The 66495-nt window shown below is 40.4% G+C and overlaps 1 protein-coding gene across 2 annotated transcripts; it reads right to left on the bottom strand.

Annotated features, from left to right (window-relative positions):
• Positions 1–11825: 11825 nt before the first annotated feature.
• Positions 11826–57021, bottom strand: FBXO32 (F-box protein 32). Of its 2 annotated transcripts, XM_072603151.1 has the most exons (9): positions 55821–57021; positions 44889–45001; positions 43413–43462; positions 42785–42877; positions 25839–25932; positions 25046–25230; positions 19950–20132; positions 18751–18894; positions 11826–17746 (listed from the first exon to the last, which is right to left on the bottom strand). In XM_072603151.1, exons 1-9 carry the CDS (start codon positions 55934–55936, stop codon positions 17657–17659), a joined length of 1068 nt encoding a protein of 355 aa, XP_072459252.1. In that variant the 5' UTR covers positions 55937–57021; the 3' UTR covers positions 11826–17656. The 2 variants fall into 2 exon arrangements, with proteins under 2 accessions (XP_072459252.1, XP_072459253.1); XM_072603152.1 differs by lacking the exons at positions 25046–25230; positions 25839–25932.
• Between the last annotated feature and the right edge of the window lie 9474 nt (positions 57022–66495).

The following is a 66495-nucleotide window of genomic DNA, read 5'->3' as shown; positions in this document are numbered from 1 at the left end:
AAAACAAAAAAAAGTGAAAATAATATGCTTCGATCTGCATTCACACTCCGAATTCTCTGGATGTGGATAGCATTTTCTGTCATGAGTTTTTTGGATTTATCTTGGGTCATTGTATTGCTGAAAAGAGTTAAGTCCATCATGGTTGATCATCCCACAGTGTTGCTATTACTGTGTACAGTATTCTCCTGCTTTTGCTCACTTCACTCTTACTTCTTTTTTTGAAAGGGTTACCAAACTGGTAAATAAAGGGAATGTTGTAACTCTGGTTAACCTAGTTTTTGGCAAAGTATTTGATATAGTATCTCATGCTATGGAAAAGGTGGGGAGATGCAGGACTGGATGACAGTACAATTAGGTGAATCTAACTGGTAAACAGCTGTACTTAAAGAGTAGTCACTGTCAAACTTTCAAGGACGTCTCCAGGTCTGTGCTTAGCCTTGTATTATTAGACATTTTTATCAATGATTGAATAAAGTTGTAGGTGCCAAACTGATCAAATTTTTGAATGACAGAAGGTGCATTTACAATCACTATCACAAATCTAATGAGTTGGCAAAAATTTCGATAAATGTATTGGCCAGATGTTAAGGTTGAGAATATGGGGTATTTTTTCATGTATTGAAAGTTTTCTTTTTCTTTGTTCATAAAGGAATTATATCCTAGGTAGCATCAAGGCTGAGCCCTAGTTTGTAATATAATATTGTCACAGTAAAAATTCTTGCTATTTGGAAGAATTCTGCTACTGACTTGCAGTAACTATTTCACTTTTAGACATTATTTTGAGTTTATATATGTAGTATTGTATTGTAATGACTTTATACTGCATTTTTATACTGCATGTAGCATTTTTATATTAGACATTTTGAACTCAGTTAAAACTTATGCTAAATAATTAAAAGATTCCGTATCCACTAATTTTGTAGAAGTCACCCCTCCCTTCTATTTGACCTTTTTAAACATAAAGCAACCTTCATAAAAAATCTAATTTGCATTTAGTGTTTTAAAATTGTACTTACTCTTTGTAATTTTTCATCCAATAAAAAGCTTGTGAACTGAGTAGAAAAAAATTCTGCCCCTGAAACTTACTACCTCTGTGACATTGGGTAAGTTACCTTAACCTCTCTTGACTTCAGTTTCTTCATGTGTGTTCTTTTGAGATCTAGGACCCTAACTCTGAAGTTATGCTTCAGGAGAAAAGAGGGTATTTTCCTTCACCTTTTTTGGACTTTTTGAAGCAAAAAATGCATACATGTCTAAAATCTCAACACAGTTAGGACTATGCCTTTATGCATGAGAAGAATGAAAGCATTCTATGTATAATCCATTACCATTCTGCAAATGTCAGGGCCATGAGAAAGAACAGCTCAAATATTCTTTTCCAGTTACTCATTGGCATTGCTCTCATCTTAAGTACCAGGAGGCTATCATAGACCAAAGTAAAAAACAAAACAAAACGAAGCCTTTTTGCATGAAAAATATGATTAAGTTGTAGCCTAGTTCAATAAATCAATCATCCAACTAATATTTATTAACCACCTATTATCACTCCATCAATCAACAAGCATTTATTAAGCAGTAATCAAGTGCCATATGACTGTGAGCTCCTTGTGAGCAGGAATGAGGTTTGTTTTTACCTTTTTTGTATTTCCAGCACTTAGCGCTGTGCCTGGCACGTAATAAGTGCTTAATCGGTGTTTGTTGACTGACTGCCAGGTACTGTACTAGGTACTGGGGTTCCTTATAATTTCTATGTTTCTGTCAGGGATACCAGCATCCTTCCAGGTGCCCAAATTTGGAACCTTGGAATCATCCTTGAATTTTCACTCTTTCCTCCCCCCCTTCCTCCATCTGTTTAGGCCTTCATCACCTGGACTATTTCAATAGCTTCCTCTCTAGTCCTTTCCCCTTCTCCAATCTTCTTGAAGCACAACTGTCAAATTGTCCCTATCCATTAGGAAACACTGCATCTAGTGATATTATACAAAGTAGATACAAGGTAATTTTTGTGTGTGTGTGAGAGATGAAGGCCTTAGCAGCTTTGGAGAATCAGGAAAGTTCTCATGTAAGAGCTGACACTTGAACTGAGCTTTGGATGAAGCTTGTGATTCTAAGATGCTAGATACCCAAGGGAGTATATTTCAGCAGCTTGTGCAACAGCATGGACGGAGATGGAAGATGGAATGCGTGTGAAGGTCGGCAAGTAGCCTGGTTTGGCTTGACCTTAGACTAAAGTAATAGGTAATAAGACTGGAAAGGTAAGCTGCAGCCAAATTCTTTTGTTTTAAAAGCCAAATAAATTTGTTTTTGATCCTAGAGACAATAGGGAGTCACAGACATTTTTGAGCATGGAAATGACATAGCCTTGTGCTTTAGAAATGTTACTTTGGCAATTGGGTAGAGTATAAATTGGAAAAGGAAGAGAATTGTCTATCTACTTTTCTTTGTTGTCACTCACTGTCCCTGTGTTTTTCCAAAACCCACTCCTTGGGGATTTCATACCTATATCTGTATGTGTATCTATATCTATATCTGTATCTATATATCTATATATGTGTGTGTATGCATATATATGTATATATTTATATATGCATATCTGCATGTGTGCATATATATATATATATATATATATATATATATATATATATATATATATGATATATATATTTTTTCCCCTTCCTTTATTAGAATACCCTACCTTGGGAACAGGAAGTGTTTCACTTTTGTATTTACATCCCATTCCTTTTTCATTGATGCATTCATTGAGGCAGGGGGGCTAATTAGGAATGTATTTTTAAAAAGCCCAAACCTATTTCCCTCTTGGTCCTCTTCATGACTTTGGGATTTCAAAACTATGCCTCTGTTGCTATCAGATTATCCTGGAATTTCAGTGTCTGGGGTCTTCTCCTGAAACATCCAACCACTCCTGTGGCCTAACTATGTCTTTCCCTCTATCCTATTTTCTTCTATTTATCCTTCAGTTTCTCTTCTAGCCTGTCCCTCCTCAAAAGTGTGTTTTGCTTCTGACTATTGCCTCTCTTAATCCACCCTCCCTTTTGTCACCCTTCCCTACATCTCATCTCCTTCCCCTCTTATTTCCCTGTTGGGTGAGATAGATTTCTGTACCCAACAGAGTATGTATATATATTTTTCCCTCTTTGGACCAATTCTGATGAGAGTGAGTTTCAAGCATTGTCTACCACCTCTCTCCCCTCATTTCCCCTAAATTATAAAAGCTCTTCTGGTGTGCCTCTTTTATGTAAGAAAAAAATTTCTCATTCTACTTCTCCCTTCCTCCTTCTCCCTGTGCATTTCTTGTCCATTCATTTTTTGAGATTATCCCAACATGATCAACTCACACTCATGTCCTCTGTTTATGTAGACTCCTTCTAATTACTCTAATAATAATAAAATTATTAAGTTATATGTATCATCTTCCCATATAGAAATGTAAACCGTTTAATTTTATTGAATTTCTTATGATTACTCATTCATGTGTACCTTTTTATGCTTTTCTTGAGTCTCATGTTTGAATGTCAAATTTCCTATCCAGCTCTGGTGTTTTCATCAGGAATGCTTGAAAGTCCTCTACTTCATTAAATACCCATTTTTTTTTTACCCATGAAGAATTACTCATTAGGTTATTCTTGGTTGTAATCCTAGCTCCTTTATCTTCTGTAATATCATATTCCTAGCCTTCTGATCCTTTAATGTGGAAGCTACTAAAACTTGTGTAATCCTGACTGTAGCTCTGGGTATCCTCTTTCAGTGGAGGTATGATATCTCTTTCTTTGATTTATAAAATGTTCTCTCCTGGAGAACAAAAGATGGACAGAAGACTTAAGTGAACACTATCTGGGGAGAAAAGTTTTGTACTTGTATTATGTATAGGGAAAGTAGTTTAAAACATGAACAGAAAGATTTTAGATAATAATTTTTGAGGTCACTGATTTTGTATGTATACATATTCTTCCCTCTTTGGACCAATTCTTTCCATAACTTACATTTCCATGGTTCTTTAAAGTTGACCAAGTATTTCAACCACCCCATGTGGCAGACAGAGCAATTCTCCCTATAGTATAGATGAAAAAACTAAAGTTCAGGTAGTTTAAGGTACACAGCTAGAAGGTGGCAAAGCCAAGTCTGCATTCTGGCTTCTGACCTCATCCTTCATCCAAAACTGCTCTCCCTCAAGTTACCAATGATCTCTTAATTGCCAAATCTAATGACTTCTTAGTCCTCATTCTTCTTGACCTCTTTGCAGCCTTTGACACTGCTGATTGCCCTTTTCTTCTTAAAACTTTTTTAATCTTTGTATTTTCATGACACTGAAAATTCTCCTCCTACTGGTCTTCCCTGGTTATTCAGTAGAGGTGATACTTGCCAAATAGACATTTGATAAGAAATACCCTGCTATTTCTTGGGCAAATTATAATCCCTCATTCTCTTAGTTGCCTATAAAAAGAGGATTAACACCATTGGAGTTCTCTGATGTCCCTTAATTAGAAATTTATTAAGTGTAGTGGATAGAGAACTGAAAGACTTGGATGCAAATTCCTCCTTTGACACATACTAGTTGTGTGACCATGGGCAAGTTACTTAGCTTCTAAGTGCCCAAGGCACTGAGAAAGTTAAAGAAGGGGTGCCAATTTGCATTGGTAGAGGGAGTTTCCTCACCTGGAAGCTTCCTATACCAGTAAAATCATAGATCTAGTGTTTATCCCTATTATCTCCAAGGCACTGTACTAGGAGTTGGCACTATGCTGCATGAACCCAGTTCTCCTGATGACCAGTGTAGAACTCTTCCCATTATACTAAGTAATGTGCTTCTCTTCCTTAAAGCCCATGAAGGAAAAAAAAGAATAAAGGGGAAGAGGAAGCAGTGTAATATGGTGGTAGAATCATTGGTTTGGGAGTTGAGAATTGAATTTTGTTACTGGCTGGCTGCAGGCCTTGCATGGGTGACATCCTCTCTCTGGGACTTGGTTTCCTATCTTTAAAATGGGGAGTCATACATGGCACTCTCTAAGGTCTCTTCTGGCTCTGACCTCATATAAATATAGAAAAAAAGTAGTTCTTTGGAACACAAAAGCAAAAGGAGTAAGAATAGAGGCAGTAGAAAGGAAGGCACAAATTCTCAAGATGGTTAAGAATATGTATTTTGATGCTTCTGCCAAATATAGTTTTCAAGGATGTGATCCTTGGCCAAAGATCTCATGTAGTCATTGGATACCAATCTACTTCTGGATTTTCTTTTATTTTTTTTCTTTGCCCTTGGTTGATGTTTAGTCTTGAAGTTTTTTTTTCCTGAAGAATTCTACTGCACTCTACATTTCCCAGGGACCATGTAGAAGGCACTGAAGAAAGCTGAGGGCACTGATTAATTTGCAAAAGGCTACTTGACCCTATAACTGGTACGTTAGTGATCCTGTGTTTATAGCCTACCCCAGACTAAACTTTTTTTTTTTTTTTTATTATTAAATTTATTTATTTAACTTTTAACATTCATTTTCACAAAATTTTGGGTTACAAATTTTCTCCCCTTTTATCCCCTCCCCCCCAAACACCAAGCATTCTAATTGCCCCTATGACCAATCTGCTCTCTCTTCTATCATCCCTCTCTGCCCTTGTCTCCATCTTCTCTTTTGTCCTGTAGGGGCAGATAGCTTTCTATACCCCTTTACCTGTTTTTCTTATTTCCTAGTGGCAAGAACATTACTCGACAGTTGATCCTAACACTTTGAGTTCCAACTTCTCTTCCTCCCTCCCTCCCCACCCCTTCCCTTTGGAAGGCAAGCAATTCAATATAGGCCATATCTGTGTAGTTTTGCAAATGACTTCCATAATAGTTGTGTTGTATAGGACTAACTATATTTCCCTCCATCCTATCCTGTCCCCCATTACTTCTATTCTCTTTTGATCCTATCCCTCCCCATGAGTGTCGACCTCGAATTGCACTCTCCTCCTCATGCCCTGCCTTCTATCATCCCCCCCACCCTGCTTGTCCCCTTATCCCCCACTTTCCTGTATTGTGAGATAGGTTTTCCTACCAAAATGAGTGTGCACTTTATTCTTTTCTTTAGTGGAATGTGATGAGAGTAGACTTCATGTTTTTCTCTCACCTCCCCTCTTTATCCCTCCACTAATGAGTCTTTTGATTGCCTCTTTTATGAGAGATAATTTGCCCCATTCAATTTCTCCCTTTCTCTTCCCAATATATTTCTCTCTCACTGCTTGATTTCATTTTGTTTTAAAGATATGATCCCAACCTATTCAATTCACTCTGTGCACTCTGTCTCTATGTATGTGAGCGTGTGTACATGTGTAATCCCACCCAGTACCCAGATACTGAAATGTTTCAAGAGTTACAAATATTGTCTTTCCATGTAGGAATGTAAACAGTTCAGCTTTAGTAAGTCCCTTATGACTTCACTTTGCTGTTCACCTTTTCATGGTTCTCTTCATTCTTGTGTTTGAAAGTCAAATTTTCTTTTCAGCTCTGGTCTTTTCATCAAGAATACTTGAAAATCCTCTATTTCACTGAAAGACCATTTTTTCCCCTGAAGTATTATAGTCAGTTTTGCTGGGTAGGTGATTCTTGGTTTTAGTCCTAGTTCCTTTGACTTCTGGAATATACTGTTCCATGCCCTTCGATCCCTTAATGTAGAGGCTGCTAGATCTTGTGTTATCCTGATTGTATTTCCACAATACTTGAATTGTTTCTTTCTAGCTGCCTGCAGTATTTTCTCCTTGACCTGGGAACTCTGGAATTTGGCCATAATGTTCCTAGGAGTTTCTCTTTTTGGATCTCTTTCAGGCGGTGTTCTGTGGATTCCTTGAATATTTATTTTGCCCTCTGGTTCTAGAATCTCAGAGCAGTTTTCCTTGATAATTTCATGAAGGATGATGTCTAGGCTCTTCTTTTGATCATGGCTTTCAGGTAGTCCCATAATTTTTAAATTGTCTCTCCTGGATCTATTTTCCAGGTCTGTTGTTTTTCCAATGAGATATTTCACATTATCTTCCATTTTTCCACTCTTCTCTCTTTGTTCTGTGATTTCTTGGTTTTGCATAAAGTCATTAGCCTCCATCTGTGCCATTCTAATTTTGGAAGAACTATTTTCTTCAGTGAGCTTTTGAATCTCCTTTTCCATTTGGCTAATTCTGCTTTTGAAAGCATTCTTCTCCTCATTGGCTTTTTGAACCTCTTTTGCCAATTGAGTTAGGCTAGTTTTTAAGGTGTTAATTTCTTCAACATTTTTTTGGGTCTCCCTTAGCAGGGAGCTGATCTGCTGTTCATGCTTTGACTTCATGTCTCTCATTTCTCTTCCCAGCTTTTCCTCCACCTCTCTAACTTGATTTTCAAAATTCTTTTTGAGCTCTTCCATGGCCTGAGCCCATTGGGTGGGCTGGGACACAGAAGCCTTGATTTCTGTGTCTTTGCCTGATGGTAAGCATTGTTCTTCCTCATCAGAAAGGAAGGGAGGAAATGCCTGTTCGCCAAGAAAGTAACCTTCTATAGTCTTATTTCTTTTCCCTTTTCTGGGCATTTTCCCAGCCAGTGACTTGACCTCTGAATATTTTCCTCACACCCACCTCACCTCCTGATCCTCCCAGCCCGTGTTTGTGGTCTGAGATTCAAATGCTGCTTCCAGCCTCAGGGCTTTTGGCGGGGGCAGGGCTGCTATTCAGTATGAGATTATGATCTGGTGCTGAGATCGGGGCAGGGCCACCTCTCAGGCTCAGTTCCCTCAGGGGGTTTATGCGCAGACCTTCCGCAATGGATTCAGGCTCTCGCCCGCTTGGGGAGCCCCTGTCTGCAGCCGCCTCTCAGCTTCTACCTCCCGGGGGGGGGGGGGCCTGAATTATGGGGGCACCCCACTCCCCTCTCGACCCGCCAAAGAGACTCTCTCACCCACCCCTGTCACCTGTGGGTGGAGGGACTTGTGCGGCCGCTGGAGATCCCGTCCCTGAAGCCTGCTCGGATCTGTTTCTCTCGGTGCCACAGCCGTGGCCGCAGCAGGTCTGGGCTGGGCTTTGTGTCTGCAGCGCGACGGACCTTTTGCGAGAGGTTTGCAGATCCCTCTGTGGGTGGAGGGACCCGTGTGGCCGCTGGAGATCCTGTCTGTGAAGCCTGCTCGGATCTTTTCCTCTCGGTGCCGCGGTGGCCGCGGCAGGGCTGCACTCAGCTCCCAGTCCCGGCGCCCAGTCCGCAGCACGAAGGACCCCCCGGCGAGAGGTTTGCAGGTCTCTCTGGAACAGAAATCTCTCTCGCTCCAATGTTCCGTGGCCTCTGGGTGCGGAATTCGCCGTGAGTTACTTCCCTGTAGCCATTCTATGGGTTGTGGGTTCAGAGCTATGTGTATGTGCGTCTTTCTACTCCGCCATCTTGGCTCCGCCCCCAGACTAAACTTAAAGTTTTATAGAAATAATTTCTTTCCAGAAACACTGAATGTATGTTGTGGGGTATGTGTATATGTGGTGGTGAGACTTTGGCCTCCAGATCTTAGTTCTTGGCTTCCAACTCAGAAATAAGAATTAATTGCATTAGAATCTGCACAAATGTGTAAAGGGCTATGTATAATGTTGTACGTAAAGTATTCTTATAGCAGTGAGGGACTATATAAATGTCAGCCACAATTATGGAATCTAATTATTTCGGGTAACCCTTGCCTTTGGCCCTTCTAAGTGATTTGAAAATACGTGTTTGGTTTTAAACTCTTTTGCTTCAAATGAAAGAACAATTCCTTGTGGACTTGGCCCTGGTCAGGTGATATCTATAGTATTATGTTCAGTTCTGAGCTTGACATTTTAGGAAGGATATTGATATGTTCAATCATCTTTTCTTTTTTTATTTTACTATGTTATGGAAATGCTTGTTTTATTTCATACATGAAAAATAAAATTTGTAAAAAAAAAAAAAAAAAAAGCTATCGATAAGCTGGAGCATGTCCAAAGGAGAGTGTCCAGAACAAGGAGGGGTTGGAGACCATGCCACAGGATTAGTTGAAGGACTCAAGGGACTTAGCCTGGAGAAGAGAAGACTAGAAGGGGAAGAAGACTCAAGAAGGTGGGGGGGAGGGGTTAGACTAAGACCAGTGGGTGGAAGCTACAGACAGGCAGATTTCAGTTCAGTTCATAGGGAAAGCTTCCTAATGACCAGAGTTGTCCCCAAATAGGATGGACCATCTCAGGAGGGAATGACTTCCCCCTCTTTAGAGGTCTTCAAGTGATTAAACTCGCTGGATTCTGAGGTTCCTCCCAACTCCAATGAAGTCAAAAGCTCCCCACCCCTTGCACTGTGTTCTTTGGAATGCCTGCTCCATAGGTAACAAACTAACCTTCATCTTTAGCTTTGTCCTTTCTGCTTCCTTCCATGTTCTTTTACTCACCTGACACTTTTTTTTTTTACTTACCCAACTCCCTCCTGTTGACACAGCTTCTTTGACCACCTTTCTGGCACTAGTTTCACTTTCACTCAAGCCTTGTCCCCTCCAAGTCTGCAGTCTGGCTTGTGACCTCATCCTTCACCCAAAACTGCTCTCCCTCAAGTTACCAATGATCTCTTAATTGCCAAATCTAATGACTTCTTAGTCCTCATTCTTCTTGACCTCTTTGCAGCCTTTGACACTGCTGATTGCCCTTTTCTTCTTAAAACTTTTTTAATCTTTGTATTTTCATGACACTGAAAATTCTCCTCCTACTGATCTTCCCTGGTTATTCAGTAGAGGTGATACTTGCCAAATAGACATTTGATAGGAAATACCCTGCTATTTCTTGGGCAAATTATAATCCCTCATTCTCTTAGTTGCCTATAAAAAGAGGATTAACACCGTTGGAGTTGATGTCCCTTCAAGCTTCTCTGAATTTTAGACATGTGTAGCCAAATTAAACCATAAAGATTTTGTGATCAGGTTGGCTCTGAATTCTTGTCCCATTTTAAGTGGCAAGCTGGGTTTTTCAGAAATATAATTTCTTATAAAGATGAGAGACAGAGACAGAGACAGACAGATGGATAGACAGACAGACTTTTTGGTTACATAAACTCTTCAAATTATACAACCCACAGGTGATGGCCTAATTTGGCCTTATGTAGTAGAAAGAACCTTGAATGTGGAGTCACATGAGCAGGGACAGAATCCTGGTTTTGATTCTTACTGCTTGTGTGACCACAGGCAAGTCAATTCATCTCTCTGTGGTTGAGTTTCCTCATCCTCAAATCATAGAGTTGGATCCAAAGACTTCTAAGGCTCCTTCTAAATCCAGATGTGTGAGCCTATTCGTGTGGTGAGGTATGAAGCCCCAGTGAGGGAGAAATGGTGCTCATTAAGCCTGGCAAGGGCCTTTTTCCTCCCTTGGTTACATCCTTTAGCCTATTAGGATCATAGGTTTAGAGCTCAGGAAGGAGCCTGGGAGTCCATTTGGACCATCCCTCTCATTTTACATATGAGAAAATTGAGGCCCAAGCTCATATAGGTAGTCACCATCAGAGATGAGACTTGAACCCAGATCTTTTAACTCCAGTACCAATGTATTTTCCAGGGTGCCATGATACCTTTTTGATTCTCTTTACTCCCAAGAGCCTCTGCAAAATCAAGTGGAAAGAATACTGAATTTAGAATCTAAAGGACGAAGATTTGAATTCTGATTCTGTTGCTCAGACCTGTGTGGATGTGAGGAACTTGTAACTTTGGGTCTATAACAGTGTCAGTCATACAACCCATTGGTTGAACTCAACCAGGTTAAAAATGTAATGGGGAAACGTTTAAAGGTATTATCTCTCTCTTTATATACATGTATATATATGTACATATACATATACACACGTACATGCATACATATGTGTGTATATTATATATATTAATGCAGATAACGTTAATTTATGACTTTCTGAGTCAATCTGTAGGACTTGCAGAGATTCACTGTGTGTGACTTTCACACACAGTGGACAGAGCACCAGGGTTGGAGTCAGGAAGACCTGAGTGTAAATCCAGCCTTGGACACTTATTAACTGTGTAACCCTGGTCAAGTAACTTCACTCTGTTTGCCTCAATTGCCACACCTGTAAAAAGAGCTGGACGAGGAAATGGAAAATCACTCCAATATCTCTGCCACAAAAACTCCAAATGGGGTCACAAAGAGATGGGCACAACTGAAAATTAAGGTACAACAGCAAAAAAAAGGTCCCTTTGTGTTTTAGATCATAGATTGAAAAAGAATCACAAAATTTAGAGTTGGAAGAGTCCTTAAAGAGCATCTGATAAAATTGACATGTTAGAAAGTGTCAGATTTGAAGTCAGATGATCTGGGTTCAAATATTGGTTGTGTGATCACAGGTAAGTCACTTACCTCTCCAAACATCAGATGAAGAAACTTTTTCTTCATCTACAAAATGAGAAGGTGGGGATGGACAACCTTTTCAGTCCCTTCCAGCTCTTAGCCAGTGGTACTCTGCATGTGAATTCATGCAGCTGAGACTGATATCTGGAGTAATTTGTCCAGTCTCACAGTGTAGTAACAGAACCAATATTCTCACCAGAATCCAACTTGCTTGCCATCCTCCCATGTGAGTTGCTGCCTTCTGGACTGAGGTGGCTTAGGTAGATCTAGACTGTAGAGATGTGCCCTAATCAAGGACAGTATTTCTTGGTCCACGTGTGTACAGTTGTAAACTCCTTCCTCAGACCATATGAATAATAACATATTCATGGAAGAAGAAACACAAACCTTCATGACCAACTAGGGCACAGCCCAAAGCAAAACCAAAAAACTCCCCAACCCAGGTATATGCAAAACCTGACTTGAAGTTCACAAAGAACACATCAAGGTTCTTGTTGAAACAACATTTATTGTAGCTCAGTGTCAAAATATTTTTTACAAAAATATGCCACTGTTTGTACCAAACAGCTATAAAAATCAGTTCTACATGCAAGAAGGTGTGCAAATAACTTACATAGAAGGACTCAACTCACACAATAGTATTAAGGAGGAGGCATAACCTCACACTTCTATTTATAATTTTCAACTCCTCTAAAAGTTTTCTCATTCTATGTTGTCTTTGCATTGGAGAAAAGCTGTCTATGCTAGAATGTGTGCTGAAAGAAACATTACCTTTCGAGGAGGCTGGTTGGCACTCTGGGGGAAAATAATGCTATCTGTCCAAGGATTCCCAAGTTTAGAGGAATGATTTGAGTCCTTCCTTTAGAAGACTTACATGCCACACAGTGGAAACAGGAACAAAAAGAGCCATGATCTCATCTAAGCTACTCAGGGCATTGTGGTGGGGGATAGAATTCCAAGGAAGTTTAAGGATCAAAAGCCCAAAAAAGGCAAAACGTCCTTAAATTGGCAGTCTCAGGTGTAAACTAGATTTTGAAAGCTTTACACACTCATTCTTCACTCCTGTTTTCAAAATTAGTTAACACTTTCAGGGACCTAGGCAATGATTACTTCCAAGATGGTCACCTTGCTGCCTGAGATGGGAGAACAGATAAGTTCCTAGAAGTTAATTTCTCTGTAATAAAAAAGATTATATGACAAGTAGCCCAGAGATCAGGCTTAAAATCAGGGTGAAGTTCCTAGGATTTTAGAGCTGGTAGCTATTTGGAAGGAAAGGAAAGACTGATAAATCGAGCCACAGTTAGTTTGGGAAGAAAAATACACTTGGGAATCATAGCCTTGGGAAGCTGGCCTGCCTCATAACACAGGCTCTGCAAATTAACTGAAAGAATCAAGGAGGAAATAAGCATTGTTTTATTTTACAGCAAATCGTACTATTTAAAACAAAAACATCTAGGAGGTTGTAGCTGAAGATCTTAGTTTCCTTACTAAGAAAGGGTGACAAATATTGGGAAGTGTCTATAGCAAGAAATAAGCCAGAGTTACTAGTTTCTTTTTCCCCTTCCTTTAAAATGCAGGCTTATTTTAGAAAATAAAACATAGACTGTGGAAAGTTTACCAACGTGTTTCTGATCATTTTAGTTAACAACAATGGAATTCAAAGGTGAGCAATCTTATGCACTCTGAGCAGTTCTATGGAATATCTAATGACAGACAGTCTCTCTGGGCAAAAAGCTGGAGTGGGGATATTTGTTTCCTGTTGCAGATCCTCCAAAAGAGAAAACAAGAGCAGAAGATGGGATACACGGCAATGATGTGGTGCATTAAAAATACAGATATATATCACACTTAAAAAAAGGTCATTTGCACAAAGCAAAGATGTCATCTCCCTAAAGCCTGGCAGAAAAATATAAATTCTGGTACACATTTTATAATAAACATAGTTATACCTAAACCACTAAAAATTACATGTTATTGAGTAAAATCTACCTTGAATGATTTATATCATTGCAAATCATCATCCTCTTTCCTTGACAAATTAAACACAAAGTTCTCCCATGTTAAAAAAGAACCAAACACATATTTAACACACAGAGGACTTGTAAACTCTCTGTATGAAATACCCCCAAATCTACAAAGTTGAGAATTATAGTAATGAAACAATAATCACTGGGTTACTTCATGAGCACAAGCCAAAACACAAAACAAAAAAAAACCATCTTTTTTTTCAGGATGGTCTTACTCAGTAAACAAAATCTATCCAAAAGATCAGTTTTACGTGCCAAGCCACCTCAGTAGAAAACAAATCCCCATCAGGCAAATGGAATCATATTAACAACCAATCCAAAGAAGCCTAGTGAAGCCTTCCTAGTTTGGGTGAAAGATTATTATTTTGGGCTTCTTGGGTCTGCTCAGTTCTTCCTACCGTGTCAGTGGGGTACAGAGATCTTCTTATGGAATGCCTCATCTAATTAAAACCAGAGTGGTGCTGGGAAACTATCCTACATAAAAGTAAGTCTGGACTCAGTCTAGCTCATTTTAAAATCTCTTTCCTGGCTACAGTATATCTCACCGGGCAGATCTCCCAAATATAAGGTACCAACATCAAGGGTAGGCATTCATCTATGCAGCAGCCCAGCTAACAGAGAAGAAGCAGTGGACTTAGGAGTCTCAGCTCATCTTCTTCATATCTGAAACTCAGTTTTCCCATCTGCAAAGTGAGGACAAGAACCCCTGTACTACCTTCCTCATAGAGCTGTTTTGAAGAAATGACCTTGTAAACTTGTCACTAACAACTTGCATTTACTTTATGTTTTAAGGCTTACAAAGTCCTTTCCTCACAATGCCCTTGTGTGAGGTAGGTATTATTTATTATTGTTTACACCTCTGGATTTGACCACAGTGTGCTAGATTTATTAATATACTCATGGTATCTAAGACATGGCCACATTTCCCCTGATAGTCAGTCTGTGTTAAGTATAGGACTCTATTAAATTCAGTTTCCTGCAGGTGTTGGGGTAGGGGGTAGGGGAAAGAGGGCTGAAGCTGAGGCAGAGGTGTGTACCATTCCCTCCTTCACTCCTCATTCTGACAGAAAGCTTCTAATGGCTAGATCAGAAGGTTTCCAATGCTTTTTTTTTTGGCCAAAGCTGCTCTTTGATGCATTTGTAAAAATGAAAAAAAAGTTTTTTAATACTGTAAACTCACAGAATCACAGAATCTCAAAGCAGGATGAGACCTTGGAAGTAATTTAACCTTTATCTGAAGCATAATTTCCTATAACATCTCTGAGTGAATCCCTGAGTTCATCCCCTCAGGAAGCATCCCGTTCCACTGACAGCTCCAATTCTCAGGAAATTCTTTCTCAAAGGGAACTGAAGTCCACCTCTGTACTGGAGAATATGGATTGTGTCCAATTTATTTTTCATGTGGTGCTCAAGCTACTTAGCACATTTTTGATCAAGCTGAATTTGTGACACTTTGAATTCTTGCACTCATGCTTCTCCTCCCCTGATGTCCTATATCTAGTACAGGATTTTAAAGATGCCCCTTTAGTTCCTACTTACACCTTACCAACAATCTACCATTTCCTTGCCTGTTCCTTTCCCATCAGAATGTTGCCTGGTTTCTGCTCTTTTTTTCACTTTTACAATTCAGCCCCTGACTCTTACACTTTTCACTTGCATGCTTTTTTCCAGGATGGGGACCCTTAACCAAATCTGGCAAATATTTCAGACTCAATCCTGAAATTTCTTGGTGAGTTCAAACATATATTGAACTTCCCAATAATTTTAAAGTTTGCCATATAAGTTTGCCCATATTACCATTCTTGAGGAGAGGTGGTTTTAAAGACAGCATGGATTGTAAAATGAGCACTGGATTTGGAATTAGAAGATCTGGGTTCAGATCTTGGTTCTATCACTAATTACCTAGGTGACCTTGGGCAGGCCACTTCTTTTCTGTGGGACTCAGTTGCCTCTTCTGTAAAATGAGCAAGTTGAGCTTAATGATCAATAAGGTCCCTCCTTGAACTCAATTCTGTGATTGTGTGAGATATCCAATTGCTGATAGAAGCAATGCATCAGAGTATTTTTTTCTGTTTGCAAATTAACAGGGAACTTAGGAATTTCATCCCTTTCACACATGTGACAGAGCAGAGACTGTACAGATGGGAAAAGAAGTAAAGGAAAGGTCATCTCCTCAACCTAAAAATACACTGAAACACACTGCAACAGACCATCTTCTTCAGGGAACATGAGAAAGCTAAAGGCAGCATTGAATTATAAAAGTCTAGGTATGAATATTTCAAATGGTAGATGGAAATAAACAAGCACCATTTTACAACACAATGGTGCTTGGCTTGTATATTACTAAGGAGAAAGGTTAAAGAGATTACCCTTTTGCTACATACCTCATTACCATACCTTTCTAGCTCTCTTTACATAGACTATAACTAGCATTTTACCTTCAAAGGACAAATTGTCCAGTAACACAAATGCCAAATCCAAACTATTTCTAATTGTAATTTTTTTTTGCCAAAGCTACATAAGATGGTGTTTGCATTTGCAAAAATGCAAATGTAATGGCAAATGGCAAAAGAACTGAGTTGCTGTAGAAAAGCAAGATGTCATAAAAAGTAAAAAAACACACATACACCAAAAAGTCCAAAAATTAACTCATGAAGACCCGGGATTCCTCATTCTTCACTGTATACCCACCTATATTTGCCTTTCAAAAATTCCTTTGTGTACACCAGTCCCAGCACTGAGGAACATTCAATGTAAACTCTGGGGTTGGTATGAGGACAGAGGATAATTTTCTCCACTGTTTCCCAACTTTTTCTAATGATCCCTTCTCAATGTTAGTGCCTTCCCTCTGTTTGTCATTTCCAACTTATCCTGTGTATATATTGTTTGTACGTAGCTGCTTGCATGTTGTCTCCCATTAGATTGCAAGCTCCTCGAGAACAGGATTTGTCTTTTGCCTTTCTTTGTAGCCCCGGCACTTAGCATGGTGCCTGGCACCTAGTGGCCACTTATTAAATATTTACTGATTGGAGAAGTTATGGACTTCTATTGAATTTGCCTTAGAAATGATTAGTCAGGGTTGACAAAAAATTCTTGTTGGACAAATAGAGGAGGAGCTTAATTTAATGATCAGCATACTTCCAAGGGTAATATATCTGAATCAGCCCATGTATTTGGGACTTGCTTGGTAAGGCCACAGGAACACAAAACACTCCAGATTCAGCTTATTAATTGAACTATGCTAGTTTGTAAAGGTACTTGGGACAGAAGAAGCATAGAAAATACCTGACAACAAATAGGAATAAGGCTTTTCCTGGACATGGGTTATTACTGGGCCCTCTTAACTTCTTTCAGTCTGTTTCCTCATCAGTAATTCTCCAGTTTCTACAGCTGGGCTGCAGAAGTGGATTTCTGTCCTGCTGTTCTCTCCACAATCAATGGCATGAAAAAAAGCATTCTGAACCTAGTATTTTAGGGTATCCATTCAAGAGGCAACTCCAAAGACTACCCTACTCCTCTGGATAAGTAAGCTCAAAAATAAGAAAAACTTTGTGGTCAGTATTTTCTCCTTTAAATCACTTTTACAGTGATTAAAAATAGATATGAAAATTTACAATGTGCACTAGAGAACATGCTGTGTATGTGTGTGTGCTGAAAGAAAGCATTTTTGATGTCAGAGGTAGAAAATGGTGTGGTGTATTTCATGTTGCAGGATACAGCCCTTTATACAATATGAGCTTAAGAAACGTTCAGATCTGTTACATGGGTTTTTCCATTGCTTTAAGACAATCACAGTTAATAACAACAACAACAAAGAACCACAAACCAAACTAGAAAATCAAAACATTGACTTTTTCATCTGAATATGCTGTTTCTTCCCAAATTTCCATCTTGTAAACAGGTCAAGGTTGTTCTATTATGTATTCAACTTTGCTGCTTTCCCAATCTTTGGAAATCAAATAGGGGTTTCAGAGCACATAAGGCAGTTTCAATGTGACTTCTGAAATATCACACTGATGCTGCTACAGCCTTGCTGGCTAATCATTTTTTTTAAAAAAAGTTTATTTACAGTCTGACTGTTCTTCCACACTACTTCTATTAAGAAAGTCCATGTTCCTAAATAGGCAGTCAGCAATTTCGTCTTTCTCCTCCAGGGTCCTGTCATTTACTCAACTTAGGAATTTCAAAACAACATAAAAATGTACACTATTTACAATGGAAGTGTTCATATCGAATATTCCAAAGTATGCCATGACAATTGGACATTCTCAAGGGCTGTCCTATGTGAGGGCTCAGAACTTGAACAAGTTGATAAAGTCCTGGGGTGATAGAGAGACAGAGCAACTCTCTGGATTATTGGCTGTACATGGATGATCAGTTCCCTGCAAAAGAACACAGAAGTTGAGCTTAGGTTCTCAGAGGTATCTCTTCTGTTCTTAGCATTGCAAAGTATTGGCTAATATAGGAACATTAACCCTCTCTAGAGAATGCCATGTAAGAGTGCCACATGGGCTGGGGAAAGCAGAGGAAACAGCAAAACCAGGAAGACCTAGGTTCAAGTCTTATTTTGGGTAAATTCAAGGTTTGTAGTCATAGACAATTCACTTAAACTCTCAGTGCCTCAGACAAGTCTCTTACTCTAGGGTCTTAGATGCCTGGGGCTATCTAGACACCAACCCTGGTTTTTCAGGCCCATGTGACAGAGGAGTTCAAGTTCAACAGCTACATTGGTGGTGGGAGTTTCCATGCCTGGGAACTTACTATGAGGATGAAACCACAGGTCTAGACCAAAAAAGAAAAAAAGAAAAAGAAAAAAATGAAGGAAGAAAGGAAGGAGGAAGGAAGGAAAAAAAATGGGAGAAAGAAAGAAAAAAGAAAAAGAAAAGGAGAAAGGGAGAAGGGAAGAGTAAGAAAGAGGAAAAGTATATGTGTGTATTAGGAAGTATAAATCTCACACTGGGAAAGGTCTCCTTTGTTTTACACAATAGGGAAGGAGTTCTAGGGGGATTCTAAGGGACTCAGGATGTTTTCTTCATAGGGACCAAATGCAGTCAGTCCCAGATTAGTATAAGAAGTTCCCTGAAGTGGCTACATTATCTGAATTCAATTGCTTAACCAATGATCAAATTTTACATAATCATAACTTAAAAACAGTACAAATTCAGATGTATGCAACTACTTCAGGGAATTCTTTATTTGTGCTAATGTGCTAATTTGTGCTAACCCACTTATGATTTCATTCCCTCACCATTACATTTCAGGCCTTCGCAGAAGTAAAAAAGCCTTAGTTTTATGTTAAGCATGTGACTAAAAATATTATTTGCACAATCTGTATAAGAGGATAGAATCTTCCTGGGCCTCTGTCAGGATCATTTTTTCAACGCACCTTCCAAGAAAGAATGTGGCAATGTTTGCAGAGCTGCAGGGTGTCTCCATATTGTTCTTTCCTTGGGTAACATCGGATAAGCTTAAAATACATCTTCTTCCAATCCAGTTGTCCTTTATCAGATAAAATTAATCGCTTTCGAATCTAAAATGAAAGTAGTGACAGTGGAGTAAGTAGGACCTTGGGATTATGGTTTAAGGGATTCTGGAAATGTTTTCTCCAACTTTTCCATAGCACCCCCTCCTTGTCACACACTTTGCCCACAGAAGATACCTCAAAACAAAAATTCCTTCTTCAGGCTAAACTTGTAGGACTATGTTGAGTTTTAACTGGCTTAAAGTAAGGAAAGTATTGAAAAACAAGCTCTAGACTGTGAAGGAAGGCAAGTGAGAAGGGGTGGGGGCCCAGAAATCATGCTGTATAAGAGTAATAATGACATCTGGCATTTCTGTAGTGCTTTGAAGTTTAAAAATGGCCTTACATACTTTACTAATTTAATCCTTACAACAGCTCTGTGATGTTAGTGCTACAGGTCTTATTACTGCCTTTTTTACAGATGAGGAAACTGAGGTGTGGAGAGATGGCTTGCGTAAGGTCACATATACCTGAAGTATCACAGGCAGGCCCTGAGCCTATTTGGTGATAGTTAGCCTCACGAAAAGTAGCAATGGTGCTGGTAGTGGTGGGTAGGTGGGGATGATAGCTGTATTTGAAGGGTTGTTGTGTAGAAGGTGGAGAAAATTTGGTGTTTTTTTTTTGGTTCTAGAAAGCAGAACTAAGAACAATGGGTAGAAGTACTAGAAAGGCAGATTTCAACTCAGTGAAAGGAATAAGTTCTTGAATACATAGAATTCTCCATATGTGGAATAGGCTGTCTCTGGTGGTAGTGAGCTCTCTATCACTGGAGTTATTCAAGTGGAGGTGTTCCTATGGAAGCTTGGCCACCACTCTTCAAGATGGTGTAGGGGGAAATCCTTTGTTCAAGTACAAGTTGGACTAGTTAGCCTTAAAAATATCTTCCAACTTTGAGATTCTATGATTTTATGATTCTTTGATTTGAGAGTCAGAATGTGGTGGGAAACCAACTTTGGGTATCATGCAGAGAATAAACATGGAATTCTGGAGGGAAGAGATATAAAGAATGGAGAGGTGAATGTATAGATGTGAAGATGAAGGAAAAAAAACTATTGTTCATTTACCTGTCGCTCTGTGAAATGATATTGGCAAAGTTTCTTCCATAGCAACCGGTCTTCACTGAGCAGGTGTAGGTCTGGGGCCACCTGGCCTAAGCTGACAAGGTCCCTTCCATCTGTTAGCCTCTGCATGATGTTCAGTTGTAAACACAAAGGCAGGTCTGTGAAGGTGAGGCCTTTGAAAGCAGGCTGGAGCCAAGGAAGATTCAGTTACATGGAGAAGAAAGGGAAAACCAACCAATCAACCAATCAAAAGGTAAAGGCATCACTTACCGCCAACCACCCTCCACTCTCAAACTGGTTTATTCTACGGAGAGGGAATCAAAAATTCTCTTTATTCTAAACATTTAAATTGGCCCCAGCTGTGGAGGCCAAGTAAGACTAGTACAGACCACCTTGAATTGATTAGTGCCTATGACATTTCCCTCAATTTTATAAAACTGGCTCTTTGTGTTCTTGATTTGTGTTACATATTTCAGAAAGCACACACTGGGAAAAGAACAGGGCATCTAAGAACAGCTTTAAAAGTCTACCTGGATTTGGGGTATTCCATACTTTTCTAAGAGTCCCTCCATCTATAATGGTGTCTATTGCCTGAGAGTCGACAGATCTGGAAAAATCTGTCATGACCTATGTGGTATTATGGTTAGTTTTCTGGACCTGGGAATCAGATGCAACCCCTTGACCTTCTATTCACAAATTTTGTGACCTTGGGCAAGTGCTGAGATACAATTTTTCTCATCTGCAAACCAGATAAGAGGTGTGCTACATTATCTCACAAAGCTTTTCAAAAACAATATGTGTAGTGTGCTAGATAAGGAATAGGACTCAGAATCAAGACTACATGGGTTTAAGTACATCCTCCCTCCCTTGTCTTCCCCCCACAGTTGCCATAGGAACCTGGGTAAGTCACTTCATTAACTTCTCAGTGCTGTGGGGAATTTTCTGACAACATAAGGGTCAGTAGTGGAGAGGGGGACTGGGGAGGGTAGAGGAACACCAGGGATTTTCCATAACAATGAAATCATAAGACTGGACAAAAATAAGTAAGTGAATGAATGAATAAATAAATTCCAGCTACATTTCTCCCTCTTTCCCTATAGAAATAGGCCAGCTAGGTGGCACAATGGATAGAGTGCTAGATTGGGAATCAGGAAGACCCGAGTTCAAATCCCACCTCAAGACACTTGATGGCTGTGTGACCCTAGGCAAGTCACTTCACCTATTTCAGTTTTTTTATCTCTGAAATGGGGAAAATAATAGCACCCATCTCCTAGGGTTGTTGTAAAGAATCAAATATAACATGTTAAGTTGCAAATCTGAATAAATACTAGCTTGATGATGATGGTGATAGTGATGATGATGGTTGCAGTGGTGACGCTGCTGCTACTGACATGATTTGCCCAATTTGTCACATGGTAATTAACTAGAAGAACCAGTACTTGAATCAAAGTTCTGTGACTTCATACCAGAGTTCTTTCCATAGTACCCCACTGTTTCCTAACAACTCAAATACTTTTTCCATTACTTGGAGTCCACATCTTCTCTAAGCTTTGAGTCTCTTCGCTCAGCTTGGGGCCCTGCACACTGAAGGCATTAACCTGTGTTTGTAGATTGACTGGCTGATCTGAACCCCCTAGATCTGTAGAGGAGAACATTTGGTTGTTTACCACAGTAAGGGCTCTGCAGGCCTGCAAAAGGCCGAGAGCCCATTTGTCATTTATTATCTGCAACGGATCGAATGAGCTCATAAAACTGCCTGGGGATTTTTTTTTTTAAATTTCCAAGTGAGCTTCAAAGTATCTACTTTTTTTGGATAAAACCCACTGGCCAATTATGACATTTGCTTCTGTTAGGAGGGAGCACAGCAGGCAGTCAGAGTGAGTACTCTCAGCTTTTCAAACCTGACCTTTTAACCAGATCTCTACCTCAATCCCCTGAAGAGCCTTTCCTCCTTATCAACGGTTAAGAACTCACATGCTCATCATCTTTTGCTGAATATAAACATGAACCAAGGAAACGAGAGCCATTCTTTTTCTTCTCCAAGCCAGCACCTGGCTAGAAGCCACGTTGACCCACTCCTTGACCCCTCCACCCCCCTCCACGATGTAATTCTGCTTTTGGCAGTATGTAGAAGTATGGGATAGAACCCTGCGTTGCCGCACACATCCCAGGTGCCTCAGATTTGTTCATCCAGAAAACAAGAGCAACAACCCCTCCTGATTGTCCTAACCTTCTCTTTAGCCTTTCTAAATGAATGTTGTTTATTTTAGCTTATAAAAATTGACTCCATAGGATCCAATTTGAAAGTGTATCTGGACTATAAATGTGTGTGTGTGTGTGTGTGTGTGTGTGTGTGTGTGTGTACGCGTGTGAGTGTGTTGGGGAAAAGCTGAGCTCAAAAAGGGATGGGAATCCAAGGATGCTAACAGAACACTGGCCAAGCATTCTTACTTTGCATGGGCATTCATGTGATAAACCTACTTTCCTCTCTTCTTGGTATCCTCTGGAGCTTGGGAACTGCAGAGATGCAAGCTAGGTGGAACTGTGATGTTGTTCTTGGAGCAATTTACTTTAAAGTCACTAAGGTGTAAGGTGAAGTACACTAGGGACTGTGGGAAGGGGGAAGCATGCTGGAGTAGGCATTAGGAGCTGTGGGTTCAGGTCCTAAATCACAGGCACCATGGATAAAATGGAAAACCCATAGGATGATAGAACATGAGGGCCAGAAGTGATATGAATTAGAATCCCAGCTCTGACATACAAGTTGGATGATTGAGCAAGTCATTCAATTCCTGAGTCTTATTTTTCTCCTCTGTAAAATGGCTATGATAATTTTTCACTCCTTACCTTGGAGGGTTGCTGAAGAAAGGGGTATCACAAGCTTTCAAGTACTTAGCAGAATTATGCTACTCTTAGGATCACAGATCCAGAGCTGAAAGGGATCTTAGAGGTTGTCTAGTCCAACTCTCTTGTTTTTACAAATGAGAAAACTGAGGCCTAGAGAGGCTGAGGGATTTGCCTAAGCTTACACAGGTTGTTTGCAGCAGAGTTGAGACTTGAAATGAGGCCCTCTTATTACAAAACTAAGTGCTCTTTCCACGGTTTATTAACCTTTCTTTGGTTATTATTGATAATGAATTAGGGCTATTATTAATATTAATGATGATTGTAGACACTTAAAGCTAGGAAGGACCTCAAAGATCATTTATTAAGTGAAGGGTTGACCACTCTGAGCTTGTTTCCTCTTCTGTAAAAGGAAAATAATGATACAAGCAACCTCATGGGGTTATTATAAGGCTCAAATAAGATCACATATATACAAATTTTTGTAAACCTTACTAGGTCACATAATGTCAATAGAGAATTCTAGCTTCCCCAAGCATGCATCTACGCTGCTTTTGAGAACAACATCACAATTCCACTCAGCTTGCATCCCCACAGTCTCCAAGCTCCAGGGGACACTGATGAGAGAGGGAAGTACTCCTTACCTTATTCTGAACTGGATTGGGAAAACTAGATTTATTGCATGAGAAGGGAAGAATGGGAAAATCAAAAAGGCAATCCACACCAATCTAATAAAAATCTCTAAGAACTTCCCCCTAAAATACTCAGATAATTAAGACAAATGCTTTAAAAAAATTACTTGAATAGCCTTCTTTCTCCACTTGCCTTTGGAGGTGACAGAATTATTCTTTCCCTTTTAGGGATTCAGAAATTAAGCCTCAGAGACATTGTGACAAGATAACAAGAAGAACACACATGGTATTTTGAATTTTCTGCACAGCTACTTCGGTGATTAACTTATTTTTGTAACAATTATTTGCAGAGGCACAGAAAGTCTCTTCACATTACTTCTGGCCAATATGAAACAGACAGGACTACTTTCTTTGGTCCAGTAAACCACTATAAGCCATCTTATTCCAATGATTAACATGCTAAAAATCAAACAAAGAAGATGCCAATAGAAATGCTTTGTTCATTTGTGTTCAGATTTGTGTTTTCATCAGTGTAGGGAACTCTAGGGTGGAAATTCTTACATATGATAATCAACAACTTGTGGTAATGTATTGTCTTAGAGAGTGACCTGGGGCATAGTTAAGTGACTTATCTAAAGTCACACAGTTAAAAGTAGGCAGATCTTGAACCCAGGTCTTCCCAAGTTGATCCTCCATTATATCACAGTGAATCCACCGATTTCTTTTTCATGTGTTTTTCTGGCAACACTTGCTAGCTATTAGCCATGTTGGCAATGGGTGATATCTTATGCTTGGGCTTTACTTATTTATTTTTTTAAAAAATCATTGATATCTTTAGTTTTTATATTGCATATATTTCTCAATAGATTTCTCCTTAATATATTTCTCAATATATTTTCTCCTCCTCCCCTACCAGAGATATGTTTTATAACAAATAAAAAGAGTAAAAAAAGTTTTTAGCAAAACTAACCAATACAACTAAATCTGACATTATGTATAGTGTTCCACACCCAAAGTTTTATCTTAAAATAGAAATAAGCATACAGATGCAAACTGAGTTCCCCAGTGCCCTCTTTGATCTACATTTGTATCCAAACCCTGAACTGAAAGGTTCTTTTGTCTTTATGATGAATACATAGAACTGTAATTTCCAGGTCAGTACCAGCCCCAAATCCTACTTCAGGAAAAAGTCAGTTGAATCCCAGCTCTATTGTATTGACAGCTAACAATATTGTATTGTATTGATAGTATCTTGAAGCTAACAGTAACAAGTTCATTAGAAAAGGGACAGAGAAAAGAGGAGACTTCCTCAAAGTCTTCTAAAGGATTTCAGTGACTACAAACTCTGGAGAAATTTCTATTTTCTCATCATGCTTTTCTTGCCCTTTCCCTTAGATCACCCACTCCCCCCTTTCCTGGCTCTCCCTCCCTAGCCTACTCTGTCAGAGAATGTTTTGACTGTTTTCTTTTCTTGTTGAGGGCCCTGTTAACATACCAAGTCATAACAATAGAGATCCTGCCATAACTAGAGGCTTCTGAAGCCCTAGGGTGCCCCCCGCCAGTCCCAGCTGTGCTCAGGCACCCATACCAATGGTTCTTCCCCCGCTTAGCTTTCCTGCTCACCCTGGTGATTTGGATGTTGTTCAGCTGCTGCTGCCAGTGTAGAATGGTCTCCATTCGGTACACCCACATGTTAATGTTCCCGACCAGAACAGACTTGCCTACCCTTTGGACCAGGGTGCACAAGGATGTGTAGAGGGTCTGCAACAACTCTCTTATCAATCTGATATTTTGTTGGTCTTCAAGGACTTGGGAGGAAAAAGATAAACAATTGTGTATTTAGTGTTTTCTTCTTCTTCTTCCTCTTTTCTGTATTTTGCATAACCCTTGAGTTTTTATTTTTCCAGGAAGTGCTGTTTTCAATCAGTTAATAAATAACCAACGAAGATTTATTAAGTGAATTATATGTCAGATACTTTGGTAAGTGCTGGGGATATAAAAACAAAACAGTTCCTGCATTCAAGGAACTTATGTTAAAGATTGGAGAGTTCACAAACTAAGGTGGTGATATATGCTAGCAATGAGAACTGACCGGACCATGGTGTTCAATGGGAAGGAGATGTTTCCTTATGGAACAGAGGAAGGTTTTAGAAAATTCAATGAATTGGGTACTGATAAGTTCCATATAATAGCAATGAGAGTTTTATAGCTTGGTGTTCTTTTTTATCATCCATCTTTAAAAATTAAACAATCTTAATACTTTATTGGTACCCTCCTTATGCCTTTTGAAGTAGACACACACATACATACATGTATATACACAGTTAACACATGAATATATATGTACATGCATGTATGTGTATATATTATGTGTATATATGTATGTATGTATGTATAGGTATTAAAATAGGTTTACCTTTCAGCACAACTTTTTCCAAAATGTTCATGAAGTTCTTTTGAGCAATGCCACTCAGAGAAGTGAGCTGTGATTTTGCTATCAGTTCCAACAGCTGTGGATAAAAATAGACGTTGCCAGGCTTAGAATACAGAAGATTTCCCCCCTTCTTCCCCACCTCTAATCTGTGCTTTGAGTCATGTGACACAATACAGACCCACACTGACGGCTAAAGAGATAAATGGCAGGCAGGGCCAGCCTCAGTTAGAAGCAGATGCTCAAAATAAAAGATAAATGGGAGTAATTAAAAATCCATAGCACAGGAAGCAGACTGAAGAATCAGATACTTTTCTTTCAAAATATAAATTTTGGCTTAAGTTGGGACCACCCTATTCTGTTTGTCCTCCTTTTGTTGCACCCCATGAAGTTCATGCCTTGTGAAAAGAGACAAGCTTGCTGGGACCTGCTGCTAATGCTTTACTTCTGCATAATCACCTCCCAAGTAGCTAAAGAAACAGACTTGGATTTTGCCTTTTCTCTTTGTCCCAGACCTAATGTTACAAAGAACTAGCACTGAACACTGAAAGGTTCAAAATATGAACAGAGGAAGATGATGGGGGAGAATCAAGGTTTTTGGGTAAGCAGCCCCAAATGACCAAATAGATTATACTTTCATTATATAATTTAAACCTTTATTAAGTCTTTTTGGAGTTTACCAAAGTAGGCATATTTTTCCAGTGCAGTCTGAATATAATTGCATTTGGAGTTAGAAGAATAAAAGGTACTAATGAAAATTTTCCTTTCCCCAAGTCCAAGGTAGCTAATGTTGTAATACTGCTACTGGGAATGGAGGAGGGAGGGCTATGAAAGAAATTTTTAAAGAAATATTTACATAATTTTGAGAATTAGAACAGACTTTAGTTCAATCTCTGTAATTTCTTTCTTATAGATAAGGGAAAGAAATGCTGAAAGAATTTAAACAACTTTCCCAAGGTCATGCAACAAAATATTGGCAAAAGTGGTACTATACCAGGTTTCCTCTATCTCCTTGTTTGCTGCTCTTTTAACCAGACCATGGTGTCTCCCTATTTTTGGTAGTATCTGATTCACCTAAAGCAAAAACTCACGGTTATGAACTTTTTGATGTCCTGGACCCGTTTGGCAATTTTGTGAAGCTTGTGGATCCCTTTTCAGAATAATGTGTTTAAATGCATACAGCAAAATACACAGGATTACGAAGAAAACAGTTAGACTGAATTCAGTCATAAAAATATGTATGTTAAAAAAAAGTTAATGGGCTTGAGGTTAAGAACCTTTGGTCTACTTGAGATTGCCATTCAAGTTATGGGTTTTGCACGCAACAAAGAATGACTAGCATATATAAACACTGGGTTTGTACATGGCTGTGTGCTGTGAGCTCACAACAAAGAAACTTATTTCTGTTACTTGCCTATTTTGCTCAGCACTCTTCCCCAGGCATGTGACTGTCAACTGGGGAGCTGGAGTGGTTAAAAGTGACTGATCAACCCTTCTACTTATTGGCTGGGCCAACACCCTGGACCAGAAGGCTGCTGTTCTATTAATATCCTGCACCTCATATGACCCTCACAAAGTAAGATGAAAGAAAACAAAAACCTAGATCACTGCTCAGAAGGGCAGGCTGCCTTGTCCTGTGACTCATCATTAAGGGGAAAATGCCCTAACACCAAGAAGGAGTCTCACTGAGAAGCCCATCCCAAATCCAAGGTCCATTGTAACCATCAACTCCTTAACAGTAATAGGCTATTTTAAACCTTGTCTAAAAATGCTCCAAGTCACAAGATGCAGGTGGGTGGGGTGTGGGGTGTGGGGACTGTGCAATTGAGGAAGGGGTTATGCCCTCAGGCCTTTGGTCAGAGAGGTTGCTATGAAAGGAGAAACAGAATGAAAAAGTATTTGGTGGCTAAAGAAGTTGACCGACAAATCAAAACATAACAAACATACTTCTGAGGCAGGACCTTAGACTCTATGGCCAGAAAAGGCTTTAGATATCATCTGTCCAACCTCCTCATTTTATAGATGAGTACACTGAGGTCCCCAGACAGCTTAAGTGATTTACCCAAGATCACACAGGTAGTGTGATAGTTCATTCATTCAGTCATTCACTCAGTCATTCACTCATGCATTCAACATTTATTAAGTAGCTACTCTTTACAAGTTGAAAAACTGGGTTTTCTGACTCTAAATTCAACGTTCTTTTCACTCTATCAGGTTTCTTCCCTTCATGTTTTCTGTTTCTTTGTATATATCCTTTTATCTCTTACCCAATATGATACATTGTACAGAGTAGTTGCTTAATAAGTATTCTTTGAATAATGCAGTAATGGGTAGAAATTACAGGAGGAAGATATTGGTTCAATGTAAGGCATGACCTAAATTACCAAAGCTTCCCAATAATGGAATGGGTAATGACTTGTCAGGAATCCTGAAGATTAGTGCATCAGGTTGGGGTTAAGCTCGATGACACTGCAGGTCCCTTTAAACTCTCGGGTTTTAGGATTCACCAGCTCTTTATTTTAATACTAATCATTCCTATGCAAAGATAATCTTCCTTGCTGTACTGCAGCTTCCCAAGCTACAAAATAGGAATATTAACAGAGACTACAATATGTGGAAATTTAAGCACACACATAGACACACAGAATACTTATAAACTTGGATGGTTTAAAGAACAAATCACATAATTGATCCCAGCACGACTAGAATTACCAGTAGGTTTGCTGTTTCATTTTGAATACTGCTCTGATAGCCCCTTGTAACAATGTTTCACTTATTTGTGGAATCAATTAATGCCCTGGCCTCTCTTGTCTGTAGGTGGTGCTATTTACAGATCACCTTGTTGACCATGATAATGATACTGATACCTCTTAATGGACTGGAAGAATTTTTCCCTTCGAAAAAGGAGCATTTGTCTGCTGTCATCTTGAAATTGGATGTCTAAGCTCTAGCAAAATTTAATGATCATTTTTGTCATTTGCTTTGAACCCTATGTCATAGTATATATAGCCTATGCAGCCACCTTCTGATCAGGCTGAAGCTGACTTTTTTCTGATTTTGAGGAGGACCAATGAGAAAACCTCCACCAAAGTCCTATCCCAGTGTCTCTTCATCATGGCATGGAGGTGCTCAAAGGCAATGCCAGGGGAGCTCTAGTTCTGGCAAGTCCTACCAGGCTGTAAGGCTGGTGATCAGTTGATGTTACTGTCATCTGAAAAGTCCATTATAGCACAGTTCAGAACAGATTCATTACCAGAAGGTTGGTTCTCAGATGATCTTTTTTTGCACTGGGGGTTTAGAGGGAGAGTACTTGGTGCACAGCAACTCCGGAAGAATTTTAATTAAGCTCTAGATGGTTTATGACGTGCATTCCTAGAGGTATTGTCCATGCTGGTGAAATCATAAAGTTTCTAAGGAATTAAGTGAGTGGAAGGAAACTAACATGAATATTATTTGGGTCTTATATTGTTGCTATTTTCCTACACCATCACTATCAAGCATATTACAGATTTATAGAATTTTTTAGAACCATGAGCTACCTGGTAGCTGACCTAAAGTCTAGAAGACTGGAGTTTAATTCTTATCTCAGACATTTTCTAGCTGTGTGATCCAATCAAATCATTTAACTTCTTCCTACCTCAGTTTCCCTAATCTGTAAAATGGGGATAACAAAATCATCTCCCTCACAGGGTGGTTGTGAGCACCAAATGAGATAATAAATGTGAAGTGTTTTGTAAACTTAAAAGTGCTTTGCAAAGTCCTACATAAACATAGTTTTTACTATTAGAAAAAGAATTTGAGTTTGTATCCTGGCTCTCTGCTGCTTACAATCTGTGTAACCTTTGGCAAATTACTGAACCTCCCTGTGCCCTAGTTTCCTCTGGTAAAATAGGGTGTGTGGGGAAACTGTATTTGAAGTATTGGAAATACTAGGTAATTGCTAAGCTTCCTTTCCAGTGATAAATTCTGTGACCTGGGACCTGTTAGTGTTGACTTGGCTTGATACTTGAGCTGGTTCAAACCCTTTCCTCATTTTACAGATGTGGAAACTGTCTGCTGTGTATCTTGCCATGACACATCCTAAAGATATGATAACTCCATAGTCCCATCAACATGGAATTTGATAGGATGAAATATGGGTCATGTCTTTTCCCTTTCGTTATCCAGGATCGATTTACATTCTGAAAATAGGAGGCTAATTATGTATCGACGCTTTCAGGAAAAACAAAGTCTGAAAGCTTATATTAACAGTATACTGTGAATAGCAGCCGTTGGGGTTATCCTATTCCACAGAATAACAGGACAACAGTTGCAGGGGCTTGGTTGGCCCATTTGTGTTACAGGCCTGTGTAATAAGCTTCTCTTGAAATGTTTGTTGAATGAAGGAAAGAAAGTAGGAAGGAAAGAAAGGATGAACTGGCTACTGTGGGTACCTTTTTAAAAATGGTGAATGAGAGAGAAAGTAAGCCAAGGTTTCTGATTGCTTTGGATAACATATTTCAATTTTTTTAAAAGTACTATAATATCATCAGCATTGGTACTCAGCCAACACAGGCAATAGAGTGTATGGAGTGAACAGAGTCAGATACACCTGAATTCCAATTTTGCCTCTGATAATAAGATGTGTATTTGTGGGCAAGTCAAGTGGTCTCTCTGTGCCTCAGTTCCCTCTTCTGTAAAAGGATATTATTAATGCCTGTTGTGAGTCTCAAATGAGATCACATACAAACTCCTTTGAAAACTTTACAGCACCAAATACATGTCAGTTATATCACTGGAGCAACAACATCTAGAGCAACCCCACAAACCTTCACTTGATGTCTAACCCTTTGGAGATGAGCCTCTCTGAACTGAACCAGGCTGTTCCCCTGTACAGGGCAGGGGGCACTGGTTCTTTCCCAGCTAGGAAGATCCTGTCTGAGTTTGTGTTTCTCTGGTACTGCCTTCAAGAGCTCAGGATCATTTCCACACCAAAATAAGGTACCAGAGGAGAACTTTAATGGAGGTTTTAACATTAAGAAAGAGTGGCCAGGAAGTATTCATCTCAAGACTATTATGTTGGGCAAAAGCTGTTAAGCTCCACTTTCCTGTACATACACAAATTATTAAGAATATTTTATTGAGGACCAGCTGAAAAGAGATGCGACTTTCATTTTTACTTTCTGCGTAACTCTGGCTGTGTATGTGCTTGAGTACACAGGGTGAATGTTGATTTGGTATACATTTGCTTACCACGCTGATTTAATATCTGAGACTGTGTCCACTTCCTCCCCTCCTTGTGAGGGTAAGGGAGAACAGGAAAGAATTTGTCATGTAGGAGCTAGGCACATTTACCAGTAAGAACTGAGCAATTACTCTGAAGGCAAAAGCAAATAAAACGGATAAACATTGTCTGCTAAACAAATTTTAGTAATTATTATGTTTAATGATACTCATGAGGGGAGAAGGAAAGAGGGAGAAAGGAAGGAGAGGAGGAACAAAAGGAGGAATGAGGGAGGATGTAGAAAAAAGGGAAGGGGAATGAACTGAGGAAGGAGTGAGGGCAGCAGGAATGGGACAGAGAGGAAGGAAATTTGAAGCAGAAAGGAGAGAGAGATTTGAGAGAAAGAAAAGGAGGGGAGGAAGAAGAGAAATGAGGAAGGGAGAAATGAAGGAAGAGAAAGGAGGAAAGTGAGAAGGAAAGGAAGATAGGAGAAGAAAGAAGGAGAGGAAGAAAAGGAGGAATGATGGGAAGAAAGGGAAGACAGAAGAAGGGAAGAAAACAGGAAAGGTGAGAAAGGAAGAGAAGTAGGTGAAGAAGGAAAGAAATAGGTAGGGTCACAGTTTCTGAATTCTATGCTGCTACTACCACCTATCCTTACTGTATATTCAGCAGTGACTAATTTTTTTTCAGTAAGATAAATGCTTCTGAGAAACAGGATGAAGGAATGATAGTTACCACAAACTAAAACCACATCCTGCCCTTGAGCCTCGGCTGTTGCTACTGCTCTGCCATTGAAGATTCGTCGCAAATCTCAGTAAAGAGACCACCAGGGTTTGCAACAGCTTCCAAGATTAATGGGTAGGAGTGAGATCTTGTCCCTACAGAAATGAATTGGTGCGCCCACCGTTAGCCGAGCTAAAAGGAATGTCATCATTTATCTTTTCTTGTGTTATAATACTAGATCTGGGAGGATATGGTCGAAGCAATATAGTCCAACACTTTCATTTTACAAATGAGGAAAGGGCTCCAAGGACATTGTACAAGGTCACGCAGCTAGTAAGTGGAAGACCTAGGAGTAAAACCCAGATTTTCTTACAAGGAAGTGCTCTTTCTAGGAGGCTATGTAGCCTCCTCATGAAGTATCCCTTTAAAAGTGTCTGATAGCACCTCACTGTAACATTATTCTAGCAAGTCATGAAGCCAGTTGATGCTCTTATATGGCAATACTGTGACCTAGTTATTTGTCATTCAAAGCTGTGACAAATTCAGGTAGGAAAAGCAGACCCAAGACTAGAGCAGCAAATGTCTGTCTGTCTGTCTGTCTATTTGTCTATCATCTATCTATCTATCTATCTATCTATCTATCTATCTATCTATCTATCTATCTTTTAAACAGTCATAGAAAGGCTCACAGGATCTTAGGAAGGGTGGGGGCCACAAACACTGATTACGCACCTATCAGGTGCCAAGTACCTTGCTAAATGCTTTACAAGTATTATCCCATTTGATCCTCACAACAACCCTGGGAAATAGGTGCTACTGTTATCTTCATTTCACAGTTGAGGAAACTGAGGTGAGGAAAGTTAAATAAACTTGTCCAGGGTCACAGAGCTAGTAAATGTCTGAGGTCAGATATGAACTCAGGTCCTAGCTAGACTGATAGAGCTGGAAAGAACCTTAAAGATCATTTAGTTTGATCTCTTCCTTTTACAGAAGGTGAAAATGGGACTCAGAGGGGAAGTGGCTTACCCAAGGTCACACCCTGGTAAGTGGCAGTCTCTTGAACCCTAGGCTGTATACAAGTCCAAGTCGAGTGCTCTTTATCCATCAGTAACCCTAGAGGCATGTTCTATGCACAAGATACATTGTTAGGAACCAGAACAGATTCATTCCCAAATTCCCCTCATGTGACAATGAGATTTTTCCAGCCTCTATGATGCACGTGGTTGATTAGAGAACATTTCACGACATCAAAGGCTTGCTATCATCCCAGCTTTGAGAAGCTTCACCGCACTGTATGCAATTTCTCACACTTCTGGTTCTTCTGTTAATATCACTGTTAAACACCCTTAAGAAGTCTTTGTCTTTTAAAAAATAAACCCCCACTTTTATTTTGCTCTGTTCTCTCTCCATCAGACTCTGTTCTTTCAAAACCCTTATTTACTCAATGGATGACACAAATTAAAACCGTGGAAAGTTCTGGGCTGACTTTGAGCCCAAACACTGACAGGTTGGATGAGAATCACTTTCAACCACATTAATAATCTTAGGGCATGTCAAGATTGGGTAAATATTATTTGCAAGTAAAATATCCCTTTGACTTTCTTTCTTTCTTTTTTTAAAAGAACAGTCAAGTCTAGAAGAATTAATTGTACTTTCAACATAGCCAGAGTTAACCCTGGCCCATTTGATTCATCCTGCATTCTGCTACAGATGAAAACACATTTCCATCCTTCCACTTAGCAGCCTAAAATGGTTGTCTTTGGTCAAATACTGAAAAATCTCCTCTCACCAGTTGGTTTTAAAGGCCCTCCATAATTCCATTCACTTGATTTCAATTCTACTCAACAGACAGTCATTGAACACATATCCCATGCAGAACACTGTGCTGGGTACTGGGAGGTATGCAAAGTTTAGATGAGACAAAGTTCCTGCCTGCCTGAAGCTTATAGTCTAGTAATATGACACACAGAGATACAAAATAACAAAATGTGCTTAAACAAAATATGTGTCCTCCTGGGAGAAAGGCTGAACCTCATTAAGGGGTCAGGGAAGACAATAGAAGACTGAAAACCTAGAGGAGCATCCTAAAGTAAAAGGGGAAAGGAACATAATTGGCAGAAGTGCCCAACTCATTCTAGGTCATTCTAGGGGAAGTACCTGCCTCAGGGTGGCAAAATGCACAAGCAGGCTGTCATCTACCAAAAACTTGGCCTTTGAGTGGCTTTAATTGAAGGCATTGAGTTTAAATTTTGGATCACAGGACCATATTTCAGCAATTCATTTGCCAAACCACTGGTCAATTTAAGCTAAAACATTTCTTGTTTTGAAAAATACATTCTTAGGAGGAAGAATGCGGCAACTTGTTGGAAGAATTAGGGAAAAAAAAGAATACAAGGGTGGCAATTTAGGAAAAAAAACCACCCCAGGAATATTCAGTGGTTACAGCTCTCACACAGAAGGCTCAGCTTCAGAGAACTGGTGGGGAGGTATCGACAAGGTTCCCTGCTTGTCTGACTTGATCCATCAGTACCTCTGGATAGGAATGAGCTGGGGCAAGGGCCTCTAAGAACTTGGCTGATTGTGGACACAGCTGTCAAACAGTAGCCTCATTCTCATTCCACAGGGAACAATGGGTGGGGCAGGGTGGTAATTTGGGTCAAAAAACCCAGACCTCACAGGCCTGTCAAGTCTGTTGCTGGGGTGTGTACAATCCAGGATCCTTGCATTATCCTTTGTTCCACCCCAGGTGCCTTCCTCTCATGCCTTCCTGGACATGGAGGTGACCCTGGGTGCTCAAAGACTATGCCAGAGAAACATAAGCTCTGGCAGTTTCTTTCAGTCTGGAAGGGCTTCAAGTTTTAGGCCTGGCAAAGGGATCTGGGTCTGGTGTCCAAAGACCAACCCAGCTAAACTCAGAAAGGCTCATCATCACAGGGTTGGCCACCAGGCAATCTTTTTTTCTTTTTTCTTGGCCATGATAACTTCTGAAACTGCCCATTAAATCATGAAGGGGCTGGAATCTGTTTCAGTGGAGGAAGGACCAACAGTGAAGAAATAGCAGAGCTTTGAAGTAAAATTGAACAAAGTACTTCCCTTTATTTAACAGGTAAGTCAAGGGAACCAGGAACAAAGAGAATAGTTCTGGACCTCAGTATCATTAGGAGCCAACAGCCAACCCTGCAGATAGACCTCTACCAGATCTATTTTTCCTACACTGACCCCTCCCTCACTCAGAAAACTCCCATAACTCCTCACTATTTGCAGGATAAAGTCCAATTAATTGGCTTGGCTTCATGAGGTCCGATCTATCAGACCACTCACCTAAGTCTAGCCTGAGTTTCAGTCAGACACCAACCTGGTGATGATTCCTGAGTCCACCCTGTACTTTTCTGTCTTTGCATGTTTGCACATGTAGTTCCCCTGCCCTGGGATGCTCTCTTCCTTCTTTGGCTTAAGCCTACTATTCTTCTAAGCCCTAGCTGAGATATCACCTCTGTGAAGACTCTTCTGACCACCAGAGTCCACTGGAGTCCCTTCCTTCTTAACAAGAATTCCTGTTTATCCTTATTGCATGCTGGCCACTGAAAGTTATTATCAGCTATCTCTTAAAACACCTATGCCTAGTTCCTTCCTCAACTCTGCCTCCCATCTCTGCTCCTCATCTTTGTATCCCCTTCCAGTCCCATGCCTTCCACATAGCAGGTGTAGAATAAAGAGTCAAGAGACCTGGGTTCAAATTGCACCTAAGATACTTATTGGCAATATGAGGATGAACAAGTCAGGTGAGCTTCGATAGCCTAATCTTCCTCATCTGCAAAGTAATACTTGTACTGCCTAACTCACGGTCAGGAGAGAAGTATTTTACAATTCGACCTCTCGCCCCACACTCTAATTTAAGGCTCCACATAAATATGAGTGATTATTATTCGTAGAGCTTTTAGTTATCAGAAGGCTCAACTAGAGCAGAATGCTATGATTAAACTACAGCTGTCAAACTGCTCTTCTAAAGCAGAGGTCTGACCATATCACCTACTGATTCAATAAATTCCAGTGAATCGCTGTTATTTCCAGGTTCAAATATAAAATAAATATATAACAAAGCCTTTTATAACCTAGACCCTTCCCACTCATCCAGTCTTTTTATACCTTACTCCCCTCCACATACTCTTCCAATACAATGACACAGGTATCCTGGCCACTACTCCCACTCTAGACACTGAGTATTTTCTTTGCCTCTCCCCCATGCCTGGGATGCCCTCCCTCTTCATCTCTGCCTCCTGGCTTTCTTGGCCTCCTTTACTTCCCAGATAAAATCTCATCTTGTACAAGAAGTCTTTCCTGATCCTCCTTAAGGTTAGCGCCTTCCCTCTATTGATTATCTTCAGTTAATTCTGTCTGTCTCTTGGTTGCATATTGTCTCCTCTGTCAGACTGTAAACTCTTTGAGGGTAGGGCCTGTCTGGCCTCTTTTTGTATCCAAAGCGCTTAGTACGGCACCTGGAACACAGTAGGTGTTTAATAAAGGATGGCTGATATCTTTTTTGCATGACTATAAGCTCCTTCAGAGCAGGAACTGTCTCTTTGGTCTTAGCACAGAACCTGGCACATAGTAGGTGCTTAATAAATGCTTGTTGGTTGATATTTGTGGATAGCTATTTGTGGATTACAAAGTTTTGTATGAACATTAACCTTATTTGTTGTTCACAGAGAGCCCATGAGGAAGGCGGTGCAGTCATTTGATTACCTTGGAGATAATGTGTCCCCTATGTGCCCTTATGACAGCTGGGATCTCTCAGGGAACTCCTCCTAATGATAACTACATTCCAACTCCAGGAAGGGTCCCAGCCTTTGGAACTTCCTTTCCGTCTCTTGAATGGCAGAACCCAAATGTGTTGACCTTCAGCTCATGGTGCAAATCAACTCTTTTCAGATTGTTACACCAATAGGTAGGCTGTATTCTGATTTTTCTTAACATTCTAAATAACTTTGAAATGATCTGAGAAATTCATGGTTAAAGATTATTCATTTTCAAAGGAAGTAAGCATACTTGGAAGCCAAAAAATGCTGGGGTCAAGTCCTAGGCAATCTTTCATATAAACAATGAAATAATTTCTTGAAGGTCTGCAAAATATTCTTTTAAGTCTTAAAGGCACTACCAGATGACCACCTTGATCCGATGGATGTAAAAGGGATTCTCATCCTCCTTCTGAGGGACTTTTGAGGTGATTTACTCCAACCTCCTCATTTTACAGATGAGCTTGATGAAGCCCAGGAGGTTAAGTGACTTGCCTAAGGTCACACACACACACACACACACACACACACACACACACACACACTCTGTCAGATGACAGGGTTGGACTAGATGGTAACTGAGGTCTCCCTCTTAGTCAATCAATCAGCAAGCCTTTATTAAGTGCATATTATCTGCCAGGTATTGTACTAAGTACTACAAAAACACAGAAAGCCCAAAATATGGTCCTTAGCTTCTAGGAACTTCCATCCTAATGGAAGAGACAACAAGCAAATAACATGCATGTACCAAATCTATTCTGTGATTCTGTAATACTTGTCATTTCATGTGCTTTTTGTATGTGATATCTTTGTTACAAAATGGATTTTGAGAAAATGGAAAATTTTAAAAGCTGTAGAATTTCTTATCTGATATGCTTAGTAAATAGATTTTTGGAATATAATCAGATTTTTTTAAAATGTATTTTTTTTAGAGGCACAAACTTTTGTCTTTTAAATGAACCTAAAAGTTGGTTAGACCTTTATAATAGTTTAGTTTAAAACTAAAAAAAAAAGCTTAGAAAAGCTTAGAGGATTAAAATCTGTTGGATTAATGGATGGGGCAACATGCTAAATCTCTAATACTCTAAGAGATCTGTGATCTTTCTGATGCAGTTGTTTCTTCCATTGATGAAAATCTCAACCCATCCCTGCTGGCCTATCTAGTTGGAACAATTGTCTGGGCCTATTCATAACAAGGGTCCATCCCACATGCTGATGGCCTTCTTGATAGTACTCTTGATAGCATGTAAGATGTCCACTGGTTATCAGAGGTTCATGGATCCAAGAGTGGCAAGGAACCCTCAAGGTTATCTATTCTAACCTCCTCATTTTATAGATGTTTGCTGAGGCCCAGGAGAATAAGAGTCTTCCCAAAGTCACACAGGCACTAAGTGTCAGAAGAAGGATTGTGAAAGAGTCAATGCCCCCTTCCTTTGTTTTTACTGTATGACCGACCAACCAGCCTGATCATTTTTCCCCAGTCATATGTTTCTCTGATGATATCCTTGATTGTAGTGTGATGTGCTTTAGCAGGTTCACATTTCCCATTAGTCTCTCAATTGCCTTTTAAGTTATTTAGTGCATTTCAGAATACTTAACCCAGGAAACTGATAATGATTCTTTAAGAAAAATGAAAGGCTCATAGTTCTATAGCCCTTCAATGTTCAAAAAAGTAATAGGTAGATCATTTAGAGATAGGTAGTAAAATATTACAGACAAGGAAACTGAAGCTCTGAGAGGTTGACCTGCTCAGAGTGACACAACTATAAGCCTCTGAGGCAGGATTTGAATCCAATTCTCTTAATTCCAAGTCTGAAACTCTTTCTATGATGCTATATCCTATCAATAGCCTATGATAAGGAAGGGGAATAAGTATTTGTATAGTACTTGTTACATTCCAGGCACTGTGATGAGTGCTTTACAAATATTATCTCATTTGATCCTCACAATGATCCTGGGAAGGCGGTGCTACTATTATCACCAGAGGAGTAAACTGAGGTAAATAGTGATTACACATAGCTTGTGTTTGAGTTCACATTTGAACTCAGGTCTTCCTTACTGTAATTCCACTGTGGAACCACCTAGTGGTTGATGTGTGTTAGGGGTGATCATATGTCAAGTTGTGTCTTACTCTTCCTTTGGGATTCTCTTGACAAATATACTGGAATGGTTTTCCATTTCCTTCCCCATCTCATTTTAGAGATGAGGAACTGAGGCAAACAGGGTTAAGTGACTTACCCAGGGTCAAACAGTCAGTTGGCCTTAAGCAATCAGGAAATCTGGGGGAAAAATTGACTTCAAGAAATTTGTCTTATCTGTCTCATAGCATTAGTTTGATGATTAAGAAGAGGCCATTCATAAAATGCTTTTAATTCCCCAAAGGAAAAAAACCAAACCTCAAAACAGAAACAGAATGCCTCTTATTATGAAAGTGTTTTAAGGGTTATAACCAAATAATACTTTGTTCTAAAAGCTGCTGAGGGACTTCAGAAGAAGAAGAAAAAATCTTCCTTCACCAAATAAGAATATTCTTCCAACATTTCCAAACCAAAACACCTTTATGAGCACTCAGTAGTTTTTCTTTTGTGACCTTAAGAATATTTGAGAGCAGGTTCCATAGCACATTGTAAGCAGATTGCTCCTGGTTTCACAAACTCCTCTAACTCATGTAAAAGAAGCAAAGACACTCCTTTTACTGAGTCCTGGAGTGAATGAGAATATTTTTCATGCTAGTGAATACATTTTAAGTCACCATCAGTTTTTCCTTAAGAAAAGTTGTCTTCTTTTACAGTAACTTCATCTGAAAGCACTGAGTATCCAAGTGGACATTCTGTGTCTCCCCCATGGCTGGAAGGCACAGCCTCCTTGGTTTCCTTTAAGGCTCAGCTCATGTGCTACCCCTCTATTCAAAGCCTTTCCTGAGGTCCTCTCTCCTTCTTCAAATTATCAAGAATATACTAATCTGTGTAAATATTAAACCTCCCTCAGTAGAATCTGAGCTCCTTAAGGGAAAGAAAAGATTTGTTCTGCTTGGTGTTCATAGTGCCTTGCCCTTACTAGGTGCTTAATAAATACTTGTGGGATCTTAATATGGGCAGGGGGAATCCAAGGCATTGGTAATGAAGACAGATATGGTGCTTTAAAGTTTTGCAAAGTGATTTCTATATTTTATCTCATTATTCCTGGGAGGTAGATGCTATTATTTTTATCCCCATTTTACAGATGAAGAAACTGAGGCAAATGGTGATTAAGCAGCTTTCCCAGGGTCACACTACCAGTAAATGTCTGAAGCAAGGTTCCAACTCAGGCCTTTCTGATGATGTCTGATGCTATATATACCATGTCCCTAGCTGCCCCACTGAAACCAGGATGACTGCAGGGACAGAGAAAAATATTTTAGTTTTTTCAGGCTAAGTATTCTTCCCTTTCATAATAACGCAGAAAGGTTTTCTGTAGTGTAAGCAGTGAACAATTGGGATGCCCAAGCCTCAAGTCCATGCTAGTCTTTAACCAATGTCATAGTCAGCATGCACTAAGTTCAATCTTGTGGATGAATTCTAGTCCTAAATTGGTCACTAAATGGGTGACATTGAGCAAATCAGTGAACTTCTCTGACCTTCAGTTTCTTCATCTATAAAATGTAGATATTAACATCTTCATTACCTACTGCACAGAGTTGTTATAAGGATCAAACGAGATGATAGATTTAAAGTACTCTCTTTTTTTCTCTCTCATGTAACCTGTGATTATTTTCTTCCATATATGATGATTTGCAGAGCCTGTGGTGGCAAAAGAATGAATGTACAATTATATGATTATGTGTGTGTGTGTATGTGTGATGGCAAAAGTGTAGTAAGGAAGGGAGGAAGAGATATGAAATGTGATGCTGATAAGATACTAATTTTCTTGACAGCCACACTTCCAATATTATAGGGAAGGACTTTTTGTGGCTGGATGTCCTCATGTAATAACCAGAAAGAAGGTACTATCACCCCCTAAGCCACAAAGGACATTGGACTGTCATAGAACTGCTCCAAACCAATCTTCTAGGCTAGACTCCAGACTACCCTGAGCACTGTGACCACACCTCCCTCAGTGCACTGTGCCTGGCCCAACAGCATTCAAGCTCAGTTTTGCAACTATCTGGACTTGAGAAGGTGTCTTGTGTTAGTCACCTGTACTGAAAAAAACAACAACTTAATGACTCAAATAGAATTATTTGCCAAGAGCACTTCTTAATCACTTGTATTGGGAGAATGATGTGTTAGTGAGTCAGAGAGAATTATTCAGCTAAACTGTGGGACCTTAGCAAAGAGCCTGCACCTAAAGTGGAAAGCCAGGTTTGATCAGATTTGTGCAGAAGGCCTGGCTTGCATCTGTTTAGACAACAGGTGAGTGATCCAAGGCTGAACTCTCTTGAATGTCATCTCTTTGGCTGTCTGTTTGGAATCATTTGACTCAATGAGCTTGCCCTGGGAAGCATGAGGAGCTGGCCAAAAAAATCCTCCCAGAACCTAAAACCCAAACAGCTGCAGCTTCCCAGGTTGAACCACTGACAAAAATGCAAAAGGGAGCTGGGGGGGAAGGGGGCAGAAAGGACCCAAACAAAAACAGAAAATGCCACCAACAGAAAACAACGTAGCCTGGAGACTGCTCAGTGAAATGTTCTTGCTTTCTTCCACCTATCATTCACTCCAATTCGGGCAAATCATGTTTTTTGTATTCTGTATTGTTGCAAATAATTGGTGGTTTGAAATGGAAAGCAGCAGATGAAAACAGGTAATTTCAGCTTTAGGTAAACCTGGTATTAGATACAGCATCACATGGGATGGGGGTGAAGAAACACTCATATGATTTGGACTCTGATATAATTCTTCTATCCCTGCCAAGAATGTATCTGGGACAGCTGAGAGTGGAAACTGAAGAGGGGACTAACGGGAGGGCAGAGAAAGTCACTGGGGTACATGAGATTTTATAACCACTGGTGGTACTTTTACCAACTTGATTACTCTTGAATCCCCTCTGTGGCTAACCTCACAGAACACTGGGTCTGGAAGAGGCCTTGCGACCATCTAGACCAGCCTTCTAATTCTCTGAGGATACTGGGACTCAGGGATGTTAAGTGACCTCTCTAAGGTCATACAGTTAGTTAGTAGAAGAAATATGACTAGATCCCAGTCTTCACACTAAATTATGCTATGTGTTTCTAGCTGCTATGTTCTTGAATATGTCTACTTATCTAGCCATTATGTCACCTAGCTCATCATCGACTACATTCAAATAGAGACAGTAGGGAAATTAAATTTAAAAAGACTAGGTATTATTTAATATTATTGCATAACTCTTTGGCACTAATCTCCATTTACAATGCACTTTAGGGTTTGCAAAAGAGGATCTTAGAGGGGGGAACCTCATGATAAAGTAGATTCTGTAGGTATTATCTCCATTTGACAGATTAGGAATTGATAAGGTGAGAGGAATTAAGTGACTTGAACAGGGTCACTTAGCTAGAAAGTTTCTAAGGAGGTATTTGAACCCAGGTATCTCTGGCTCTAAGACCAGCACTCTGAAAGACTGTCTTTGGGGTGGTAGACTCATTTGTACTAAAGGGACCTTTGCCTCTCCCCTTTTCCTAAGTGTTATCTTTGGCTTAGGACCTGTTGCCATGAGTTTTGGGCTGCCTGATCTGTGTTTTCCATTTATCAGTGTGACAGATTTAGTATGAAAAATAGTGGAAAAAATATTTTTAAAACTCTCACTAAGAAGAGTAACTTAGTTAAGTTTTATGTTGGACCCAGCCTACTCAGTCTGACCTAGGCAATGTTCTAGCAGAGAGGCATAAAAATGTTTAAGCTATTTATTGGTTTATATGCCACCTGCATTCACAGCCAACAGTTGTAACAGAACTGTAATGGAATGTAATAGAACATTCTATTACAACAGGTTGGGGCAGCTACATGGCACAGTGGATAGAGTGCTTTGTGCGTTCAAATCTGATCTTAGACACTAACTATATGACCCTGGTAAGTCACTTGACCTTGTTTGCTTCAGTTTTCTCATCTGTCAAATGAACTGCAGAAGGAAATGGCAAAGTATTCCAGTATCTTTGCCAAGAGAAACCCCAAAATGGGGTCCTGAAGAATCACACTTATCTGAAAAATGATTGAATAGCAACAGATCAATGGGCAAGACCTTCTTCCCTTAATGCCTACCCGTACAACATAGTTGAACCGTCTGGAATCCAGAATAGCAGTTGAGAAGTCAAGCCGGTTGAAAGCTTCCCCCAGCGTACAGTATCCATGGCGCTGAGAGTGAGAGAGAAAGAGTGGAGTCATTTTTTGGTTAGATAGATCTTATTCTGATCAGCAATCCATTCAGAATCAATTTCTGATTGATCTTCAACTAGCCTGGGCCCACCCTGCTCCTCTGTTGCTGGAAGAGGTCTCCAGCAAAGAGAAGACTATAGGTAACAGAGGCATGTTAGCTAGCTGTCTTCAATACTGTCTGGATTATTTTATCAGAATGTAACCTGGAAGGCTGTAGTTTTGCCTCATTTTCTATCTACCCCAAATCACAGTATCTGAATTGGAAGGGAATTCATTTGGCTTTCTAGTAAAGCCTATATCCTAAAAAGGATGCCAACTACAACCCATGAAAAATGGCCATCCAAACCTCTTCCTGAGGACCCCAATAAGGAGAGACCTACCACCTGCTGGAGAAGACCATTCTGCTTTTGGATGGTGCTTTTTTTCACTCAGCTCTTAGAAGGGAGAAAGCCAGTTGTTCAATTCTGCCAAGTTAACTAAGCAGACCTAATCAGATCTATCGAGGGGCACTTACTTCTTTAGTGCTTCCTTTGTGAACGTAGATCCATTTTTCCTGGTGGAAATCTGAAAAAGGGACACATCATTAGTACTTAACAGACCTGCCCAGCATCTTAGGTGTGTTTCTTTTGTATCTGTTCCCAGGTTTAACAAAAGTTTTGAAAGAAAAGCCAGGGTTCTAAGCAGTGGCATGTGCTCTACTGACTCAGTCCATGACTATGTAAATGTTTAATCTCCACAGTGTATAAATACAGTGAAGAATTTCAATTTACTTGGGTTGCAGGCACCAAGTATGGCTGATAGCCAGCTTTAGTATACAAAAGGGCAGAATTGTTATTGAATTAAAAACAAAACGAAACACCTCTTCCACTAGGTAAGGTGTTTGTATTAAGTGCCAAACGTGAAGCTTTTCCAAGGGCCACAAGAAAGAAGATATAAAACAGATGAGACTATGAAGTACAAAACCTCACAGTAAAGATTAAACTAGAGATTTTATATTTTGCGTTTGGGATCTGAGACTCAAAACTCTTTCTCGTATTCACATATAACATCTAGGAATGTAAATAGCAATTCCACAAGAAAGAAGAAAGAACAATATATTTTTTTCAAAACTTTCAAACCACAACTCAAAACAAAAACATTAGAGTGGTCTTTATTGAATGTGTCCCAGGAAAAATGATTTGAGTTCTGTCAAATATAAATGACACGGAAAAAAGAAAAAGAAAAGAAAAAAAGAAAAAAACAACAACACAGGGAGTAGGAAGGCTGATAGAAATGCATAATAAAAATGGATCTACAACTCCTTATCAGACACACAGTCAGGTGTGTCAGGCTTACATTAAGCCTGAACGTAGAGACAAAAATGACCTCTGAAGATCACCCAAACAAACATGAAAAAGGTCCAACTAAATAAGCAAATATTAAGTACCATCTTGTGTTCCAAATATTGCCTTCCAAGCAGTGCTTGGTGCCCCAGATACAAAGGCAAGTAACAAAATAGTCCTTGACCTCAAGGAACTTACATTCTATTAGAGGAGGGAGAAAGGAAGAAATATATGTTGTTGTTGACTCATTTTAGTTGTGCCTGACTCTTTATAACCCCATTGGAGTGGTTTGCCATGTCCTTCTCTGGCTCACTTTACAAGTGAGGAACCGAGACAAACAGGGTTAAATGACTTGGCCAGGGTCACACAGCTAGTAAGTGTCTGAGGCCAGATTTGAACTCAGGAAGATGAGTGTTCCTGGCTCCAGGCTTGGCACTTTATCCATTGTGACAGCTAACTGTCCCAAGACATGTATAAAGACAAGTAAATTCAAAGTAATTTTCTAGGGTTGGGGGAAAAACACTAACAATTATGGGGATAATGAATATATTAGTAAACTAATCATTAATAAGTATGGCAAAAACTACTATGTTCCCTTTCTGATGAGTTTTTAAAACTTTTTCCTAACTGTTAAAACCCATTCCCCAAGTCCAAAGATAGTGCCTTACACTGAATTTTGGTTTTGCTGTTCATCAGGTCCTTCTTTCTTTTCTTGGCCACAACATCATAGTTCAGACTGTTGAAAAGATTCTCCTTGTTGTGCACGTCTTTGGGGCAGTAACTATGAATAATGGAAGATGAGAAAGTATGATTTCGGGGACAGTGTAAACAATTATCCTTTTTCAAGGTAAGCTGTTCTTAGAAATGACTGACTTTGGTATAAAACATATGCATGGAACAGAAAAAAAAAGGCAAATTGTCCTTCCTCCCCCACACCCTCGAATTCCATACATTCACAGCCTAATCTCTTCTTAGAATATTTATATTTGTACAGAAAGCAGAGTCAAGAGCTTCACTTTCTTTTTTTAATTAAAGTTTTGATTTTAATTAAAATAAAATGCAATGATGCATTTTGTTTTTGTATCAGAAGCCTTTCAGGATTTATTCATCCCTGACCTTATTAATAAAGAAATTTCAACAGTGACCATGTCTGACAGTGCATGAAAGTTTGTACCCCATAAAACCTCCATTTCCAATGGAAGAAGGAGTGGACTTCCTCATCTTTTCTCTGGGGTCAGTATTGGTTATGATTTTTTTCTTCTTCTAGCCCGTAGAAACCCTTTGTTCTGTATTCAGCTTCTTTAATGAGAAAATGGTGGGCTATGACATTGGTACTTGATTCAAAGAAACATCATAGGATTATGGACTTAGAGGTGGAAGGGACCTCAGATATCATCCAATCCAATGATTATCTTTTCCAGATGAAGATATAAAGGCTTAGCAATGTAAATTGACTTGCTTAAGGTGGCATAGGTAGCTAGTGTCAGAATTAGGATTTGAACCCAGTACTTTAACACTAAATCCTGCACTTTTTCCACTCTCCCTGGAGGGTGGCTTGCTCATACCAGTGAAGGATCTGTTGTTTTAGTTGTGGGAGCTCCCTTCAACCATATAAGCTCCACCTCAGCCAAGATAAGTCGTAGAGTATATTTTTTGCCCAGAGTCACTGGGCTAGTAAGTATAGGAGTCAAAATCTGAACCTAGATCTTACTAACTCTAACGTCAGCATACTATCTTCTATTGTTATCTCTAACATTTGAAGGGAGGTGGGGGAAAAGGGAGAAAGGAGTGGAGAGGGAGAGTCTGGACCTGTGATATGAGGAATTCCATTTACCTGTGGAGATCTACAGTTCATTTGTAATTTATAGTTTTAGGAAGTTGCCTGGAGTACTGAGAGGTTAAGTGATATACCCATGGTCACATGGCTACCACATCTACGTCAGAGGCCAGATCCGAACCCAGGTTCTCCCAATTCCAAGGCTGATCCTCTATCCATAATGCTACTCCATCTTTCCCAAGACAAAGCAAAAATGACTTTACTTTACAAAAGGCTTCACCACAGGATCCTCCTGGTATTCATCTAAAGGATGACTTAATTTGCAAAAATTTGGCTTGTTTACAACTTTTGAGTAATAAAACTGTAGAATATAATAAGGGAGTGGGGTCTCCAAAGAGGAAGGGACATTCTATTATTAAGCATAAGGAGCAGGTGCCAGTTCCGGGTCTGGGACTTCAATGCATGTTGACAAGATAATTCCAATAAGGATAGGAAAGAGAAAGAACATTGTGCACTATTGTACATATCACTCAGTGACAGTAAATTCAGCTCCACCACGTTCATGGATTTCTCTCGATAGTTTTAGCCATCATCTGGTGACTAGGTATTAATATTCTATTTCTAGAAACGACAGATTTGCCATACAATAAGCAAGTCACGGGACAGCTTTGACGATTGAGACAAAAAAATAGTAGATACCATTTACACAGTGCTTCAAGATGTGCTGTGTTTTGTGCACCTTATCTTATTCGATCCTCTCAGTGCTAGAAGAATTGCTATTTTTAAAAAAGTTTAAATATTTTAAAATTTAACAGAAATCCATTTTCTTCCTTCAACCTCCCTCCCCCCACCGCTAAAAAAAAATAAAAACAAAACCCTTGTAACAGATATGCATAGTCAAAACAAATTTCTGACTGGCCATGTGCAAAAAAAAAATCTATCTATCTATCTGTCTATCTACCTACCTATCTGATTTTGTATCCTGAGTCAATCTAACGCTTCTCTGACAGAAGGTGAGTAGCACAGTTCACCACTGATCCTCTGAAATCATGGTTGGTCATTGGACAGTTCAGAGTTCTTCTGTCTTTCCAAGTTATTTGTTTTTACAACAATTTATAAATTGTTCCATATAGGTATTATGATTCCTGTTTCACAGATGAAGAAACTGAGGCTCTGGAAAGTTTCTACAGCTAGTAGCTAGTTGTGGCAGCATTTGAACTCAAGTTTTCCTGACTGCGAGTCCCACATTCATTCCTCTTCTAGCACATTGCTTCCCTAAAGGCAGATGAAGGCATGATGATCTACTGTTGTCAGTATGTAACAATATATGGAAGTTCAAACTTGCAAAAGAGGTGAATTGGAGCATGACTGGTCATGTTACAAAGGATTCCACATAGAATTCCTTAATGTCCAAGTTCCCCAAATGAATTTAAAATACTTCCAATATCTAAAAGGATTTGTGGATTTTGTCTACTCCATCATTTGGCCTCAAGTCTTGAGAGAGGTGAACCTGGAAGTCTAGAGACACAATTATTAGATAGATAAGTGTAAAATCACATCCTGACAGAGCTTCACTTTCCTCATCTGTATAATGGGGATAATTATATTCACAGTGCTTACCTCCTAGGGTTGTTTTGAGGGGAAAAAAGTCTTTTCAAACCTTAGAGTGCTATATAGATGAGAGTTTTAAAAATACTATTTAAAAATTGTTATGGCTCCAGCCCCTACCTAGCTGTTCTTTCCAAAATCTTCACCTGGTGGCTGGCCAGTCTTCTGGCAAAGGAGCCTCTCTGAATTTATTAACTAGGCTGGTCTCTGGACAGCCAAAACACAACCTGTCGCTAGTCCTGTTTTCCGAGACTGGCCAGCTTGGCAGGTCCTGACAGAATTTGGGCTCTTGGGTCATTGAAATGGGACTTGGTTCAAAAAGAAACTTCACAGGAGCAAGACAGAAGAGGAAAAGCTAGACAACAGTTCACATGAAAATGATCTGGGAATTATAGTGGTCCTTAAGCTCAATTAGAGTAGGTAATGTAACACAGCAGCCTTAGGCTGCGTTCAGAGAGCCCTCACTATTAGTAATAAGGAGAGTAATTCTACTTGTACTGCACCCTGGTCAGAGCACATTTGGACTGCTGGGTTTTAGTTCAAAATGCCATAGTACACTAAGTCAGGCACTGATGAGCTGGAGGGCTTCCATAGGAGTGAGGACCTAGATGGTAGGATCCCATGTGTCCTATCTGAGGGTCACCCAAAGGACCTGGGGATATTTAGCACAGAGAAGAGTAGACTCAGGAGACACGCAATCAGTTGTCTAGAAGTATTTACAGTGAAGTCACCAAGAAAAGGAATTCAGAATTTTCTTTCTGGTCCGAGAGGGCAGAACTAAAAAGCAAAGGGACTGAAAATTAGGCTTGCTGTAAGAATAGGGACCTGTGATTTTCATGGGCACAGGGAGCTACCGGGTAAGGAAAGTTTCTCCATTGATGCATCAACTCTGCACCTTAGAGTCTCAGAGATATGCTTGGGGGATTGAAAGGTCAAGAGATTTGCCCAGGGTCACAGAGCCTGTATGTATTAGAGGCAGGCTTAAACTCAAGTCTTCCTGGCTTTGAGATCAGCTCAGTTAGATGCTAATGACTAAAGTTATTCAGAAGTGTAAGGGGATCCCTTGGGAAGAAATGAGGTCCTCCTCACTGGAGGTCTGTAAGCAAAATATAGATGACTACTTGCTGGACATGTTGAAGAGGGATTTCTTTTCTTGGTTAATGAGTACTACCAGATTGCCACTGAGACCCTTTACAACTCTGAGATTCTGTGAATCTGTGACTTTAGTGAAAGATTTTAAAAATATGATGTGATTTAAAGAGAACTTGTCAGTTCATTCACTGAGTTACTTGTGGTATACCTGTCCTGTGGTTCGGGGTGGGGGGTGGGGTGGAGGAGGGGTTGGTAAATGTTTAAAAGCCAGCTGTCGGGGGAGGTGGAAGGAAAGGTACATGTGATACTTTTAAAAAAGTTCAGTATGCATTATTAACATTTTCCCATAAGTTTCTTGAGTCTAGACATCAATAAAACAATAAATTAAGTCCTAATTTCTAGTAATTTACTGATTTCTGAGGTGGAAATAATCACACTGAAAATTTAACAGTTGGCTGTCTCAATACACGCTGACTTTAGCATGCCCCTGCCTTAGTCTCGATACTATATATAGTGCAGAGGAAGAAACACAAATATGTATTTCAAAATAAGTAATTCTTTCTTGTATCCAGTCCTTTCAGTGGCTTTCAATCATACCAGTTAATATAATCGGTATCTTGCTACTGGCCCTATCAGCTGATATTTTTTTGGGGGGGTACAGGCAGACGTAGATTTGACTACAATCTCCTTTTGTGAAGTCACTCAAATACACTCTGTCAAGCCTCCTAATCTTTTCGGCCCCTTTCCTTTCATACAGGATGGAAAGGTTATTTTTAGGTTCTAGGTAGACCTCTGTGGAGATCCATTCCTTCAGATTGCTCTCTTATAGGCCTATGAATCAAGCAAACCGGGCATGAATTTTGTTTCATTGATGTGGACTGTATTCACAGGAACAATAGTGGCAGCTCAGAGATGGAGCTAAATACCTCATAGGCTCATGGATTTGGGGCAGAAAGGGGCCTTGGAGATTATCTAGTCCAACCCTTCTCATTTTATTGAGGGGGAAACTGAGGTGAGCCTAGAGGCATGAAATGACTTGCCCTAAGTCATGGGCAGTGACAGCTGTGATCTGAACCCAGGTCTTCTGCTTCCAAATCCAGTATTCTTTCTACTGTACACCTTGCTAACCAGCCCATATGGCATAGGGGTTAGGAGACTAGGCTTGGAGTCAAGAAGAACTGGGTTCAAGTCTTCTCACTCATATATACTAGCTGTGTGACCAAGCTAGGTCTCTTAGCTTTTTAGTACCCAAGGTAACTGCCTAGAACTATATGTTCTATAGGACTAGAATTACAGATGACCAGTGTGGGGGGGGGGGGGGGGAAGGGGAGGTTGACTTGTTTCCACAATAGCTCGTATTAATCTAGTGCTTTATGTAACATTATCTTGTTTGATTCCTACAAACACCTGAGTTAGGTGCTATTATCCCCATTTTACAGAAAAGAAAACTGAGACTTGGAGAGGTTAAGTGACTGGCGTATGGTTTGCATAAATAGTATCTCAAATAGGATCTGAACCCAGGTCTTCCTGACTTCAATGAAACCCTCCATCCAGACCAACAAAAAAGTGAATAAATAAATAGAAAATAATGCAGAAGGAAAGACTAGGAGAGTGGGGGGGGGGTATAGGGAGGGAAATTAGAACTGTGAGTCCCAGGCAGTAACCTGCAGCACCCCATACAAAGCTAAGAAAATGGGAAAAAGATGGAAGGTCATTTGGCTGTCCATACTGTCCCAAGCATGGTCCACGGCCTGCTTTTGAAAGCTGAGAACGCCGTGTATGCAAAGATACTACACCAAGTCCTATTATTTGATAACAAACCCACAGTGCACATTCCACCCCTGTGAGGAGCACCATAAAACTAAGCTGTCATCTTCTCCATCACAGAAACACCCAGGCGAAGCCTAACAAAGCATTTTCATAAGCTTAGGACATAGCTTGTTACTATTCTTTGGAAATTTTAAATATTTATATTTCACTTTATTCCTTCCTAATTTAAAACAGCCCCCAAAGGAATTTGAGTCCTCTGCCTCACAGAAAATACAATAACCTGCTGTAAGACAGAGTGACTCATTATAAAAGCAAGTTTAAGAATACAATCGATTATGATCTTCCTTTGCAGAGCATAGAAGAGATTGAACCAACCCTGCAATTTTCACTTAGTATTAGCTTTCGGACTCCAGGGGGTAGGGACAGGATGGGAAAAGCGATGAGGTTTATTTGTTTTCCCTGCTTATATTTTAAGCAATAATATATTCAGCTCCATGCTATTTTAAGAGTTCAATTATGTCCATTTCAGGCAAATTGAAAGCCAATGGAAAATTACAAAAGGATTTCCCTCCCCCCAAGAAAAGACACCATACTTTAAGAACCACAGTATTTTTATTTGTTTTTCCAGAATCTGAAATCAGCAGAACCATTGTCTAAGGCTTCTTTCTCTATGCACTGTAAATGAAAGCATGGCAGACTTAGTGGCTATTTTACTGCTAGCAGTTGGCACTAGTTAATCCCAACCTTTGTGGGCAGTGACCACTTAGTATAAGGGTAATTGGCTTTTTTCTTTTACATGATGGGATAATTTAAGGAGACTGGAGAAAAGTGGGAAAGATGTCCAGATAAATCTATTCTGGCTGTAGAGGTAATGGGAGATGAATACGGGGGAAAAAACCAAATCCTGATGAAAGCTCCAATTCTCCTTTGTTTATTTGCTCTGCCATTTTAGAAACTCCCAGTGTAATTTTAAAATGTCCTTAGATATGTGATTGTCCAGGCTAGGCTATACCCTATTAGGCCTAACTCCACTAATAGGAGTTTTATCCACATACCACCATGCTGTCCATTTGACTCTCCAAAGCCAAAAAATGAGGCAAACATCAGAGAAAAATCCAATCCAATCAATCTAATTATATAAACTAATAAAACTAATTGAAAAGATAGAAAGTCACTTGAATATTCACAGTATTCATCAGCAGTGTAGACAAAGAACCAAGTCACTTTTCTTATTTACCTCACAAAGACTCAACACCATATTGGGCACATAACTGGCACACAGACATAATAATAACTCACATTTATAAAATATGTTTCTCTCAACAACTCTATGAGGGAGGTCATGCCAGCATTATCATCTCTTTATCACAGATAAAGAAAATGAGGCACACGTTTGTTTAGTGATGTGAAGCAGTACAGTAATGTGGAAAAAAACCCCCCACCGTATTTGGAGTCAGGGGATCTAGGTTTGAAAGGCTTTGCCACTTTCTACCTGTATGACTTAGGGCATGTGGCTTTGGGTCTCTGAGACTCAATTTCTTCCTTTGTAAATTGAGCTGGTTGGTTCTGATGGCCTTTAAGTTTCCTTCCCAATGCTCAAATAACATCACATTTCTAGAAAGGAGTCCGAGCTACCACTTCTTACTCCAGGTTAAGAGGGCTCTTCTTATTCACTGACTCAATTATTCCTCACGACCATCCCATGAATGATTATAACCATTTAAGTTCCATTTTAAGTGATAAGGAGACTGAGGCTAAGTCTTCAAAGGGTTGCACCAGGAGCCAAGTCCTCTGACTCCAAATTCAGTATGCTTTCCACCACAGCAAACCGCTTGTAAGTTGACTGACTGGCATTTGGCTGTTGGAGAGAGACCGGGCCCCTGGAACGCTGTCAGAATGCTTGACCGGAGTCCAGAAAATCTACGCTGTTACCACATCAACTGTGCATGGCCTCTTACTTCAGTTGCTCATCGAAAATTTAAGTGGAATTAGGGAAGTATGTAGGGCTTTTGTGTCACCCTACTTATGGGGTGTTTTTTTTTTTAAGGGATTACCTTCTGTTTCCTCTCTATGGGGAGCTGGAGGCAGCTATCACCTGCCTAGGCACCCAGCCCAAACCTGACATCACAAATAACTCAGTCAGTAGGGCCCTGAAAACAGTGGGGACATTTGAGATTCCAAAGCCTGGCCCCCTAACGGCCAAATATGCCTTTAAGAGGCTGGTAGTCTTTGCATTCTGAGCAGGGAGGACTGGAGTTGTTTACAAATGGAAAAAAAAAAAAGTAAAAACAAACACCAAAGTGCTAACAGCCAGCTGCTTTAGGGCTACCAAAAGGATCCCAGGCTCTGACTCACACAGGGACCTTCAGCAGGGTCACAGGATCACCTTCTGCTGTCATCATCAGACTCAGACGGGCCAATGGGAGAGGTGCTTGGTCAGGGACAGAGAAGATGGGAGAGAGGGATGGCTAAGAGCTAAGTGGGCTTAAGGTGACCAAAGAAGGGGCAGCCATTTGATCCTGGCCTGGATCTGAGCTTTTCTGGTAAACTGAAACTCCCTTCAGGCTCCTCCACACCAATCGGAGAGAGGCACCCACTGTTTTCTAAGGGAGACTGATACCAACTTATCTTCCAGATGAGGCACAGTAAGGGCATTCACAAGAACTACAGGGGGTGGAGGTGGAGGTGGAGAAAAACTGGAGAGGTTTCACTTGGGGCAATTCAATAGGAGGGTAGAAACCTACCTAGCACACTAATGCAAGTACAGGTGAACCTAATAGCCTTCTCCCCATCGAAGGGCAAGTATAGGCAGAGGACTTTAGAGAAATGAGGAACCCCATGGGTACCGCTTGAAGAATGTTTTACTACTCCAGAAAGAGTCAATTTACACACTCTTCAGAAATGAAGCAAGTACTAAAGTAATGGACAAAGAGAAAGTTTCCTGGGTTGGAGGGATGCGTTCAATTAGAAAAAAAAAATTGTGGGACAGAACACACGTTTTGTAACTTGAGTTCCTATACAATGGACTCTGGCATCAGAGAAAGAAGACACTAGCTAGGATAGTTTTCCTTGTAATTAAATTGTTATCGGATCTTTCGTAAACAAGAGATTTCTTAATAGTGCTCCCAAGTAGACTCCTTTCGTGACTGCCCCCATGTATTTTTACAAAATATAAATCAATATAGCTTGTGCCTCTCAATCTCTCTGACTAACCCCTGAGATTAAATAACTTGCCCTTCTTTATTGCAAGACAGAGAGGTTGATCTGTTACAAACAACAAACAGATGGGGGGCTCTGGAGGTTAAGCCTTCAAAATAACCACATTTTCCTGATAGTTTTCTTAGGATTGGGTGCCAAGCACTCATCCAAAACAACCACTTCAAAGGCTTGAATAATTAGAAACCTGGCTCAGAGACAGAACTCACATCTCCATGGATGGAAGGGACTGAGGATGCTGAGTTTAACTGAACATAAAGGCAAAGGGAAATAATAATGATGATAATGATAATAATGATAGCTGGCATTTATAGAGCACTTTAAGGTTTTGGGAGCATTTTGCAAATATCTCATTTTATCTTCACAACCATCCTGAAAGGTAGGTGAAAACAGAATCAAAGAATTTAAGAGCTGCAGGGTTCCTTGGAGATCACCTGGTATACCTAAACTTGGGGACCATATTGAGGCAGTACCATGTTTATGTCCATACTTCTTCATAGGCAACAGATCCAACTCCAACCTTCTTTTCCTCCAGGTCAATGGGATGGTTGTGAGAACATTCTGCTGAGGCCCAGGGCTGCCAAGATATTTTAGACCACGTAACTGAGCTCTGCTATTACTACCTGTATGACCAAAGGCAAGTCATTCTTTCTCTGACTTAGTTTTCTCAGCATGACATAGTTGGAGAAACGACCAGCCCTGAATTTAGGAAGTCCTGCCTGTGACATAGTCTACCTTTGCTATTGTGGACAACTTAGTTCACCTTTTAGTGACCCAGCACCGATGATTTAGTGACTGATGAGTGGCAGATATTCAGAGATACAGGGAAAATGCACACTGGGAATTCCCCACCTGGTGCAATCATAGATACAGTCTCCCACTGCCCCCTCCAAAGAGATAGGATGATCTCTAAAATCCTTTCCAGTTAGAAATCTTTGATCTTTTGACCCTTTTTATTAACTAAAACAGCAGGGGAGTTTGGACTCCAGAGTCTGAATATCTGGGATTAAGTCCTGGCTCCTGTACTCCCTATCTGTGTGACTGAGAAAATCACTTCACTGCTCTGTGCGCCTGTTTTCTCATCCGTAAGATGGGGGCCCTCACTACCTACACTTCACATGTGGTGAGAAAAAGGACCTATTTGAACATGATTTCTGGTTATTAGTATGACAAGGTCATTCTCTTCAGCAGAAGACAGCTGGTTGATTTTTCTCCCCAGAGCAAATGAGGTGTGGACTTAGAATGAGAGAGAAGATTTACAGGTTAGTGAGCTTTTTATTTTCTTCGGATGGGCTCACTTTGAAATACATATTTTTAAAAACCACACTGGAGACATTAAACAAATACAAGACGGTAACTGAGGAAGCAGGTGTAAATGCTGCCCCTCCCTCCAATCACCCCCTGCTTTACAAGCAAGGCCATTAAGCGCACCCCTTCCCGTGGGACCAGCTGGCCATCCCAGATTCCATCCTCGAGGCTGGAGCCTTCTTCCTGGCTCCCTCTGCCCTTCCCCTCCCCCTCCTCGCCCCCTAACAGCAGAAAGGGTTGGAGAAGAGACAGGACCGGCGCACTCCACGAAGGCCAGCTCCGGGTACATGCTCGCGGTGTCCCCGAGAACATCAGAAGGCAGAGCACAGTAAGGGCATTACCGAGGGTGGCCGCTCCCTGCGCCTTGCACCTCGCAAACACACAAAACCTGCGCTTCATCTAAAACCAGCTTCATCTAAAACCAAGAGAGTCAAGCTTTTCAAGTAAAATGCCATCTTTGTGATTCCTATCTCGCGTCTTTCCTGGGGCACAGAGGGCTCTCCAAAGCCCCTTCTCCCCTCCAACCTTACAAGTTCTCTGCAAACACTTGTCCGGGGCTAAGCTGAACCATGTTCCCCGCGCGCCCTTGCGTCTCCGCTGTCCCAGGTTCACCCCCAATTTTCTCGCAGCAGGATCGTACCTTCCTCCCCTCCAGCTCCAGTCTGGGACCGGGATCCTGGAGGGTGGCCATCCCGGGGAAGACAAACACTGAGCACTGTCTGGATGGCAGGAGACAGTACGGGACGGGACGGAGCGGAACGGGACATGACAGGAAGGGACAGAAAAGGAGGAAGAAGCTAGGGGGCTCGAGCAGAGGAAATCCCCTCACCTGTTGATGTCGCTCACGAAGCCACTACTTTTCTCATCCAGGAATCGCTTCCAGCCATCCGCGGTCTTCACCCAGTTCTGTCCTGGGGACCGCCAGTCCTGCCCGAGGAATGGCATCGTGCCAATGGCCGGCGGCCGGGAGGACCGGACGGGACTAGACGCGACTGGACGGAACTGGACGCACCTGGACTTGCCGGGCGGCCCGCAGAGCGCAAGGCGCTCGGAGACTCCTGGGGCTGGGGGCACCCAGAGGATGCTGCAGACGGGGAGGCTAGGGGATGCGCTGGGGCGTGCTGGACTGGGGATGGACGGGGGCGTAGAAGGAGGAAGGATGTGGTGTGTTCTGGGGCTGGGGTCCAGGGAAAGTTGTCTGCCGTCGGCCTGGTGGGCTCTCAGAAGCCCGGGGACGGCAAGGGGCGAAGAAGGAGGGAGGGCGCTTTGGTGTCCGTTGCTCCTTCCAGGGAGTCTGACTTGGACGCTGGGGCCGCAGTATTTATCCAGGGCCCGCTGGCGGCTGCTCTTTGTTGCCGGAAGAGCTGCCTGCCTTTTAGCCCTGCCTCCCGGCCGGGGAGGACACGTGGCTTTGTTTATGGGTTCGGCCGCTGCTGCAGCACCCTTCGCAGTTGCACAACCTCGCACCAGTGGAAACTTTAAACCAGGAAGGAAGATCTTGTCTCTTCTCTCCTCTTTCCACACTCAGGTTCCTTCTCCTCCTCCTCGGCCCTCCTAGAAGCAGCTGCTAAGAGGGAGGCAGCTGCACCTACGGTCACTGTGAAACGTGTCTCTCCCTCTCCCTCTCCTTCTCCTCTCCACCCCCTCTTCTCTTCTTTCCTTTCTCTCCCTCAACTTTCTTCCCAGTCAAGGGAAGATTGTCTAGATTTTTTCTTTTGAGGGGGACATTTTAGTCAATAGGACACAGGGAGCTCCTAGTGATTGGCAAACTCAAGTTCAGCCACCCCTACTCATGGCCTGTATTCAACATCAAGCTGTCCCCACTCTCTGCAGGCTAGGGAGAGAATTCTTCTCTTCGATCAGTAACTAATGACATCTTTTTTTTAATTTTGAGTTCCCAATTCTCTGTCTCTGTCTCTCTCTGTCTGTCTCTCTCTCCTCCCTCACCCATTGAGAAGACTAGCAATATGATATTCATTAAACATGTGAAGTCATGCAAAACATATTACTATATTAACCATTTTGGGAAAAAAGCTAGAAAAATAAAGTGAAAAACAGTATGCTCCAATCTGCATTCAGAGTTCATCAGTTTTCTCTCTGGAGGGGGATGGCATTTTTCATCATGAGTCCTTTGGAATTATCTTTCATCAATGTACTGATCAGAGTAGCTAAGTCTTTCACAGTTGATAATCATTATAGTATTAGTGTTACTATGTATAGTGTTCCTCTGGTCCTACTCAGTTCACTTTGTATCGATTCATATAAGTCTTTCCAGGCTTTGCTGAAACCACCCCCTCTTCATTTCTTACAGCACAATAATATTCCGTCACAGTTTTATACAACCATTCTCCAATTGATGGGTGTCCTTAATAACATTTTATAATCTTATCAGGTTAATTGGAGAAGCCCTCAATTTAATCAGGAGGTTATCTTGATCTTCATCCATCCTCTTTACACATAGCTTCCCATAGTTGGAAGGGGCCTCAGAAGACACCTGATTATTTTGTCTCTCCTCTATCTCTTAGTCCCCCTATCTCTCCTGTAGACAAGAAACAGTACTGGAAAAATGAAGCAAAAGAGGAGGAAAAAAAGTTGGACCAGGAAAAAGTAAGGACACTTAGCAGCTGTGTGGAAGAGGGCCTTTTTCTCCCTCTCCCTGGAGCAATCAGAACTGGTCTTCAAGCCTCTTTAAGTGGGTTGGGAGTGGAGGACTATGCTTTTCAATGCTTTGTGAAACTATCTCTTGAGGAAGCAATACAGCCAGAGATGACTTACCTACCTCAGGCCTAAAAAACCCCCTCCTTTCCAAGGCACTTATGGGCTTCACTCTAGTATCAATATTTTTCTTTCTGTGAATGGGACAAGATTTTTATTATTTCTACTTCAGAAACTGCTTAACACCCCAAGAACTCAGAACCCTCAAGAACAAGTACAGAAAACATGCAATACTCAGATCATACCTGACACTCATCATCCTTCAAAGGTAAAGACAACTTTGTGCCACTGCTGAACAGACCTTTCACATTTTTCTCAGATTGCCTTGTTAGAGCATCTCACAAAGTCCAGCTTTCATAGTCACTAAGGGCATGGCTTTCTTTGGAGTGTTGGGGGTGAGGGGAGAAGGTGACTTCCAATTAGCGTCCTGGTGGTGGTCTCCTCTGAAAAGCATGCTGACAAAAGGAACTTTTTTCTAGGCAACTGTTGCTCCCTTGGAAACCCTCCACTCATGAGGTAACTGCCCATTTCTCCACGTCGCTAGTGGCTAACCTGTGTTTCTAAAAGGAAACATCAAGGCAGAAGAAGTCAGCTGAGGAACATGAGGTTAATTCAATTCAACAAGCATTTATTAGGATGATACTATTTGTAAGATGCACCTGGGAGTATGAAAGCCATGGGTCCAAGTCCTTCTCATCAGACCCTTCACTAGCATAGGGCAACAGGCAATTTTTCTCCAGACTCTGTTATTGGAAGGACAATTTACTTACTCCTTTGGATCTCAGTCATTCTTCCTGCGCTTTCTACAGTACAGTCACTCAGGAAGAGCCCTAGAGCAGCCCTTCTTCTTAGTACAACTGCATAAGTAGTTGAAGTGGCTGCTGCCACACTCACCACAGTATCTTTGCCCCAAAGAAAATTTTTCCTAGTTATGGGCCTGTTCATGGTCACATGTGTAACCAGTGACTTAGTTTCTCAGTAGCTCAAGTAACCCTTAGGATTGTATATTTAGAATGGGAAGGGGGTCTTAGAGATCATCTAGTTCAACACTTATTTTACACATGAGGAAACTGAGATTTAGCGAGATTAAGTGACAGAGGCAGGATCTGATCCTTTCTCTTCAAAACCAACAAGTTTCAGTCAAGTTGCTGATCTACACTGGTAGAGGGATCTTCCATACCAGGGATTCCCTATGCCAACAAAATAATAAGTATGGACAAAAACAAGGAAAGAATGTCCTTGGCATTGTGCTAGGTGTTAGGGATTCAAAGACAGAAATGAAAAACAGCCCCACCATCCTGGAGCTTGTATAACATTAGGGCATACAAACAAGTAAACAGATAAGTAATTACAAGACAATATGAGAAGAGAGAAAGCACTCACAACCAGGGGGATCAGGAAAGGCTTCCTGTGGGAGGTTGCATCAGAGCTGAGCCTTGAAGGAAGCTATGGATTCTAAAATATAAAGGTTGTGAATGGAGTATATTCCAGGGATAGGGGAAAGAACCCGTGCAAAGGCCTGTGATACAGAAGATGAAACTCCCAGTTTTGGGGTCAGGTTCTCTGGAGCAGTGTGGGTAAAAGTGAATAATGCAGAAAGTCTAGAAAGGCTGGCTGAGGCCAGTTCATAAGAACATTCAGTGCCAAACTGAAAAGTTTGCATTTTAACCAAGAAGCAAAAGGGCAACATTAAAGATTCTAGAAAAAGGAAGTGATGTGGCTAGATGTATGCTTGTCCAACCTATACCTGAACAAGAAATTCCTTTGTATCACTGCTGTCAGATGCAAATGGAAACAGATGCCCGTGGGCTACCTACTGACTGAGAAAACCACAAAGCAAAATCATCTATGTCATATTGTATTTTTATTTCTTTTTGTCAAACATTTCCCAATCACATTTTAATCTGGGTCCTGCAGCACTGAGGGTTTTGCTGACTGCTTGAGACAGTGGACGTTGAGTTTGACACTCCTGTTCTACATCATAACTAATCAAGACAGTTTAGCCTTTTACATGAAGTCCTCCAATGGAAGGGATAACCCATTACCTCCCAGAGGCCACTTTGGGGTAGCTCTAACCATTAGGGGATTTTTCCTTACATAAAGATTAGATTTTCCTTTTTTTTCCCCCCTTTTCCCATACATTGCTTCTTATTCTATGCCTTTAAATAGAATTAGACTATGTCTTGAACATGACAGTCTTTAAAAAAAAAAAAAAGACAGGGATCATGTGTGTCATCCTCCCCTTTCCCCAAGGCATTTCCCTAATTTCTCCAAGTGGTCTTCCTATGGCTTGAATTTTGGGACCCTCACTCTCCTGCTTTCCTTTCTCTTGAGATGCTTTCAATCTCCCTAAACTTTGATGAGCAAGACTGAACCAGTTCTCCAGAGGCATCCTGAGCAGGGCAAGGTACAGCTGCATTCTCCTCTCCTTATTCTGGGAAACTATGATTCTCTTAATGCAGCCTTTTGGATGAGGACTATTTTCAGATAGCCACAGTTTTCTGACACAGCTTTCCCACCATAAATAATATAATTGTGTAGGAACAGTAAAAATAGCTCTTGAAAGCAATTTGCAAAGATAAAAAGTTCTAAATGCTATGGACAAGATAACAAATGACACCCTGCTAGGTTAATCTTTGTGGGAGATAACATTTATCTTTGAGGAAGTATAATTGGGAGCTGCATTTATTAGAGAACAAGATGAGTCCCTGTTCATGCTTCCTATACTTTACCTTGCATGATACAGTGAAAAGACTGTGGGATTCAGAGTAAAATAAGGGGATTGGGCTGAGTAGCCTCTGAAATAGGTCCTTTCTAGCTCTAAATCTATGACTTCTTCCTTAAACCACTTTTTTCTTTATCATTCACTCTCAACTGTTCAAATCTGACTCATCTTTAAAGACTTTTGTTTCCTAGGTTTTTATAGCTCCTGTTATCTTGAGTAGCAAGGTAGCATCATGGAGAGAGCTCTGGGCTTAGGGTCAGAAAGGCCTGAGTTCAAATGTGAGCTCAGATGTATTTGCTAGATATGTGACCCTGTCTGTTTCAATTTCCTCAACTATAAAATGGGGATCATAATAGCACCTGCTTCCCAGGGTTCTTGTGAAGATCAAATGAGATAATATTGGCACATCATTGATGCTTAAGAAATGGTTGTTCCTTTTCCCCTTCTGTCAAGAGACTATATAGTGTCTATTCCTTCGAAATGTTTACCATGACCAGTCATGTTTCTAGACAATGACTCTTATGTCACAAGTTGGCAGTTTTGCAAAGCTTCTGCTGGGAGGAGAGGTTTGCTATTGGGGGCTGATCTTGTATGTACAGTATTTGTGAATCACTCTGAAGGCAACAGATCAGTGAAATATGTTGCAGGGTAAAGATACAGAGGCAGGAAGCCAAAATATACTTCACAAGGCAGGTGAGAACTCATAGGAGAGTTTGTCTGAAGTTGAAGAGGTTGATAATTGTTCATGGTCTTATAGCTAGTGAGTCTCCAAGACCAGATTTGAATCAAACAAAGCCTGACTTCCTGTCCCTGAGTCTCAACATTATCTGCTAGGCCAAGCCCTCTCTTGACCTTAGAGGAAGATCTCAAGGGCAAAATAAAATTGTCCAGTATTCTGCTCAGGGTCTTGTGTGACCTAACGGCTGCATATTAGAAGTTGCTATGAGTCCTGATTCTCGTTGCCATATTTTCTGATGTCTGACCTTGGACAGTTTGCATGTTGCTGTTTGTTATTTGTTGAGTAGTCTACTTCTTCTTCCTTGGAAGAACTGCTCACACACGATGATGATGTCCCCCATTAGACTGTAATCTCTTTGAAGGCAAAACTAGTTTTGTTTTTGTCTTTGTACCCCCAGTGTCTTGCAAAATATATTTTTTTGAGGATTGTGTCCAGATCTATGATTTTGCTGACTTAGAGAACTCCCGGTATGACAAAAGCAAACTTGCATTTTGTCCGAGACTTATAATTTTAGAAAATTACGAGGACATTGGGAAATTGAATGACTTGCCCATAGTCACCTGCTAGCATGTTTCACAGGTGAGATTTTAACCCAGGTTCTCCTGATGCCCAAGGATGAACCTTTATCCACTATACCATGCTGCCTTGCACGTTGTAGCTGCTTAATAAATATTTGCTGGATTGAATGGTGAAAAATGTGTGTGGCAGGGTGAATGTTGGATCCTGTGCCTTTTAGTGAGGAATGTCTAACTCCATGGGAGGTCCTCCGAGCCAGTAAATCAGGGATTTCTCTAATCTCCCCTAATTGTGCGATACTTGGTGTGAGGTGTGAAGGGATATGTCAGTTAGTAAAAAAAGTATTTATTGGACATTTACTTACTTGCCAAGTGCTGACTATGTTCTGGAGATACCAGTAAAGCAAAAACATAGTTCTTGACATCTAATGGAGGAGACAACAGATGGATACAAAATGTATTGTGTATGATAACAATAACTAGCATTTATTAAGCACTTGCTATGTACCAGATACTGTACTAAGTACTATATTACTACTACTACTACTACTACTACTACTACTACTACTACTACTACTACTACTACTACTACTACTACTACTAACTAACATCTCTGTAGTGCTTACTATGGGCCAGACCACATGCAAAGTGCTATAATAATGATAGTAATAATAGCTAACATTTATATAGCACTGTGTGTCAGCATTGTTCTAAGTATTTTATAATTTTATCTCATTTAATCCATGCATGATCTACAGTCTCAGAGGAGCACCATCAGCAGAGGTAGGGGGATGGGGACAGGGATGGGAAAGGTCTGCAGAAGGTATGATTTGAGCTGGGACTTGAAGGAAGCCAGAAAGCTAGGAGGCAGAGGTGAGGAGGGAGAGCATGCCAGGCATGGGGGACAGCCATTGCAAAGACCTGGAATGTGGAGATGATGGATTGCATTCCAGGAACAGCAAACACTTCCATGTAGCTGGATCACAGAGCACATGAAAGGAAATAAGGTATAAGAAGACTGGAAAGATGGGAAGGGACCAGGTTATGAAGGACTTTAAATGCGAAAAGGGCATTTTATATTGGATTCTGTTGGAGTAACTTTGGGGGTCTTTTATGTGTAGCCAGATTGAAGTACAGACATTCTTCACTGAAATGCAGTTATGTTACTTTTCTTGATTTCTTTTTTTTTCCCCCAAAGGGTATTTTATTATGAAAATATTTAATGGTGGTAGTAGTAGGTTAAAAATAACTTTAGCATGAGTGTGTGTGGGAGGAGGGGGAGGGGCGGACCAAATCCATCATCTCCCTCAGTTCTAACAGGCTGCATTTGAGAAAGGAGGAACTGAAGTGAGTAAATAGATTACGTCCATCCACTTCAGAGCACTTACAGGGAATGTATGTTTAATGTCACAACAATTTGCATCTGACCTTATCCCCTGTCCTGGGCGGGGCATCCTGGAACTAGTGCCCAGGGTGTTTGCTAGGTGTGGGTGAGCAGAGCCTGCCAGCTGAGTGTTATTTTTGGACCTTTGGCTCCAAGTCCCGCCAACTAAATTAAAGTTGGTCAGACACATGTCACTGAAAATCTGCTCATTCTTTTAATGAGAATCATTTGGCATTCCTGACGTGTGGGCCTGATCCATTCTCTAGAGGGCCAAGGGCATTTTGCTATAATCCTCCTTATTTCTAAAGGGAATCGCTCGGTTTGCAAAAAAAAATTCTTCCCTCCCTGGCCTTTGCATGCTCTGAACGAACAGTGTTCGTCTGACACAAGTTTGTAAACTTTCACATAAAGGAAAAAAGCAGAGAAAACACATAAAAGCCTGACAGTGATGCTCCAAACTCCCCTCGGTCTTTTTACCAAGGATTTAAAAACTCAAGTCTGTTACATTTTTTGTGCCACTGAAGCTCATGGGTTTAGCTGAAAACTGTGTGTGCAGGACTTTAAGACAGACCTAGTGGCTACCCTCTGTACTGAGGATGGGCTAATTATAGATTTGAACATTTTCACATGTTGTATCCCAAGATTCGAAAGCTGCCTGGGACAAAATAAATGGCATCCTTTTTGCTTTATTCATCAGAGTGCAATGGAATGAGGGCAGGCATGGGTGGGGGGGTCAGAAAATCTGGGTTCAAATCACTGCTCTATTAGGATCTTCCTGGGGCCCTTCTGTGGGCCCCAGCTTCCTCATTTGGAAACTGAGGTGGAAGAAGGCCTCTGCCATGTATAAAAACTACTGTATGATCTGTATACTGTATATCTGTATACTGTATAAACAGGCAATTGTTTTAACCTTTTTTTGTGTCTTAGACACACCTTTGGCAGTCTGGTGGAGTTGGTGGAACCTTCCTCAGAGTAAATTTTAAATGGACAAAATAAAATACATGGGGTTGCAAATGAAATAATTTTTATTAAGAAACAGCTATCCAAATATATATATATATATATATATATATATATATATATATATATATAACTGAACAAAACTCAAGTTCATGAATTTAAGGCTCCCAGGTTAAGAACCCTTGACCTATATGTCTCATAATCTTCTAACTTAAATCACATTTAAAGAACACTAAAGGAGCTTGTATTTACATCATTCTATTGTATACCCTTTTAAAAATTAATCAATCAACAAGCTTTTATTAAAGCCTACTATGTATTAGACATTGTTCTAGTTTTGGGGGATACAAGAATAAAATCATAACGATTCCTGCCCCTAGTAAGTTCATATTCTATAAGGGGAGAAAATGTGTGTGAAAAATATACACACATTGCCAAATGAATGTTACTCACTAATTTATTTTTATGCCGATCCAGATGTTTATGTGGCATTGTTTAAAGTGTGGTATGTCTCTATTAATTGGATTATTTCTTATTCAGATAAGGTTAACATGATCCAAATAATTATTACTTCAATAAAAATGTTAAAACTCAAATTTCCCCTATAAATCTGGGTTTGAAATTTATCCTATTCATGGAATTTTAGAGGTAGAAGGGATCTTAAAAATCCTAAACTCTGGCCCTCTTCTATTACAAATGGGGAAACTGAGGTCCTATCTTCAGGGGCTATGTGACACAAAGAGTTGTGTCTCCTAATTTGCAATTTAGGGCTGTTTCTAATGCACCAGCAAGGCACATGATCATGAAAGTGAGGAGGGTAAGAAGGGTGTGAAGAAAAGATTTGGACAATGTTGCTGCTGATAAATCCATGTTTAATTTACAGTAAGAAAATTTAAATTCCATGGAAATATTAAAGATGATTTTATTAGCTAGAAATTCACATGAATTTATCTTTGTGTAAAAGAAAAATAATTCTTTGAGTTTCTTTAGAGATTTTTCTTTAAAAGGAAAGATAGAATAACAAATTTGAAATGTCAGGCACAAATTAAACCTTTTTCATTAGATTATATTCTTATTCCTTCCTATTCATTTATTCAGTCAGTCAATAACATTTATTAAATATCTACTATGTGCCAGCTATTGTGCTAAGCATTATCACTACCTTAATATAGACACTGGACTATTGAATGAGCCTGTTAATCAATCTTTCCATTTCCTCTCCAATCTTGTTTTACTTCTGCTTCTCTGTCTCTGTCTCTGTCTCTGTCTCTCTTTCTCTCTCTCTCTCTCTCTCTCTCTCTCTCTCTCTCTCTCTCTCTCTCTCTCTTTCCCTCTCCCTCCCTGCTTCCCTCTCTTTCTCTCCTCTCTCTTCTTCCCCTCCCCTCCTTCTTCAAATCCCTCAGTGGCTTCCTATAGCACGGGCAAAACAGTTCAACTGTTGGCATTTCTTAGGTTGGCATTTGACGCCATTACTAATCTGAGGTTGCCTCTTTTTTTAGCCTTATATTACCAGAATCATGGAAAAAGAACAATTGTGGGGGTAGAAATGCACCAACTGTTGGCCATAGCCTTTCTCCTACTCCCAGGATTCCTATAGCACACAGATAAATAAGCTGGAATAGAATCTTTGTTCTACTGTCTGTTGTAGGTTGACTCATTATACACCATAGTTGGAGAACCTGTTCCCTGGAAAGCAGGAAAATGGGATAACAGGGGGGGCTGATATTTCTGGGTGACTTTTCCTTTCTGTGTCTGTGTTGTCCTGTGTTATGTGTCCCAGGTGAACCAGTATATTATACCGTGAGCTTTGTCCCCAAGTGTTGGGCGTAGACAGTACTGAAGGGCTGGGCTTTGACTATGTCACACAGTCACAGCTGTGTCCTAGACAAGCTTTTGAGCCTTCCCTGTTTCTGTGTCAGAGGTCAAGGGAACCTGAGTCTTTATCTCATACTACTCCTTGTCATGCACTCTACATTCCAGCTAAACTGGACTACTTACTACCTTCTGTCCACAGTTTTAGGAAACATCCCAGTCATGCTTTGCCTCAGTCCCTTCTAGACTCTTTCTACAGATTCCTTGTCTTCCTCCTCTTTGCCTAACACCTTGTCATTTGAGTACCCTTTCTTCTGGAGCCCCTCCCCTTGCTTGGAAGCTCCTCTTTATGTTTTGTCTTCCCCCATTAGAATATAAGCTCCTTGAGGGCAGGAATAGTCTTACTTGCTTGTATGTGTATCCCAAGAATTTAGCACAGCTCCTGACAATCATAGGTGCTTCATAAATACTATAAATCTATGTAGGTTTCTATCATCTAGCTATAATTTATGTATCTATCATATCTACCTACCTCTCTACCTACCCATTACCTCTCTGTTTTTGTCTCTGTCTCTGTCTGTCTTCCTCTCTCATCTTGGACTCTTCCTATCTCCAAGTTTTTTTGCTAATATTTTTTCTTATTCTATTATTACC

The sequence above is a fragment of the Notamacropus eugenii genome, chromosome 4, assembly GCF_028372415.1.
Source record: "Notamacropus eugenii isolate mMacEug1 chromosome 4, mMacEug1.pri_v2, whole genome shotgun sequence".
NCBI classification, from domain to species: domain Eukaryota; kingdom Metazoa; phylum Chordata; class Mammalia; order Diprotodontia; family Macropodidae; genus Notamacropus; species Notamacropus eugenii.
This window is presented reverse-complemented; position numbering and strand designations above follow the sequence as displayed.

Excerpts from the sequence above, each read along its gene's own strand:
- FBXO32 (XM_072603151.1), bottom strand. The coding sequence starts at position 55,936 with ATGCCATTCCTCGGGCAGGACTGGCGGTCCCCAGGACAGAACTGGGTG. Across the intron at positions 45,002-55,820 it reads TTCGTGAGCGACATCAACAG|TTACTGCCCCAAAGACGTGC; the intron begins GTGAGGGGATTT and ends CATTATTCATAG. Across the intron at positions 42,878-43,412 it reads ACAAAGGAAGCACTAAAGAA|CGCCATGGATACTGTACGCT; the intron begins GTAAGTGCCCCT and ends TCTCACTCTCAG.